Source organism: Oryza glaberrima, chromosome 4 (assembly GCF_000147395.1).
Source record: "Oryza glaberrima chromosome 4, OglaRS2, whole genome shotgun sequence".
NCBI lineage: Eukaryota > Viridiplantae > Streptophyta > Magnoliopsida > Poales > Poaceae > Oryza > Oryza glaberrima.
This window is the reverse complement of record NC_068329.1, coordinates 10,053,905-10,125,993: the sequence shown is the minus strand read 5'-3', so window position 1 is coordinate 10,125,993 and position 72,089 is coordinate 10,053,905. Positions and strand designations below refer to the sequence as shown.

The following is a 72,089-nucleotide window of genomic DNA, read 5'->3' as shown; positions in this document are numbered from 1 at the left end:
CCTCTGGACGAGCAGGGTTACGAACATACTTCTTCAGAACGCCCATGTACCTTTCGAAAGGAAACATGTTATGTAGGTACACAGGCCCGAGAATACGGATCTCTTTGACAAGGTGACAAAGCAGATGCGACATTATATTGAAAAATGAAGGTGGAAATATCAACTCAAAGCTGACAAGACATTGCACCACATCATTCTGAAGGGCTTCTAATCTATCCGGATCGATGACCTTCTGCGAAATTGTGTTCATGAAAGCACATAGCTTTGTTATTGTTGCCCGGACATGTATGGAAGGATACCCCTTATTATAACTGGTAGCAGTTATGTCATCAACACGTGACAGTCATGAGACTTTAGGTTTGTGAACTTCTCCTTCGTGCTTATTATTCGCTTTATATTCGTGGAGTATCCAGACGGTACCTTGATGCTCTCCAAGCATTCAAACATACTTTCCTTCTCTGCCTTGCTAAGAGTGTAGCTGGCTGGACTCAAGTAATGGCTTCCTTTCTCTTTTGGTTCCGGGTGAAGGTCGCCGCGTTGTTCCATATTCTTCAGATCATTACGTGCTTCCAGTGTATCTTTCGACTTTCCATATACACCTAGGAAGCCAAGAAGGTTTACGCAAAGGTTCTTAGTGAGGTGCATCACGTCGATTATGTGGCAGACGTCCAAGAATTCCCAATAGGGTAACTCCCAAAATATAGAGTTTTTTTTCCACATCGCCGCGTGACCATCTTCGCTCTCTATAGGCTGGGTGCCAGGCCCCTTTCCAAACACTACTTTAAGATCTTTAACCATAGCAAACACTGTTTTCCCGCTGCAAAGTTTAGGCTTCGTACGGTGGTCCGCCTTATGTTCAAAGTGCTTGCCTTTCTTCCGTACTGGGTGGTTTGCAGCAAGGAATCGACAATAACCCATGTACACAACCTTCCTACAGTGCTTAAGATACGTACTTTCTGTTTCATCCATACAGTGAGTGCAAGCCTTGTACCCCTTGTTGGACTACCCGGATATGTTGCTAAGTGCATGCCAATTGTTGATGGTTACGAACAGCAGCGCTTGTAGGTTAAACTTCTCCTGTTTATCCTCGTCCCACAACAGTTTAAGATCTTCGACTAGTGGTCTTAGGTACACATCGATGTCGTTACCAGGTTGCTTGGGGCCTTGAATAATAATCGGCATCATTATGTACTTTCTCTTCATGCATAGCCAAGGGGGGAGGTTGTAGATACACATCGTAACGGGCCAAGTGCTATGGCCGCTGCTCATCTCTCCAAAAGGATTCATGCCATCCGTACTTAAACCAAACCGTATGTTTCGTGCGTCCTTTCCAAAGTCTTTAAATTGGCTTAATCTACCCAATTGGAAATCTCTTGCAGTAGCTTTTACTAGAAATCCATTTCTTCCACAAAGCTCCTGTGACCTAACCATCTAGATAGAAGCCTCGCAGTTTGCAAAGAAATCAAGCTTTCTGTCGATGTTTCGCCACTGCGAACCATCGGCGGGGTGTCTCAGCATCCCGTCCTGTTGACGTTCTTCATCGTGCCAACACATTATTCTAGCATTCTCCTTGTTCCTGAATAAACGCCTTAGCCGTGGTATTATTGGGAAATACCACATCACCTTAGCAGGAATTCTCTTCTTTGTTGGCTGCCCGTCAACTTCACCTGGATCCTCTCGTCTAATCTTGTATCGTAGTGCTTTACAAACAGGGCATGCTTCTAGGTTCTCGTACTCCTCACCACGATATAGGATACAATCATTCAGACATGCGTGAATCTTCTGAACTTCTAGTCCTAGAGGGCAGACTATCCTCTTATCCTCGTACGTTGTCTCGGGCAATTTGTTTCCCCCCGGAAGAATGTTCTTGACGAGTTTCAATAAATCGCCAAATGCCTTGTCACTAACACCATTTTTTGCCTTCCATTGCAAGAACTCCAGAGTAGTATCCAACTTTTTGTGCCCCTGCTCGCAACCTGGGTACAACGACGTTCTGTGGTCCTCTAACATCCGCTCCAATTTATGGGCCTCCTTTTCACTTTCACAGTCCTCCTTTGTATCCTGCAACATCTAACCAAGATCATCCGTAGCGTCGTTATCGCCAGCATCCCTATCCACCTCGCCCATTTGATTTCCTTCAAATCCAGTGTACTGAGCCCAGTCGGGAATGTTCTCGTCCTCCGCTTCATCTTCTTCCATTTTAACCCCTTGCTCACCGTGGGATGTCCAACAATTATAGCTTCGCATGAACCCCGACTCAAACAAGTGGAAATGAATAGTCTTGGATGCAGAATACTCCTTCTGGTTCTTACACTTATTGCATGGACAACAAATAAAACCGTTACGCTTGTTAGCTTCGGCCACTCTCAAAAAATATTAATAATGCACGCCCTCGATAAACTCTTTGGACCGCCGTCAGCGTACATCCATTGCCGATCCATCTACATGAAATGAAAAAAAAATGTACATAAATAAATTTTTGTACAATAATGACAGTCACACAATAATGATAAAATAATTAAAAACTCTTTCGACAAGCATACAACAATGACATATCATTACTCATACAATTAATAATTATAAAATAATCCAACAAACAATTCTTATTAACAATTTTTGAAGTTCTAAACTAATATTAATGTTGTATTTCTCTTAATTTTCAATTTAGTTTGTTTTTTATTTTTTAAAGATTAATTTTCATCATATTTTAAACTATGAGAATAAAATTCGTTTAAGTAAACAAACAAAATTTCTATCTATTCTTCTTCCCCATACAAATTTTCTCTCTCATCAACTTACAACAAAGTTTTGTAGACAAAAACAAATGTGTGAAACATAGCTCCAAAAGCAATATAACAACAAAAAACATTGGAGGATGAAGTTACTAACCTTTTAGACACCTCCGATTTGTATATAATCACTAAAAAAAATTCACAAGAAATTTTGGCATGACCTCCCCTCTTTCTTTGAGAAATTTTGAAGCTTGCTCGAGCTGGAGGAGGAAGAAGACATATATAAAGGGGTGGATCTTTAGTCCCGGTTGGTAACACCAACCGGGACTAAAGATCCCGGGGGGCATGACTGATGTGACCATGGCTACCACGGATGCAACCATTGCTCACATCATGGATGAAAAAGAAGATATCGAGATCATGTCCTCCAAGTGCTGGAATCCGATTCGGTCACCTGCTACACTGCTAACTTCAAACGGCCGCCGAATCTGCATACGACCTCCATTTTTGGCTCATGAGTACTTGATGGAAAGCTCTCGGAGGCCTCGTTCCAAGGATCTGGCCCCATCACCAAATTCCATCCAAGTCATCCGCAGATGAAGAAACAAGGTGCTGCGTCACCTGTCATGGGCCTTTGGGCTTGTAACTTCGTTTGGGATCGCGGCCCAAGTGGGGCCCATGTGGGGTGTGCCCCAATCTGGTGGAGCACGACCCTAGGACTCTCTTGGTCGTTGTCCCACTCCTATAAGTAGCTAGATACCCTTCAGGGTTTCTTGGGTTTTGTTAGATTAAAGTTTAGCCATTGCTACTTGCTTGCAGCGCGCGTGTCGGCTAGACTGTCCGTCTGCTTGTTCTTCGGAACCCCAACTTATCATTTGTATTCAATTCCTATTTGCAATATCAGATTGCTTTTATCTTGTTCTTGCTTGTTTCTTCGATTTGCTTGCAGGAATAGGGTTGATCTGCACCGGTAAGATCAACAACCCATGGAGAGGTGGAATGAGAAGATGCGCATGAGGAAGATGGAAGGAGAAGATTAGACTAGATTAGATTGCTTTCGTTTCTATTTAGTGGCCACGCAGAAAAGAAATCAGTTTCCTTCTTTCAGAAATTCTCACCGAGTCCCACCACCTTCCATGCGGCATTCCCCCCTTGAGTCCGACTCCCTCTCCTTTCAGCTCAATCTACACCGTGCCATCCCATACACCTTGGTGAATTTTTGTTTGGTGTCCGTTTTGTGATCCGTTCAGAAAAATGAAACAAGCATAAATTCAGCATTCTATTTTTGTATAATTTTCAATTTTGGTTTGGACTTTTACAGTTGAGTCCCTGTAATTTTCATATTTACATTTGAATCCCTTTGACCTTACATTGAGTCCTTGAGTTGGTTTTTAGTAAAAAAAAATCACAAAAAGAGAAAAAAAAAGGCAAAAAGGTGCATAAAAAAGTGAAAAAAAAGCCACACCGAAAAAAAAGAGAAAAAAAGAAAAGAAAGAAAGAAAAGAGAAAATATTGTTATGTTTGAGCTAAACTTCATATATCGGAGTTTCATATATCAGAGTTGTGCATGAGTTGTTCCTAGTGCTATCTTGTGGTATCGTTTGTGTCTAGGCTCGCGTCTCTAGTACGTTCTAGCCTAGGACCAGCACGGTACTTGACTTTGAACAATTATTCAACTTTGCACTATCTGATTTGAGCATTTGCTATTCCTTTGCTACATATTTAAGCCTACCTAGAGCTCCACAAATTTGATTGCAGCCGTACAGCAAGTGTTTGCCAAGGCATCGATACATCCAACCTCCATTAGGGTGCTTGGTTGAGTCGGTGTATGTCACCATTCCGCTTGCATTGGTAAGATCTTGTAAGAGCTTGGTTAAAAGCTTGAGTGTGTGTGATTTTTGAGCTGCCACTACCTAGTAGTTAATAGGAACGCACATATTTTTGTGTATGTTTCTTCTTTTCTACTAATAATGGCAGGGATACGCAAGATAATTGGGGATAGCTGTGCTCAACATCGACATCTCCGTCGAGACATGAGGAGTGATCAACATGACGATTACGAGGTAAGTGACGATGTTCTAGGTAAGATCAAATCTGCACTGCCTTATTTCGAGGGAAACTATAATCCTCATGCTTACATTAATTGGGAGCTAGCGGTTGATAGTGAATTTCAAAAGCATGTCTTGTCTGAGAAACAAAAGGTTATGTGTGCCTCTAGTGTTTTAATTAAACATGCTTCTAATGATTGGAAATATCTTTGTAGGCATAACAAAATACAACAATCTTGGAAAGACCTGAAACGATATTTCAGAGATGTTTATGTTCCCATGTATTATGCTGACATTTTGTTCAACAAACTGCAATGTTTAAAACAAGATACCAGAACTGTTACTTCATACTATCATGCTATGCATGCTTGTTTATTACGTTGTAGTTTAGATGAGTGCGAAGAAGCTATAGAATTGAGGTTTTTACGTGGGCTTAATAAAGAAATTCAGGACATGCATGCTTGTGAAAAATATAGATCTCTTTCTCATTTGTAACAGCTTGCTTGCAATGCTGAAAGTAAAATAGAGGAGGACATAAAAAGAAACACGCTATGTCTTTGCCTCCTATTACTAACCATTTGCAGGAAGTGCATAATCATGAAAATGAGGAGAAAGACATGAAAGAGCCACCAATTCCATTGTTCACACTCGAATTCGATGCACCTTCATCATCTAAAGAGATCATCGAAGATAAACTAAATGGTGCTGAAATTAATCATGGTGAGTGTGTTGTTAATGAACTAAATTTGTCCACTTTTCATGCTATTGTAGAGCAACCATTAGTGGAACAAACTGCTGAGATTCCTTTGTCACAAGTAAGGGTGAAAACGGTACGGAAACGGACAGAAACAACTTTTATCGTTTTCGTTTCCATATTTTTTTCGGAATCGGAATCGGAATCGGAAAACCCGGAAACGAAAACGGAAACGAATATTGTCGAAACCGAAAACGGAGCGAAAACGAACCGGCGCGGATACGGTAACGAAAATTTATCGGAATACAAAAACCCCTCAAATTGAGCTTCAAACTTTTGTGAAGTTCAATTCTCAAGTTTTAACAGTCAACAATTCATCATAAAACACAATTATATGAAGTCTAATTGGTAAGTCTCAACAGCAAAATATATTCTTCTATAACTTCATATAATTTGCATAACAAATATTCTAAAAAAATTACAGCAAAATACCATGGTATAAGGTATAAAGTATACACTATTAGGTCGCAGCCTGCAGCCTTTCTCTCCCCCCACGGGCCAGCTTCCCCTTCCCCTCCTCCCTCTTCGGGCCGCCGGCCCAACCCTTTTGCTCCTCCCTTGCCGAGAAGTCTATAATGCCTCCTTCCTCTCAATTCAAATATATTTTAGGGTAGTAAATGATTTCAAATGAAAAAATTGTCGATAACAAAGTTGTATAACTTATCAAGATCAACAACTTTTGTTTTGGTCATTTTGCTATATGACTTTGTTTCAATAATTTGAATTTGAATTTCAAATTATGACAACTTCAAACAACATTTTCAAATAATAAATGATTTCAAATGAAAAAGTCATCAACAAAAAAGTTGTATAACTCATCAATATCTACAACTTTTGTTTTGATCATTTTACTATATGACTTTGTTTCTATAATTTGAATTTGAATTTCAAATTATGACAACTTCAAACAATATTTTCAAGTACTAAATGATTTCAACTGAAAAAGTCATCAACAATAAAGTTGTATAACTCATCAATATCTATAACTTTTATTTTGGTCATTTCTTCATCCGATAAAGTGATAGTAACATTGTTCACAAAATTTACATATATCTCCTATAGTTTATAAACTATATAAGAGATATGTACATTTTGTGAACGATCTTATAAATCACTTTATCGGATGAAGAAATGACCCAAATAAAAGTTATAGATCTTGATGAGTTATACCACTTTGTTATTGATGACTTTTTCAGTTGAAATCATTTAGTACTTGAAAATGTTGTTTGAAGTTATCATAATTTGAAATTCAAATTCAAACTGTTCAAACAAAGTCATATAGAAAAATGACCAATACTAAAGTTGTAGATCTTGATGAGATATACAACTTTGTTGTTGACAACTTTCCCATTTGAAATCATTTACTACCCGAAAAATTATTTGAATTTCTTATATTTTAAAATTCAAACTTTATATAGTCCAATCAAACTCGGATGGAGAAATGACCAAAAGAAAATTGGTAGATCTTAACGAGTTCTACAACTTTATTTTTGACAACTTTTTCACACGAGTTCATTTAATATCATAAAATTCGATTCAAAGTTTTAATATTTTGAAATTAATTGTTTTTCCCTCCTCCTCCCTTCAAATTTTTTCATCTCATCTTCTCTCTCCCTATCCTGATATTTTTACCTCCACTCACTCTCTCTCTCTTTCTATCCTCTCCCCTCACTCTCTTTCTTTCCTTAACTCTCTTTCTCTCCTCTCCACTCCTCCTAGGGTGGCGGTGGTGGGAGCTGGCGGCGGCGGCGGCACGGCTCGGCCGCCTTGGGCTCCGGCCTGGAGCTGGTGGTGGCGGGGGTGGCTCGGCCTGGAACTAGCGGCGGCGGGGGCGGCGACCTCGGTTGAAGAGTGGGCGGCAACCTCGGGCGGCGGCACCACCGCCATTTCCTCCTCACCGCCGCCGCCGACGACGACGAGGAGGCGACGGGCCAGATCCGGCGGCGACGGTTCTCATCCCGCTCGGATCCGGCAGCGGCGGGCCTCGTCCCGCCCGAATCCGACGGCGGCCTCGGGCGAAGAGTAGGGGCGACCTCGGCGACCTCGGGCGGCGGCACCACCGCCATCTCCTCCTCACCTCCGCCGCTGCCGATGACGAGGAGGCGGGGGCAGGTGGCGGCGAGCTTGGGCGACGGCTAGGGTTTCCTTTTTTGAATTCTTTTTGGAATTTTATTTTTTTCGCGATTTAGTGGGTGGCCGGCATCGACGGTGTGGCTAGTGGCCGGCGTTGTCCGCGTCGGCGGCGTCGTCTGTGGTTGTGGCGGCGGCGAAAATGGTGGGGGCGAGGACGGAGCGAGATAGGAAGGGCGGCGAGATGGCGGGGACGAGGTCACGAGGAGCCGACTAGCCGAGGACGGTGGCCAGGCGGCCAGCGGTGGCGCGCTCGACCCCTGGATGTGCCGCTCCGCCGCCGCCTCTCTCGATCTCTGATGCGCCACCTCTCTTGATCTCTCTCTCTCTCTCCTCTCTAGGGTTAGCCAGTTAGGGACTTGGGTTGGGCTGGGAACTTGGGGAGGAATTATGGACTATTTGGATGGGCCTTTTTAACTTCGGAAATTCCGACAAACTTTCCGGAATTTTTCCGACCGATTCCGAGTTCCGACGGAAACTGTTATTATCATATTCGATTCCGTTTCCGAAAAAATATTTCCGTTTTCGATTCCGTTTCCGAGAAATTCCGAAAAAATTCCGACCGGCTGATTCTGTTTCCGAAAACAGGTCCGGAATCCAGAAAAATTCTGAACCGTTTTCACCCCTAGTCACAAGTTGATTTGTTTGTTGTTCCTTGTGATAAAGAAGAGTTGTGTGATAATGCTTCACTTATATCAACGCCACAACTAGTGAATGAACATGCTATTTCTTGTCACACCCTAAAAATCTTAAATATATAAATTATTGTTTAATTGGAATTATCAGAAATAATTGTAAAAGCCTAGAAGAGAAGATCTCATTTTAAATAATAACTTCCAATATAAAAGTGGGCCAGATAAAATTTCATTAAATACTTTGCTTGATTCTATAGTTCCTAGATTTTTCTGGGATTTATTTGAGCCAAGGAAGTATTTTTAATAAATGGAATTGCATTTCATGAATAATTTAAATTGAAAGTCGGCCCAAAACCCTCTCTCTCTCCTCCCCTGCCCAAGTCGGCCTGCAGCCGAGCCACCACTCGCGCGCACGCGCGTCCGCCCGCTGACAGGTGGGTCCCACCTATCGGATTCGTCGTCCTCCTCGCGCCCAAACCTTAGCCGCGCCGCGCCGCCGCCGCCCTTCCAATTTGGCCGCACCTTTCCTTCTCCGGTGAAATCCATAGAGGGGAAATGATCCCCGAGATCTCCTCTACCTTTTCCCTTTTGGAATCTATCGCTAATTCGCTTTGGAAATCGCCGGATTCGAGCTCGAATCAGATTTGTTTCTTTCCCTCTAACCCTAATGTTTCCATCTCGCCGCCGGCCGCCGTGGGCCTTCGTCACCGCCCCCTAGCCGCTATAAAAGGACCCCCGAGCTCTCCTCTACCCGCCGCCACTTTCGCCTTCGCTCGCCGCCGTCTGTAGCGCCCTAGCCCCGTGTAGCCTAGCGCCGCCGTCGCCGCAGTTCGTCCAGCCGTGCGCCGCCGCCGCTCCGGTCGTCGTCATCGCTCGGGAAGGCCATCGCCGGGTTCGCCAAGCCGTCGCCGACCTCGTCCACCCCTCCCTTTCCGCTGAGGACCGCCGGAACATCGCCAACGTCATCGTTGCCATTCGCCGTAGACCCGCGGTAGACCGAATAGATCTCGGCCGTTCGTTGTGGATAGGTTAGATCTCGGATGCCCGATCCGTAGACCGCCGCCGTACACCCGGTCCACCGTGAACCCGAGCCCGCTAATGCAATAATCCTTTTTTTTTCTTTTCAAAAATAATTCATTATTACGTCATAATTCAATTAAAATCTATATAAATGATTTAATCCGATTTAATCTTTGAAAATTCATAACTAATTCATCTTAGCTCGGATTTAGTTGGTTCTAGTCTCTAAATTTTTCTAAAATTGAGATCTACATGTTAAAAATATCCACATGTACTGTTCATGTTTGTTTATGTGCTGTTTTGGTGATTTTGCTCTTTTCTCTTTAGATTCCGACGTTCCCGGAGAGTCCGAATTTGCAGGAGAAGAATTTGAAGAGTTCCTAAGCCAGCAAGGCAAGTCACACAGATCCCAAACAACCCTTTGAACATGTTGATCCCGTTTTAAGCTATTGTTTCTGTTCAACTATTGTATTTTATTTTCGAATGTCATTGGGTGGAAATAACCTATTACCTTGTTATAGCCCTTTTGTTCTTGATTACTCTATTCCTTGATACCTTGGGTTATTATAACTTGACTAGTTGAGCTTTATATATTGGTTCAGCTAGATATTAGACATAATGGCTTAGCCATGCTTAGAAACATTAGCACACTATTGGGATAACTTATGATTCACTATTATTTAATGATGGCTTAATGATAGCTCACGATGGTTAATCGTGATTGGTTAATTAATTAATTTGCCAACTAAAACCTGATAATGGTGGGTTGTGAGCATATGGTTTTGATGGTCGTGCTCATGACAATTAAGGACCGGTTCACGATTTTCGGTTGTGAAACATTTACCGTGCCAACCACAAGTCAGCGTGGGCAACGGCTTTACTTTCTGTATAGTATGGTTCATTGTAGAGCACCAGACTGTGAATTGGCGGAGATAAGCCCACGGGGGTCGCTGGGGAGTCCATGCCTTGTTTATAAGGGGGTGATTATGATCCGGGAACGGTGCACTACTTTGAATTGTATTATATAGAGGGTATTGTCACAATCTCTATTCGGGTACTTGTTAAGTATCATGACGCATGGTTGACATGATGTTGAGGTTGTGTCTTGTGGGTATAGTGGTACACCTCTGGTCAGAGTTTAAACTATTTGAATAGCCGTGCCCGCGGTTATGGGCGGGTCTAACAATGTCTTTCGTGATTAGTTTCACACTTCTCACCATATTAATTGATGCTGTTAATAACTTGTTTAGCTCCTGGTTTGGAATGGTATATTCCTGGTTTGGAGATAGAACTGTGCAACCGGGATTGGTTGTTCAGAATGGTTGGGCCTATGCAACAGGGTATGTTGTATATAGAGATGGCAATGGGGACCCGATCATTGGTTCCCCGCGGTGAATTCACATATTAGGGAATGGGGATGGTTGATATTTATCCTCCATGGGGAATCATATGGTCTCAAACTTATCACCGTCGGGGATGACGGGGCCGGGGACGGTGCTCCATTCACCGTCCCCACCCCCCACGGTGACCCGCATATACTATATCCAGGACCAAATCTAGACTTTCTCAGATGTTTTGGCCCATAATATTCAAGCCCAAGTAACGGGTACGAGTATATAACTCCTAACCCTACCAGTCAAACTCCACACATTCAGAGTTCAGATTCAGATCGAGACATATCGAGACATGCCATTGCTCCTCCTCCCCTTCAGAGTTCAGATCCAAATCGAGACATGCTGTTGTTCCTCCTCTCGCGCGCCGCTGCTCCTCCTCTCGCGCCGCCGCCTGCCGCGCACCAGCCACCAGGCGCGCCGCCGCTGTCCAGACGCGCGCGCAGCCGCCATCTTGCCGTCCGTCCGACGCTGCCTCCTTTTTATTTATTTCCCTTTTCTCCTCGCCTCGCCTCTCCTTTTTTTCTTGTGTGGTGGTGTCGACACGTCGCCGGGAGCCACCGTCGTCACGCCGCCTGGCGCCTGCAGCCGTCGTCGCGCTGCCGGAAGCTACCATCGCCGCACCGCCCGACACCTGCAGCCGTCGTCCTGCCGTCCGTCCGCCATACGCCGCCAGCGCCCTTCGTCATCATCGCCATTCGTCAGCACGCCGTCCGCCGCCAGCACGCCATCCGCCGACCATGAATATGTTGTTTAACCGGGGACGGGGTAACCACGGGGATAAATTCACCGCGTGGTGAACGGTGCTGGAGAAAATATACCCCCGTCGTGGTTGACGGGGGCGGGGACAGTGAAATTTTATCACCGCGGGGACGGGGACGCGGAGATGACCCCCGACGGTGAATTCCCCGTTGCCATCTCTAGTTGTATAGTGTTGGATTAATACTGTTTAATTAATACTCTACTGTTTTATTAAATTCTGAAATATTTATTAAATGCTATTTATGCAAATGAGACTATACTATGCCATCCTTTGTTATCCTGTGCACTTGCATATTTGCTGCGTGGCTTGCTGAGTATGTCATATACTCACCTTGCAATCATTCATCAGAGGAGGAGTTCTACAGTGATGTTGATGGTGTGGAGGATTAGGCGTAGCCCTGGTCAAGTTGCCTGTGGAGTGGAGTCATCTGCGCTGTTTATCTTTATTTTCCGCTGCTTAGAACTTTATTGATTGAGAGGAACTATCTACCTCTGTAATGACATTTTATTCGCTTATTATTTAGAGTAATAATTGTACTCTATTATCAATTTGTTATTGTGTGCCTCGGCTGATTCCTGGACAAGGGTTTACACACATGTAAGCGTTTGGAATTTTGGATAGAAATTCCGGGCATGACATTTCTAATGTCGGTTCTTTATGTGATGATTTTAAGCATATTATTCACATTGCTAATGAAGTAGAGGAACATGAATTGACATCTTCTTTAAATACTTTGGGCTATGTTCACTTTGATGATTTTTATGAGCTTGATAATTTGAAGGAGAAATTATTTGCTATGTCTGATTTGCCATGTCCAACCAATGTTATATTTCATATCTTTGGCAAATATAATGATCTTGGAATATAATTTTGCATAGGGTTTACATCTGCTCGGATTTAGAACTTCCTGTACATGTGGATGAAACATTCAAACTAGAGAGAAATGTTATTTCTAACCAAATTGTCTCGAGTTTGTCTTATTTTGATTGGAAGAAATAGGTTGTTGTAAATGGACTATGCAAAGAGCACCATATGGAGAAACCGAGGACAGTTTTCCGTGAAGAAGGGGAGGATGATGTGACCATGGCTACCACGGATGCAACCATTGCTCACATCATGGATGAATAAGAAGATATCGAGATCATGTCCTCCAAGTGCTGGAATCCGATTCGGTCACCTGCTACACTGCTAACTTCAAACGGCCGCCGAATCTGCATACGACCTCCGTTTTTGGCCCGTGAGTACTTGATGGAAAGCTCTCGGAGTACTCTTTCCAACAGATCTGGCCTCATCACCAAACTCCATCCAAGTCATCCGCAGATGAAGAAACAAGGTGCTGCGTCACCTGTCATGGGCCTTTGAGCTTGTAACTTCGTTTGGGATCCCGGCCCAAGTGGGGCCCATGTGGGGTGCGCCCCAATCTGGTGGAGCACGACCTAGGACCCTCTTGGTCGTTGTCCCACTCCTATAAGTAGCTAGATACCCTTCAGGGTTTCTTGGGTTTTATTAGATTAAAGTTTAGCCATTGCTACTTGCTTGCAGCGCGCGTGTCGGCTAGACCATCCATCTGTTTGTTCTTCGGAACCCCAACTTATCATTTGTATTCAATTCCTATTTGCAATATCAAATTGCTTTTATCTTGTTCTTGCTTGTTTCTTCGATTTGCTTGTAGGAATAGGGTTGATCTGCACAGGCAAGATCAACAACCCACGGAGAGGTGTATCGATCGCTAAGGCGCAATGCAACGTCTTGTACGGTTGTAGTCGGATCGTCAACGTTTCTCCCAAATTGTAGTTATCTGAACTCACCGAAAGATCGGGCCAAACAACAGCCTTGAGTGCTGAGTGGAACTTAGGGTTCATCACTGACAACGTCTGACATCTTTAGGACCGGGACTAATCTTTAGTCCCGGTTACCAACCGGGACTAAAGATCAAATATGCCCGTTGTAGCCATCAACCGGGACTAAAGATCATCTTTAGTCCCGGTTTTAAATGGATCCGGGACTATTGTGGATTTCGGCCGACCGACCAAAGATGGTTTCTCCACCAGTGGAAATTCAAATATCGTGTGATCACATTTGTAATTAAAATGTTGCATGTGCTTATATACCAAAAAATCGGAGCTACCACTCATTATTTGAAAAAAAAACACATCCACATTTGTGAAGTTTCATTCAACAACTACAGAGAGAAATAAAAAATGCTATTGATCTAGCAGCACCTATGAGGTTAAAAAGATGCTAAAGCGCTCACAAAATTTCCGGATACCAATTCAAAAGACTGATCAAAGTTACACTTACCTGATTATATAGCATCATTGATCCATGCATAGAGTTGTTCCAGTTTTGGATATGGTCCTATTTGCTGTAAACAAACAAAATAGCTGAACAATATGGAATCTAAAATAAGCTTGGATACATAAATAGACAACCACTACATCGTCTAGAGCATGAACCATGCGACTGCAATTTGCACGATTTAGAAATATGCCACTACAATTCATGTATTTGGAACCATGCCACTGTAATGGTACCGCGGTACGCTTGAGATAGGAATTCGTGGTGGCATATTTCCAATCCCAAGCAATTTGTGGTGGCATATTTCCAACCCCAAGCAATTTACTGTGACATGTTCCAAATACATGAATTGCAGTGGCATATTTCCAAATCGTGCAAATTGCAGTGGCATGGTTCCAATTAATTCTTATTTTAAAGAACACCTGCACGAAATTGGTGACCATAGTTACAGTTTAAATAGACGCACTACTAGGTGATGCACGGCTAACTATCATGACTCTCAGCTTGCTGATTGCACTTGTCACCATCAGACATGCATTTTGGTCGATGTCCCTGTGGTAGTTGGTAATTTTGCTTTTTTTTTCCAGTTGATTTTGTTGTCTTGGAAACGGAGGGTAAGAGCGAGCCTATAATTGTTTTTTAGAACTCATGCACTTTATTAAAAGAAAACATTTTAGAAACACAAAGCATGAGTTACATTAACTGCTCCATTAGGAGTGAAGGAAAGAGCTCTTTTAATAGGACAGACATCTCTAGAACAAATATGAGAAATATTAGAGCAATCAAAAGCTAAGCAGCTGTTAGCCTGAGCTTGTCTTGCTGACTTTGCAAGGCCATCTGCAACTTTGTTGAGCTCGAACTTGTTGATCCTGCAGAAAATTTTTGATTCTTGAAAGAATTGGTCTCAGAGACCAATGTCCAGGGTTTTGTATGTAGTCCTCGTTCTGCACAGCGTTCACTGTCTCACTGTTACTGAGAGAAAAATGGGGTCTTGCAGCTGAAGATGACGAGCAATTTGCATAGCTAAGAAGAATCCTTCAGCTTCTGCCAGCAAAGGAGTTCCTGCAATGAGACTTTGAGCTTTAATGACAATTGCATTGTGATTGCCAGGGTTGTGGATGAAGATCCCTACTCCTGTTTTCTCTTCCTTCCAAGAGGCATCCACATAAACTCTTGTTCCTGCAGGAATTTTAACAACAGAATTTCTTATATTATTCTACTCTTCTACCTGATTGAAGTCTTGGCAACTGTCTTCTTCCATTTAATGAACACTTTCATATGTCATTGCCATTGCCTGCGCAGCATTGCACACCTGTTGCGGCTCCCAATTCTTTGTTTTGAAGTTGTCATCATTCCTTGCTTTCCGATTCTGCCAAAGCATAATTAAAAGATTGTATATATTGATACCATTAGCTAAAAGATAGGCAATAATATCTTGAACAGAGCCTAGAGAAGAAAGATTATCAGCTTTGAGATTAAAGTCAGAGAAGAACCAACATAAGCGACTGAAATTACAGAGAAAGAAGAGATGCAAGTCATCCTCCCTTTGACCACAGGTCTGACAATTGGGACTAATGGTTTTGATCCTGTGGTGCATTCTTTGAGCAGTTGGGAGAGCATTTCTCAGCAGCCTCCATCCAAAAGTTTTGACTCTGGGAGGCATGTACCTGTATTTCCAGATTAATTTCAAAAGATTTTTTGTTAAATTATTGACCTGATTTTGATTGGGGTACATTTCATTGTAAATTGTCTTGGTTGAACAAACTCTTGAGGGTGTGTACTTCCAGCAAAGCCAATCTTCCTCCTCTCCCTGCATAATCTGAACCTGCATAATTGAATGTTGAGCTGCACTATAAAAAAATTGAGTTATTTTCTGAGCATCCCAATTCTTATTCTCATCCCAAAGATCAGAAACCTTGTCAGGCATGTGAAAAGGAAGATTATCAAGATTAAGATGATCATGAATGTTTTTCCAAATAGAGCACCAAGGTTGGCTCCAAATAGAAATATCACCTTTAGAAAGTTGCCACACTGAAGCTTCTTCCAAAACATCCCTTACCTGAAGAATAGATGACCAGAAAGCAGATTTTGGCATATCTCTTCTAGCCTTCCAAAAGAAAGTGTTTGGAAAATATTTTGATTTCAGGACAGAAGATAGAAGATCATTTGTATTAGTAAGAATTCTCCAGGCAGATTGGACAAGGATACTTTTATTTACAGCCATCAAATCTCTTATGCCCAAGCCTCCCTCAGAAACAGGTTTGCAAATGTCTTTCCAAGACCTAAGAGCTAGCCATTCCTTTTTTGCCACCATGGGAAGACCCTTTCTAGCTACTGCAAGGGCTGTCATAGATGTGATAGATGAAGCCATAGTATAAAAAAAATGTAAAAAAAAAACTTATCAATTGTGATTTGCCGTACTTTCATAATTAACTCAGTACAGGAAAGAGACTCAAATAGAATCGACAGCAATGCCATAATTCAAACGTTTCAGATATAGTTTGCCGTACTTTCAGAATTAACTCAGTACAGGAAAGAGACTCAAATAGAATCGACAGCAGTGACATCATTCAAACGTTTCAGATATGGTTTAAACAGAAAATCTGCAACAAAATATTCCTGCAGCAAATTCCTCTTCATGACACGACGATACAAGGCATGTGCACGCAGGCACCCTCAAATCCACTCATCGCCAGCCAGACGAACGTTGCGCTTAACCAGCCCGACGCCCATGGGTCACATCACTTGGAATAGTCGTAGCAGCAGAGGTGCCGCGGCCAGCCTGTGCAGTCGGCGGCGCCGATGGCTGCGGCGCTTGGAATCTGGAGTCGAGGGATGCTTTGCGGTCAGCATCCGACAGGACGGCCCACGCATCGGCTACGAGGCGGGCGGCATGGGAGAAGGCGGGATAGCAGGGGTCAAGGGGGTGAGAGCAGAGCGAGCGGTTGAGCAGGTCGGAGGCTTGGCGATAGTAAGATTCGATGACGGCGGGGTCACGGGCGGTTGGGACGGCGGGGTTGAGGCCGAAGACGAGGTAGGGGTCGGGGGCCCCAGACGGGAGGCGGTACCGGTGGTGATGGGTGGCGCGGAGGGCGATGGCGGCGACCAAGAGGGCCTGCACGCTCGGGGCGCATGGGGGCCAAGGGCCTTGATGAGTAAGTGCCAGCAGCGCTCGATTTTGCCCTCTGTGATTTGGCCCGACAGGAGATCCTTAGCGGTGCTCACATACCGCTCCGCCTCTCGCCGGAGGGCGGCGTCCTTGGCTCGACGCCGGGGGATGGAAGGATACATCGGGGGAATAGGCGAGACGCCAGTACCAATCTGTTCATGATAAGAATTAAAATTTCAGTATAGATATACGTGAAACTAGCCACGTATGCGCGACCACGATAACATGTATAATTAGTATGTGACCGTCTATTAAAGAGATATGTATAAATTGGTGCGAAGTATATATAATATCGTAAAGGTTAAATAGGGTACGGATATCTAGAATCGTAAAGTAAGAAGAAATATGCTGTTGAGGGTAGGAATATCTAGAATCTTAAAGATTAAGAAGATATAACTTCTATCAAAGAAGCTCTATCAGAAAGAGTGAAGAAAGTCATCATAAATTTCAGGCTTGACAACCATTTGTGGTCAGCATATTGCAAACCAAAAATGCAGAAGTACCCAGTAATTACAGGTACAGTCATTTACATTTTGGTTGTCAAATTCACGCTAAAATCCTATATTGACATTAAAAGTTTTGGCGTGCTACATCGGATATATGGACACACATTTGAAGTATTAAACGTAGACTAATAACAAAATAAATTACAGATTCCGCTTGTAAACTGCGAGACGAATTTATTAAGCCTAATTAATCCACCATTAATAAATGTTTACTGTAGCACCACATAGTCAAATCATGGAGCAATTATGCTTAAAAGATCTGTCTTGCAATTTGCACACATGTCTGTCTAATTATTTTTTTTGTCAGTATTTAATACTCAATGCATGTGTCCAAACATTCGATGTGACATGGTGAAAAGTTTTTGCATGGAAACTAAGGCCAGTTTAGTTTCCAAAAAGTTTTTCCCAAAAACATCACATCGAATCTTTGGATACATGTACTAAGCATTAAATAAAAACAAAAACTAATTGCACAGTTAGGGGGAAATCGCGGGACGAATCTTTTTAGCCTAATTAGTCCATGATTAACCATAAGTGCTACAATAACCCACGTGTGCTAATGACAGATTAATTAAGCTCAAAAGATTCGTCTAACGGTTTCCAGGCAAGTTATGAAATTAGTTTTTTCATTCGTGTTCAAAAACCCCTTTCGACATCTGGTCAAATGTCCGATGTGACACTAAAAATTTTCTTTTCGCGAACTAAACAGGCTCTAAACAGGCGCAAAAAATAAAAATAAAAAGACCTTACTGTCCAAGAAAAACAAAATCATTTGAGTTGGCTATCAGCCTATCACATTAATATTCCCTTGCTAAACAAAACACACAGGAACAATCTTTTTTTTTTCACGAAACATAGTTGTACATGTGCTTTCTAGCATATTATTATAACATTGCTCTTCATCAATCCATCCCATCACTGTTCTTTATTGACCCCAGATATAGTTCCCGGCTACTGGGAAGGCAAAGATAGGAGGCGATGGGATTTACTGAAGTTTGTGACTTACCAAATACCGAGCGTTATTGACGCGTTGATCCCGTTGACAAGGGATGACTGAAAGCAGTGATCCGATCTATCGTCGCCCGCCTTGTTCTACTGTTGTGAACCTCGATATTGTCTCGCTTTTCTGGAGCTGTGATTGGGACGGGGATGGGGATGAGGATGGGGATGAGAAAGCGCGTAGATCAAAGGCTTTGGCGGCAATGGGGGAGCAGGCGGTGGGCTGTGCGAGGAAGAGATGCCGGGTGCAGCGAGGAGGGGAAAAGATGCCGGGGGCGGAGAGGAGAAGGCGACGGCATGGGACTGGGGGACTAGGAGGCAGAAGTGGAGCCTGTCGCGGCGGCAACGGCCATGGGGAAGAGGTGAGGAGGCCGCGGTGGAGGCGAAGAGGAGGGCAGGCGGCGTGGATGCGTTTTGGGAGGTGATTGGGTTTTGCGTTATTTTTTTTCTTTTCGTACCCTTTTCACCTTATATCTCTATTCTCATTAAAGCATTTTCTAGAAGTCTTCAAGTTACTAAATATTGGATAAACTTTTGATACTCGTGGCCCGTTCTTTTCTCTAACACAAATGGGAGAAACTTTTAGATACTCGTGGCACGTTTTTAAAACTGGTAAACGGTGTATTTCGTGCGAAAATTTTCTATATGAAAGTTGTTCTAAAATATAAGATTAATATATTTTTCAAGTTTGTAATAATTAAAACTTAATTAGTCACACGTTATTATTATATCATTTTGTGTGAAACACTTAATCATTATCTGCATCCTTATTTTCAGGAGATTCAAACACCACCTGACTCTAGAGTATTCTACCATTCACCAGGATTTTTCACTCATCTTCGATTCAGATCTGATGGCAGCAGTTGAATCCGTGGCTGCATCCGACGGTCCTAAATATCCGATGACGTGGTGCTTGGTGGTGGTGAAGAACTTTAGTATTTTCACTACTTTAGATACCAGCGGGGGATAACCATGATTATTTAACTGAACAGTAACAGGTAAGCACAGGTGAACTAAACAAAGGTGCACTTTATTAAATAGTAACAGTTTCAGTATAGGAAAAAGCACGAATTACCCCCCGAACTATCGCGGTCATCTGAATTACCCCCTGAACCATAAAATCGGATATTCTTCACCTCCAGCTATGCAAATCGGACGAATTACCCCCTCGACCCAATCCAGAGCGGTTTTGTCCCACTTGGCGTACATGTGGCAATCCAGCAGCATTTTCTTTCTTAAAAAAATTATTGGACCCACCTGTCATACTTCTCCTTCCTCTCTTCCTCTCTCTTTATCTTCACTCTCTCTCTCTCTCACGGGCACGGGCAGCGCAAGAGGAGCAGCGCGAGCAGCTGGCAGCGAGCGATGGCAGTGGGTGCGAGCGGCTGGCGGCAAGGGGCGGCGGACGGCGGCGGGCTAGCGGCGAGCGGCGTGCTGGGGTGGACGAGCGGTGGGCGGCGCCCCGCGGGAGGAAGTGCGCGTCCTTGCCTGTCTCATTGAGGTCGAGGGAGTGGTGGTAGGAGATCTTGTGGAGGAGGTGGAGGAGGGAGACCTCGTGGGGGCGGAGCCCCGAGGCGGCGCCGCCGGAGCGGATATTGTCGATGGTGATGGCGGTGGACGTCAGCTTCGCCAACACCATCTTCTGCGAAAGTGGCGGCTGCCGGCGGTGGGGGAGGAGTCGAGGCCGGCGGCGAGCGGGCGGCGACTGCGGACGCCGCGGGGAGGGCGGGCGAGCTTCGCCTCTGCTGCCGGCCGTCAAGCGCATGTACCTCCTCCTCGGTAGTCGACCGTCCGAGCGCGTGCACGTGAGAGAGAGCACCTGTTGCCGCCGCCGCTCCTACTTTCGTCGCCAACTCAGTTGGGAGAGGAAGAGAGAGAGGAATAGTGGAATAGGAGTATGATAGGTGGGTCCCACATTTTTTTTTATAAATAGAATGCTAACTGGATTGCCACGCGTACGTCAAGTAGACTAAAACCACCGTGGATTGGGTCGAGGGGGGTAATTCGTCCAGTTTGCATAGTTGGGGGTGAAGAATGTCCGGTTTTATGGTTCAGGGGGTAATTCGAACGACCGCGATAGTTCGGGGGGTAATTCATACTTTTTCCTTCAGTATATATAAACACTAGTAATATGCCCATGCTAAACGCTACGCTACAATCTTATTTGTCTTAAATAATTTACAAAACTTCATGTTAGCAAAAAAAATATTATTATATGATCTGTGTATCTGAACTTTTATTGAATTCATGTAGCACATCAAATATATTTAACGTAAAGTATAACACTATGATATTGCGTAGACACAGTAAAACTTTACGAGACTATGATGTTGCATAGGCACAATAAAACTTCATGAGTGGCGTGCGTATGTGTATACATATCATCCTTATATTCCTGCACGTGGTTGGTATTTTATACGGTCTATATGCCCTATATTTCTATTATACAATGAATGAATTAAATATATATTTATTTAAGTTGTATGGACCAACCATCTTAAAAAATAGAAAGGAAAAAATTTTATAAGCGTATGTATGCATTAATGTAATATAGACCGTAGTTACAATCTCAAATCTGTACTCCTTAAAAAAAATGTTGTACTTCTCTACTTACTTTAAAAAAAATAACAGAGGTGCTTCCATCGTCCGTAAAAAAAGCGGACCAAAAAAGAAAAAACCAAACATATCCGATTAAAAAAACCGGCGAAAAAAACCAGAAAAAGAAAAAAAATCAAACGTAAAAAAGGGGCAATAAAAAGAAAAAAAAACAGATCGGTCCGATCAAAAAACCGGAAAAAGAAAAAGAAAAACCAAACGTAAAAAAAAAGGCGATAAAAAGAAAAAAACCAGATCGGTCCGATCAAAAAACCGGAAAAAGAAAAAAGAGGAATAGTGGAATAGGAGTATGATAGGTGGGTCCCACTTTTTTTATAAATAGAATGCTGACTGTATTGTCACGCGTACGCCACGTAGACTAAAACCACCGCGGATTGGGTCGAGGGGGGTAATTCGTCCCGTTTGCATAGTTGGGGGTGAAGAATGTCCGGTTTTATGGTTTAGGGGGTAATTCGGACGACCACGATAGTTCGGGGGGTAACTCATACTTTTTCCTTCCGTATATATAAACACTAGTAATATGCCTATGCTAAACGCTACACTGCAATCTTATTTGTCTTAAATAATTTACAAAACTTCATGTTAGCAAAAAAATATTATTATATGATCTGTGTGTATTTGAACTTTTATTGAATTCATGTCGCACGTCAAATATATTTAACGTAAAGTACAACACTATGATATTGCGTAGACACAGGACTATGATGTTGCATAGTCACAATAAAACTTCATGAGTGGCGTGCGTATGTGTATACATATGATCCTTATATTCCTACACGTGGTTGGTATTTTATACGGTCTATATGCCCTATATTTCTATTATACAATGAATGAATTAAATATATATTTATTTAAGTTGTATGGACCAACCATCTAAAAAATAAAAAGGAAAAAATTTTATAGGCATATGTATGCATTAATGTAATATAGACCATAGTTACAATGTCAAATCTGTACTCCTTAAAAAAAAATTTTGTACTTCTCTACTTACTTATAATAAAAAATAAAAATAAAAGGTGCTTCCATTGTCCGTAAAAAAACCGGACGAAAAAAAAGAAAAATACCAAACATATCTGATTAAAAAAACCGGCGAAAAAACCGGAAAAAGAAAAAGAAAAACCAAACATAAAAAACAGGCGATAAAAAGAAAAAAACCAGATCGGTCCGATAAAAAATACCGGAAAAAGAAAAAGAAAACCCAAACGTAAGAAAAAAACGCGCGATAAAAAGAAAAAAAACAGATCGGTCCGATAAAAAAATCCGGACGAAAAAACCGGAAAAAGGAAAGAAAAAACAAATATGTCCAATCCAGAAGAAGGGCGAAAATAAGGGAAAAGAAAAACGAATCCGACTCCGTCTACGAGGTAAAAAAAAGGGCGACAAAAAATAAAAAAAATATGTCCGATTTCAAAGAAAAAGGAATTATATGTGACACGGTTAAAAAATTTCTATCTCTATCTCTACTACTTAACAAAATAAAAATAAAAGGTGCTTCCGTCGTCAAAAAAACAAGCGAAAAAATGGGCGAGCGAAAAAAAAACCGGGAGGAAAAAAGGGCGAAAAAAATAATCCAATTCCGTGAAAAAAAGGGCAAAAAAAAATAAAAAAAGAATCGGTCCGATTCTAAAAAAACGAAATCGGGCGAAAAAACACAGGAAAAAACAGGCGAAAAAACGGAATCCGATTTTGTGTAAAAAAGGGCGAAAAAATAAAAAAAGAAATCGGGCGAAAAAAATCAGGTGAAAAAACCAGGCAAAAAAACAAATCCGATTATGTGGACGTGGTAAATAAAAGGGCGAAAAAAATAAAAATGAATCTGTCTAATTTGATCAAACAATGTGACTTTGATTTTTTAAATTAAAATCCGTTGGATAAACTCCTAAGTAGACTCGAAAAATAAATTCTAAATCATATGCTAATTCATCAAATTAGTTTCGGTTCTATCTATTTGTTAATATATCAAATTAAACTTGATTTTTACCGATTTGAGATTTTCAAGGTGTCACATTATCGAACGGTGTTTTTCCCGTTGCAACGCACAGGCACTATTGCTAGTACTTAAAAAAATTGAGAAATTTCCGTCATCCGTGCACGAAAAAAAGTGCGAAAAAAGTTTCTGCCCGATTTTAAAAAAGTACGAAAAAGGATTTCCGTCTTCCGTGAATAAACGAAAGAAAATTTCTGTACAAAAAAGGATTTCCGTCTTCCCTAAAAAAAAAAGGGAAAGAATGATTTCTGTACGGGAAAAACAAACGCGGAAAAAAAGTGCGAAATTTTTTCCCGATCCAGAAAAGAACGAAAAAAAGGTTTCCGTCTTCCGTAAAAAAAAAGGAAAAAATAGTGCGAAAAAAATATTTATGTCCGATTTAAAAGCAAAATCCTGTCGTCCGTGCGGTAAAAAACAAGAGCGAAAATTTTGTTCTGTCCGATTCAAAAAAATAAGCGTGAAAAAGGGTTTCCGTTTTACGTTAAAAAAGGGAAAAAATAGTGCCAAAAAAATATTTTTGTTCGATTCTAAAAAAATAGTAGGCATAAACCGGTCCTCCCAAAAAAGGTTAGTGGGAAAAAAAAGTTCCTGTGCAACGTTAAAAAAAAAGAATATCCGATTCCATAAAAACAGATTGCTTTTTCAAAAATTCCTAAAAAAAGAGGTTGGTGGAAAAAAAACCAGTTAAAGAAACCGGTTCAAAGTAGATTTGGAAACTTAAAAGAAGATTCAATTTTCTCCTTTCGAATTACTTTTTTTATTCATTCAAATTATCATATATCAAAATCAATCTAAAGAGGTCAAAGTTTATATAAACTGCGCGAGAAAAAAAATAGCTCCGAAGAAATTGTTAGAGTAAAAACTTTATAAAAAAATAACATCCGACTCAATGCGTGGAAAAAAAACCATTATTTCTTCGAGGAAACCGTATGATTACGCGAGAAAAATATCGCCATTTATAAAAGAGCAGATTTGAAAAAACCGTGTGACTCAACGCGAGAAAAACACCACCGTTTATTAAAAAAATTGGTTCGGCACTTGTGCAATGTAAAAAAAAAAGTCCGAATTTAGAAGAAAAAAAAATCATCCGTTTCCATGAAAAAGGTTCGTAACGTTTGTACCATCCATCGTCTACCACGTCGATTTGGTTTTTTTGAAAGCGTTGGTCGAATATTCTCACAACATCTGGAACTAAAGTCAAGTCTTGCTTGGGCCTTTTTTTTGTCTGAGCATGAGATCAGATTGGTTCCATCGATTTTTTTCATCTTCTACACGGCGGCTTTTGTTTACTCATATATTCTCCTGTATTCGTGGCCCTGCTGTCTCTATAGGCAATTATTATACTACTATAGCTACTATTCTTTATAACATATTGTATAGAAATAATATTAAAATTTTAGCAAATACTCCCTCCGTCCCAAAAAAATCCATTTCTAGCATCCCGAGGTGGAATTAGTAGATAGTGAGAATGACTAAAATGCCCTTAATCATTGAAAAAAAGTAGTAAGAGTGATAGGTACGTAAAGGGTATTGAAGATATAAAACTTCTTATTTCATGTGTTGATGGTAGGTAGAATAGTAGAAGTTGGTTTTTTGTGGGATAAAATTCAAACCTTAGAAGTTGAGTTTTTTTTAGGACGGAGAGTATGTTTTTAACTGATATTTAGAGAAGAGTGTACGGTGGCTCTATTTTGTATAGAATTGACCATGTGAGGCAGTGTAGGATCTTGATTGATCCTATTTTTAATTGCAAGAATGTATTGAAAGAGTATTTTAAATTATATGCATGCTGTCACATGAATAATCTAATTCTTTTGGGTAAAGCAAAGATCGCCATCATCAAGGTTAGGACATTAATTGAAATGTTCCAATATTCCTTATAATGTCTTAGCTACAACAATCAATACAAACATTAACATTATCATTGATATGGTTATTTATGAAAAACATATATTATCATTGAAAATTTTCACCCGTTGCAATGCATGAGCAGTTTTGCTAGTGACAATAAAAAATTGAAAACATTTTCATCGTTCATGATAACGAAAAAAGGGCAAAAAAAAAACATGAAAACAAGAAAAAAAAAGTCTGATTCAATTTGTAAAAAAAAATAAAGAAGGGCGAAAAAAAAGTCCGATTCAATGCGACCTAATCTATAGCTCGACATTGAGCCCAGTTCTCTTCATTGAGTCTTTTAGTGCCCCCAAATCCCTCAAAACAATGCCCCAGATCCCCAAATTGAAGATGAACATATTCCTAGATCATTATTTCAGCATATGAACACATTCAGATCCTCGAGCTAAGAAAAATAAAAAGCATGAATCATTACTCCTGCTTTTGTGTGGGAGGGAGAACGAGAGGGAGCAGCATCGCCATCGTACCTTCCAGATCCACCCATCCCCGACCTCCACACTGATAGATCCATGTAACATCCTGAAAATTAACTATTTTCTAATCCTGCATCATGCCGCTTCTTATGTTCTTAATAACTTTTTAAACCTAGGAAAATATAATTAGCGAGACTTCCTAAATCTAACTTGTATAAAATCCCTCTTTGATATTCAAAAGCTTCTGTGATTTTCATTTAAAATTTATCTAGAGTATTTCTTGATTTGGTTTTAATCTAAAACCTTCTTTTGTCTAAAACTTCTTTTATTTAAATTTATTATGAATTATGGTCCAAGAAACCTTCCCATTCCATTAGAATTAATTGTTAACCCATCCTTTAATCTTAAACCTATCCCTAGTTTTTGATCTAGCCGCCAATTCAATTCCTGTGGCTTAATTTTCTTCTCGGCACAAGAATAATATTATTGCAAATAATTACTCTTGTTCTAAGAAAATAGATTTTATCCTTCTCATCCAAATCTCTTATTAGCCACAAAATATTTCTCTAAACCTGTTAGAATGCGCAGCCCGGCCCACCAACCGCGGGCCACGAAGGTCACATTGGGCCTGCTCCACCATAGGCCCAACCGAAGCCACAACTTTAGGTCCTAGGCCTACACAATCCAAAAGATTAGTCTGATGGGTGAGGACCGCTCTCACCTTTTAAGTCCTGCTCCCCCACCATCAATTACCGATGTGGGACTAAACCCAACAATCTCCCCCGTCACACATTGGGCCCAACAATCTCCCCCGTCACATCAACCCATGTGACCCCGAAGACTTGTTACCTGGCCTCAGGCCCAACAATTTTCCCCGTCACATTAACCCATGTGATCCCGAAGACTTGTTATCTGGCATCTCCACCATGTGACCATGTGACCCATGGAAATTGTTCTGGGTTCCAAACCTTGGGCTCTGAAACCACTTGTTAGAGTGTGCAGCCCGGCCCACCAACCGTGGGCCATCCAGGTCACATTGGGCCTGCTCCACCACAGGCCCAACCGGAGCCACAACTTTAGGTCCTGGGCCTACACAACCCAAAAGACTAGTCTGATAGGTGAGGACCGCCCCCACCTTCTAAGTCGTGCTCCCCCATCATCAATTACCGATGTGGGACTAAGGCCCGGTTTGTTTCAGCTTATGATTATTATAATCTAGATTATTAAGCCAGATTACTATAAGCTGGATTATAATAAGCTGGCATAGAATAAGCTGTGAGTTGTTTGTTTGTCTGAATTATTGAAGACATGGATTATTGGGTTTGAAAGGCTAAAGTCTATAATGCACTCAGCTATCTGTTCGATTGATGGTATAGGTGGGTAATTTTTCTCAAGTATGTGGGGTAGTGGGTCTTTAGCCACTCAATAATCTGAAAAAAGCTCCTCTAGAGCAGCTTATCATATTATAATAATCTGCTATAATAATCTACTTGTTTGTTTCAGCTTACTCCTAATAAGCTAGATTATAATAATTCTAAGCTGAATCAAACAGTGCCTAAACCCAACAAAACCCATACCACCTATTTGTGGGGGTAAAATCCTATTTATTCTCTCTTTGTTTTCCTACCACCTTCCCGGAAATATATCTAAATTAGGAGCTCTATTATTCATAGTATCATTTCTATTTGAGTGCTTCCCAGATAATTTTCCTCAATCTCCATTCTACCTATTGCACTCAAATAATTTAGAAGACCCTTATCTTCAAGTTCTTCTCCCCATATAAACTCCTTTCAAACATAGCCACCCAAATCCCATCTAAAATTTAGAAAACCAATTCTATTCAAACTGGGCCGAAACCCTTTCCCTCCTCCAGCCCAAGCCGGCCCAGCCACCACAGCCGGAGCCGCTCCTTCCTCCTCCCTGTGGGCGCCGCCACTGTGCACGCCATGGGTGCGCCGCCGCCGTGGTTCTCGTCCTGCTGCCGCCGTCAACTTGCCGACCACGCCAAGTCGTCGCCGTGCCGTGCCCTTCTCCTCCTCCACCCAACTCCGCTGCAGCCGACGCGTATGCGCGCCGCCCTAGCCGGCCAATGGAGGCACGAGGCCGGCGCCGTGCTCCTGTTTGTGCCGCCGCCGCCGTGATTTGCTCGCCCTCCTCCTCTGCGAACCGCCATCGGAAACCGACCTTCGCACCCTATAAAAGGATGACGAGGCCGCTCTTTTCCTCCACACCCTTCCGAGCTCTCTCTTTCCTCTCCATGTCCGGCCATTGCCGCCACCGGTCGATCTCCCTCACCGGTGCATTACCGGCCAAACCCTTGCGCCACCAGCTTCGCCTCGACGAGGCAAATCCATTCCCCAACATTCCCTTTCCTTTCCCCATTTGAACCAAGCCACCCTGGCCACCTCTTCTAACCGGCCGAAGCAAGCTTTTACGCTCGCCGTTCCGGCCTCCTCCCCCATCTCCTTCGCTGGCCGACCACTTCCTCGGATGCGCGTCGACCGGGAACACATTCCGCTGCCTACGTTGCCGCCTTCCGGCCACCGGAGAGCCGACACCCCGTTTGCCCTCTCCTCTCTCTTCTCTCGGCTCACTGTGAGGCAGAGAAAGAAGAGAACGAAGGAAGAAGAAAGAGAAAAAGAAAAAGGAAAGGAAAGGCTGACAGGTGGGCCCCTGCACAGTAACTCTTCCTATTTTTCCTATTTAATTCAAATACAATACTTTAGAAGCCTATATCTCTTAAACCATAGATCCGATTCCGTTGAAACTTGGACCTAAATTCATATAAATTCAAACCCTATATTTTGATACCTAATTTGCTATTTTATAATTTTATTTGAATTTATTCAAATACCATTTGAATTTATATTTGCCTTTTCAAATATTTTCTTTCGTCCCAAATTACCCTTTCGCCGCTAAAAAGCCGCCGGTTAGAACTTTACGCCTTCCATGGGGACGTTCGCGGTCTACTAGTCCCGACGTCGAACCGTTGGTTGTAAAGCCCGGCAAAATCAAACCTAAAGTCGAAGTGCTGCTCCTGGCACCTCACGCCTCGATGCGTACGATGGTCGGAGCTTCACTATTCCCTCGACTTCCACAGCACGCCGCACAGTTAGCTCTCGGGCTCTGTGTGATCCTAGCCGCTCCGCCGCTACTCACTGTTGTCGGAGTAACACTTCCTACACAAACTTCCTATTCCTCTAGCATAACGCTGTCTGTTGACATCGGCTAGAGAAGATACCAAATCTAGTCGTTATGCTGTTCAACACTAGCATCGACTAGCACACAAGCAAACCCTAGCCGATACCTTTTTAGTTAAATTCCAGTTGTCATCCAAATTCCATACCCTCTACAATATCACCTATCCACCATACTCTTCACCCACCAGAACATATACATAAAATATAAAGCCTAGTCGATATGCTATCTTACTTCATAATCAACTCCCATATAACCAAACCCTAGGTATTATACTACCTAAACCTACGACTAACCAATACTAGCCATATATCAGCTGAACCAATTCAATTATCCAATATACGTCCTATCCTTTCAGCAACCAAGCCTTTACATAAAATATAAGCAACCTTAGTTGCTTGATCCCCTCTCCACCTTAGCCTCTAACACTTTAGAATCCTATATCCTTTAAAGGAGATATTTATACCCCCAAATCTAGCCCTTCTCGCTCTTCATTGCTTTCTTGCTATTTCATGATTTTTATTGAATTTGGTTCTTCCTCTTCTCCAGTAGAGTCTATTATATTTGGATGACAACTTGTGATATTTCAAGGATCGGATAATCAGGTTGCCTATCTCGGATTTATTTGCATTAGAGCAAGGCAAGTTAGTATTCCTCTCCTTTGAGCATAAATGACCTATATTCTATATTTCTGTTCTATTCATTAGCCACTCATGATTTTGAATGCATATCCTGAACATATAGCAAACCAGATATATGCTAGCTTTGCTTAGTCATGCCTAGTTAGACTGCATAAAAATATAATAAACTTATATTGGAACGGTACGGTAGAAATGGTTGATTTTCCGGGTGGCTAGTACTGTTCCAACCAACATAAGACTGCCCAAGTACTTATGAAGAACAAACGAGTACGACCACAGTTCTAGGATAGGGACAGACCTAGTTATTATGTTATTTAACAAGGTGGTACCTCTGTATAGTGGTTCTTGTTTAAGTCCTCGCGTAGGAGGAAAACTTATGCCGAGCAGGGCAATATTGTGATATTTACCGAGGCATGGGTAAATATTTGAGATAAATCGTGATATCACGAATTGTTTGTAAACCCTAATTGTGATGACATGGTGTCATACAATCAGTACTCTCTAAATACCCCGGGAACGCCAGAACTCCTCACGCTGCTGATAATGTACGTTTAGAGCGCATGTGGACTAGAGTTCATGAAACAGGTGTCACTATTGTTAGTAACCTAATGCTGGGCCATTACTAAAGCTGATGATTATCGGCACGTCGTGGGCTGTGGGTAAAGCATACATTTACTGCAGTAAAGTGAACACGAATCTATTCGAATAGCCGTACTCACGGATTTGAGCATTGGGACTCATATGGTATTTGGTTAGAAACTTAATTCCAAACTGTATTAAATATTGTTGCATTAAAATCATTACTGGCTCACTTCTTCTACATTCACTGCTTTCTGCAAGTAAATCTAGCCCTACTCAAATGCTACTATTTCATACATTCAAATTGAATATAATAGCTTGCTGAGTACGTTGTACTCACCCTTGCTTCAACCCCACCTTTTTCAGAGTCATTTCGGAGTTTTTGCCGAAGCTGGGAGTTCAATCATATAAGTTAGTCTCATTCTAATTTAGTTTTCAAGTATAGATTAGATTGATGGTTTAACTCTTTGCAAAACATTAGAGTTGGTTCATTCTATAGCTTCTGTTGTATTAGTTGGCTACAAGTTTGTAAATACCCATATATTTTGTAATAACATCTCCTTTGGAGCCTTATTAAAATGTATACAATAAAGATCCAGATTGTTGAACCTGTATCAATCTACTGATCCAGGGCTTGATACAGTCTAAACATGTCGGTTACCGAATCATTAGTTTTGGGACCCGATAATCCACTAGCCAAGCAACCGGGGGAAAGTGGAGGAGAGAGGAGAGGAAGGACGGTCATCGCACCTGCAACCCGCTGTCGTCGTAAACCCGTCACCATAGAGGTTGGAGGTGGCAAGATCTTGCGACCCCTGATCTCCACGCTGATGGATCCGCTGGTAAGGTCGCCGCGTCGCCTGTTGAGGCAGTAGCCGGCGGCGGGAGGAGTCCGGAAGATCGAGTCGCCGCCGCCGTCGCCTCAAGTAAAAGCCCAAGAGGCACGAACCTAGTGGTTGCACAGTCCAGTAGAAACATGCCTGTGTGCGTGCATTCCCCTAGGCTGGCAGGCACTCACGTGGTAGTAGGGTTTGGCTCTAGATCGAATCAACGAACCAGCGGCCGTTGGCGGCGTGGTCCGGCATTGCGGCCCTCGGCATCGGCGGCAGCGTACAAGTCACACAAATGCACATTCAATTTTGAGTAGATCGAACTCTCATTGGTATCACTCATCCCAGTTTACAATTTTGCAATTGTGACAAGAGAAAAACCAGAGAGACAAGGAGGCAACAAATGGTAAAAGAGTGTACTTGAATACGGCTGGAGCTGGTCCCTGGTGGCCTGGTCAGAGGTCGTCGCCTTCCTCAGGCACTTGCCGACGATGCTGCCGCTGCCGCTGCTAGTGGAGGCGCTAGTGCCAAGATGGTGGCCGGCAACCTCTGCCACCGACGCTTGCTGTCCCGTCGCAGCACCGTGACGCCTAAACCCACCGTGCTTTGTGCTCGCCGCGAGGCACCGAAGCCGCTGATCTGTGGTGAACCAGGATCAAAATGAGAACAGCAGCTAGCTCAGCTGGCAGGGAGCTAACAGGAGCAGCGTGTTGGCCTGAGTTCGAATCCATCCTCCTTAGTATTCTAAACTGTTCTTCTTTTTAAAAAATAAAATACCGGATATAATACTTATCGGATATATTAATTAATATAGTATAAATTAAGATATTAATTAACATAGTATAAATTAAGTCAGGATTGAATCATCTGACATCTTCAGTTCGGTCAAATATATTCCCAAAAATTTTCAGAAAAAAAAAACCAAAATTCCGGATCTAATACTTATCTAACTATTAAGTGACTAGTAACATGCCCGTGCTACGCAACGGTGGCATAATATTTGGTTAATAAATCATTAAATTTCATGAAAGTAAAATTAAATTTCTTAGAATCAGTCCAATTGAGCGGAAATTCAGTGCAAGTCATATAAAAATAGATTTAAGACAATGCAAAATTATCATATTGTCTGGAAAAATAATAATTAAGAACATCCGCAATTATTTATAATCACTTTAATACATATTTGAAGATAACATATGCCCACATAAAAAATTGATAAAGGGCTATTCCATTAACATGTGGGCATAAACAAGTAACCAGGTGGAGCAGGGCTGCTACAGCAAGTGATTGGAGCTTATCTTTCCCTGGGCGTTCGGTGTGACCAAGCAGATAGAAAGAGAACTTCAGAAAAGAATATCAACACAGATAGAATGAAATTTTTCTCTAGAAGAACAATACAGCTCGACCACAATGAGTAAATTTGAGGGAAAAAAAAAAATCAAATCTGCTCATAGATGGGGGCAGTAGGACGCGTGGAAGGGCTTCAATGTAACGGCAAAGATGTGAGGCGGCTATAGGTAGGACGGTGATAGTCAATACAGCAGGGATGCCAACCTACTTCTCATAGGGGAGGCTGTGCTCTCCATCAGTCTTCAGGGACGACGCAAGTCATCACTGTCGCTGCTGTTGATCTGCTGGATTGTACATTGAACAGCAACAAGATGAATTTCATGAGCATAAACGGTAAAATAATGTAGCTACATTCTCTTTCTGAATCTACCCAATTTAACTCTCTTGCAAAGTTGTATAGCCAATATTTTAAGCCATACTTTCCGTCTAAATAAAAAGATAAAAAGATAAAGTGTTGATCTCTCTGAATCCTAAACTTGAAAACAATATCGTGAGCCATAATTTCTTCCAAAAAAAAGTTACAACCAGTAGTATTTGGATTCTTTTTACTGTATATTGACCTAGCTACTATTCTCTGCAAGTTTAAGATTCAGCCCTCCGTCTTTAGTCCATAAATGTTCCTCTTACTATTTTATTCTCTGATAACATCAAGGATGTTGGTGTGGAACCTCAACATCCATCATACAGGTAGTGAAACAGAACTATCTTAATTAGATAAATAACTATATGCTTCTTATACCTACTATCTTAACAAGAAGGATAACTACATGCTTTCTATACCTCAATTTGTCACCAGAAAGCTCAATTTCTATTGGGTCCTGTATGAACTGTAGGGGACGATCCTGGGTGACAACCAATTGCTAAACTGATTGGTGAATAATGTGAATGGACCTTTTTTTTCATTCAGTAGGCAAGCCTCAGTTTTCATAAATGTGTTTTTAGCTTCCTTCGTACACTTTAAATGAAGATGCAACAAAGAAAAGAAAGGTTCATCATTATCCCCTTGTCCAAAATGCCAACTTTTTCAAATATGTTTTCCTCGTATTAGTCCAAAATGTTCTAGCTAAGAGCATCAGACAAAAACTTAATCAACGGTTGTTACCAATTCATGACCATGAAAAGGTTCGAGACGCAATCCAAATGACAAACATGAGATTTTGAAAAAAAGGAAATGGCCATGGCACATTTCTACTGAAGTAAGTATGTCTGTGGAATGCATGTAGCTATAAAAACCATTTGTTGTGATATAATATTTGATAGTGTACAGCTAACATGCAGTTAAATTCAGTAGTACTTTAGTGACAAGAAGAAATTTTTTACCATATCAAAAACCAAGTCCTAACAGCCAGTGTCGAGCATAATTACAGAACATCTGTCGGCAGCAAGGCAGAAACATTTTCTCCTTGCAGCAGGTATGGACTGATAGTTTCAGCAAGGTCTGCAAATACACTGATGAAGGGCCTAAATACTTTCTGAGAAAAAGTAGTTAACAAGGTTATTATTCTAATTTCTCTGCCACTAAATTCAATTACTAAAAGTCAAACATGATTTCTTCAAATCGGAACTAATTTCAACAAAAAGAAAAGCAGAGCATTTCTGAATCTAACACCTAACAGTCGAGTATTTTCTGAAGATCAGTTCAGGAGCAATCAATTAATTAGTCCCAATTCTTGCATGGATTAGGATCACATAGATGGTCCATAGAGCAAATCTTAGGAGCTGACCAATGTTCATCTAAGTTGACCACTAAATGCTAATGAACTTAAAAATCCTAGAGTGTTTTAGACTTTCAGTTGCCATGGAGTAAGTTAGTATCTGATAGAACTGAACTTGTGGCCACATATTTTGTGAATTTGATGGTAGTTCGCATACCATCGATGGTAAACAACCCATATGAGCACCAAAAGGATTCATCGCTGTGAGGATCACCACCACTGGGATTTGGGTCACCGCCAACTGGGCTGCTAAGAATTTGACAGTCAGGATCCAGTTGCTAAGAATTTGCAATAGCTCATAAAAGAACATGACAGCAAAATTTCCATTAGAGTAAGTTGCGTACACAAAGTACATGGGCACAGTGCACCTCCAGGTCGCCATGCCCTTAACATAAGCAATCTAGTGGCTGATGACAAAATTCCTCCTTGTTGTGCTTCTGCAAAGGATGAAGGAGAAGTAACATTTGCAGGAAAAGGTAGGCGTCCATAGATCCTATACAGCATATACATAAGACAAATGTTGAAAAAAATTCACTCAAAGATTGTACCATGCGACCGCCCGACACCGACCCCGCCACTACACCCGCTCCCAGGCGGCACGAGCACGACGCCGAAGCGGCGGCAGTGGAGGGAGGCACCGCTGGCGATGGTAGAGGGGGAGATGATTGAAGACGTCGACCCGATGATCTGACGAATACAACACTCGCTCCAATGATGTCCGCCACGGGATGGGGTGATTGGAAGCCGGGATTTGGGGGTGGATTGAGACGGGATTTTGAGTTGGGGAGGCGGCTGAGGATGTTGGGAAGAGCCGCGGCGCCGACATGGATGGAGGAGGTGCGGGCGGCTAGGGCAGGAGGAGATGGGCAGCAGATGCGGCCGGGCGCGATTGCAACAGGCAGATGCGGCAGGGAATCGGTGGTAGGTGGCGCGATGGAGAGGGAGGGGGCAACTCGAAGATGAGCGAGGGGGGCACGATGTGGAGGGAGGACGACCGGAGAAGGAGGCGCGAGTTGGGCGGGATCGGGATGGGGATGGGGATGCGGCGCAGCGAGGAGGAGGGGATGGGGGGCCGGGGAGGGCAATGCGGATCGGGGAGAGGAGAAGGGGTGGATCGTGGAAGATATCTCATCCGTTGATGTCCGTGAGAGCATCCTTCTTCGAACGTTAACCCTTTGATCTTCCATGACTTACCACCACCACTACGAATTTTTTAAGTAGTAAAGATATATTAATTAACATAGTATAAATTAAGTTAGGAATAATGAATCATCTGACATCTTCAGTTCGATCAAATATATTCCGAAAATATACTGAATATGTTGTACCAAGTACGTATAGATAGAATATAAGGAAGAATTGAGAACCAGAAATTCACATATATACGATGCATGATGCATCTCATACTTGGACATGGACCATGTGGATAAACATATTATTACCTTGGAGGTCCATCGGTTCCAATCCAGACAGTCGTCTTCTCCATAGAGATGTCACATATTAATTGCTGAAGCAATTAAACACATTTTATATAGGAAATCTCATCCATGAGAAGTTGAGTATTCATGTCTATTCCACCGGAATAAGTTTATAAAATTATATAACTCTTTACACAATATTTTGCCTTATTACAAGTGCACTTCAAATTAAAACGTGCAGTATTTTGAAGGTACATTATTTCACATCGTCAAGAGAAACAACAGGCATCATGGCGTAGCACAGAACTGGAAACTGAATAAATCTAGCGTGGTATAGTGGCAGATGACATAAACTCGTGCTCCAAGCCAGACTGATAGGACGATATAGTTGCTTTATTGCTCAGAAATTCAACATTTGAATTCTCAGTACTATGTTGGACTTTTGTCATAATAAAGGGATCCATCTCTTCCTTGTTTGCTTGAACAGTACGGTATGAATTCAACCTTTTGTTTAGCAAAAACTGTAGTGCCAACTCAACTTGCTTCATAGTAGGTCTTTCATCCCGGCGTAGACTCAAGCAATCTTCCGCAAGAGAGGCAACAGTGTTAATCTCTTCCTCAGTTGCTTCCTCAAGAACTTGATCAGCCACTATGTCCCTAATCAGCTTCACCTTTTTTTCCCAAAGAAAATAGTTTGACAAGTTTTGCTTCAAACCTGTTTCACTTGTAAAAATAGGTTCCTTCCTAAGTAGTAGCTCAATAAGTACAACTCCAAAGCTGTAGACATCGCTCTTCTCGTTCAATTGCCCAGTGTGGTAGTATTCTGGATCTAAGTAGCCAAAGGTGCCTTGTACATTTATAACAACATGGGTTTCATTAATGGGAACCAATCTCGAAGCACCAAAATCTGAAACTTTGGCTATGCAGTTTGCATCTAAAAGTATGTTAGCTGACTTCACATTACGATGAAAGACTGATACTGAAGCTGTTGAATGAAGATAACAGAGTGCTCCTGCTGCCTCAGTGGCAATTCTTAAGCAGTCATCCCAAGATAATTGAAAACTACTACTTGCATCAGCATGGAGAATTCCAAATAATGAACCATTTGGAATGAAGTCATAGACAAGTAGTGGGACCTCAGTTTCAAGACAACATCCAAAGAGCCTTACAATATTACAATGATTTATTTGAGAGAGGATGGCAACCTCGTTGATAAAATTATCAATTTCATCTTGCTTAATTATCTTTGACGTTTTTATGGCTACCACGCGTTGATCAGATAAGATTCCTTTGTATACCATGCCGTGCCCTCCACATCCGAGGATACGTGTGGGGTCAAAATTATTTGTCGCCTTTTCAAGCTCTTCCAAGGAGAAAATTTTTGTCTTGTCGCTCGCATTTTTGTCAGATGATATTAGTTGTTCTAATAGAAGACCTTGATTTTTTCGAAAGTAATTTCTTCGTAGTTGTATTTGAATGTCCCTTTTCCATCTACGAAGAAGAAGCATCCCACCCAATACAAAGAGTAGAACAGTGAATCCAACACTAAGTCCAATTACAATACCTAAAAGGATTTTATCACCGAATTAGTATTTTGTTTTCATGTAGTTTGAGAAGTGGAAAACAATTGAGAACATACCTATCAGAAGATTTTGTTTTTTTCTTGAGACACACTGCATAGTTATCACATCATACTCTGTTTTGTCTGGGCACTCCATGCAATGGTAACTCCCAATGTTATTGTGGCATATGCCTTTGCAGATGCCTGGTGTTTTCTTGCACTCGTCAACATCTGGAATAAGGAACTTCATCAAATTGAAATGCAATGTTTGAAACATGAATAAAATTACAAACATAGAGGTGATGGTCATAATAGTAAAATTCAAACGGTATTATCATTGGTAGTCTTGTTCCCAATAACAATTATGAGAAACTTTGCACCCATTAGATTGTCTACATTGCAAATTTTAGAGAAAAAAAGTTTGTTGCTTGTTGCAAAAAAAAAAAAGGGTAACCTTTGCCCACCACAACATAAATTCAACCGAGGTTTGAGGAGCCTCACTATTTTCTAGGATTATGCATCTCACTCCGCATTGTGCAACTCAATCCATTAATAAAAAATGCACTACTAGAATATGTAAAGAAACCTTAGACCAAATACTCTAGGGAGTGGTTGACAAACACTTGGGGATGACAAAAAACATGGCAAAGCAGAGTAGCATACCTTCACAACCATTAGCAACATAAGGATTTCCATGAAAACCATCCATGCATTTGCACCGATATCCAACATAACCATCAGTAGAGTCGACACCTAAACATGTGCTGTTTGCACTAACACATGCATATCGAGAGTGGTTCTTCTGGGCCTCTTGACATGTCAGATTGGCAGCAGCCCAATGCACAGAAACCACTGCTTCTCCAAAACTTGCATATAGGTAAGGCTCTCCTGATCTGTACATACTAAACCCCTGATCTTCGAAATATGAGGCAAGTTTGATGCCAACAAGCCCTTCTGCAAAATCTATGTCTGTCACAAGATGACCGCGGTCAAATTGGAGCGTAGAAGATGTCACATTTGTGCAATTGAGTTGAAATAGTTTTCTTGTAGCGCAGCCTTCCTCTAGCCCAAAAGGAAATGGAACGCTGATATTCCCACACCGTCGGGAGCAGTTTGCCTTTTGTTGAACTGGATGATAGCCTGCTTTCAGCGAACAAAGTTCATAACCACTAGCACTCACATTTAGTACTTTCCATAGTTAGCATAAACAATGATGCAACTAATCAATTATTACAGAAAGGTAGTGGACTTGAATGAAATGCCGAGCCTCACAAAATTTTGTTCGTTGAGATGAATTATCATACAATAATAATGTTTTGGAATTGAAATACATAAACGGTAAATAGGAGTGATACGTAGAAAATAGATCAGCATCAAATTTGCAACAAACATTGGAAGGCAAAACAGATTTATTGCAGACGTGTACTGGAGGAATATATATATATATATATATATATATATATATATATATATATATATATATATATATATATATCACCTTCGTCACGTGTGCAGCCATCAAGTACATAAGGATTGCCGACATAACCACTGTTGCATTCACAAAGGTAGCCAAGATCTATAGACATGTCCATGCATTCACTGTTGATGCTCACACATGCATAATCCGTTTGATTGTCCTTTGCGCTAGCGCACGTCGGTCGATTGTTTATCCCCCACAGGACGTTGGCAGAACTGCTAACTATGTTAATTCTGTTCCATAAGGAGCTTCGACTAGAGAGAAAACCTTCGCTGCTACTGCGGACGAAACGGAGCTGCAAGCTAGCAACACCTATTCCAACAGGAATTGTGCAGCATCCAGTACCGTTACAGCTTTGTTGAGCTACCGTTTCTGTGATCTCTTCGTTGGGGCAGCTATTTTTGCAGATTGCTGTAGTGGGACTATAGCTCTCGTTGTTGATTATATATGTGTCGAACTCGCAACCAGTAATGTTCAGAGAAGCATCAAAGATACTGAAAGAACTAAGGTTCCATGAATAATTGTACTCAGCAACGCCAGGTACCATAGGGATGGTGGCAGAAATGTTGACATCGATCCACTCCGATAATCCTACGTTCATGCTAATACTGGAATCTTCATCTCCGACGGCTTCAGTGGTGCCATCATGCAAGAAGAGCTTTGGAGGCTGAGTGGAGTTGTCACAGATGAGGTTGAAGTCAGGCTGCCGGAAGCAGCCTGCTCCGATTCCGAAGGGGTAGTGGATGCTCATCTGCCCACAACTCTTGGGGCAGCTCGCGAGCGTTGCCATGGATGGCTGGCTGTGATTCATCAGAGACGATGCACTTGCCAGCAGTATAGTAGTATCTAGTAAGGCCACAAGAATCACCGGGAGTATTGCTATTGCACTGAGGAGGTTCATGTTCTTTTTCTTTCTGGCGGTGGTCAGACTATCCTAGCTTTCAGAAATGTATGGATTATGAACACCACCTTTATACTGTTTACATTACAAATATACAGTATATATAAGGGTTTTTTTACTTCTAACACGTAGTAATAAAGAACGGCACACATCAAAATTGCCGAACTAAAAGGTAATATCTTTTTTTTAGGGGAAAAAGGTAATATCTTTCGTGAGAATATGACAGTTCAAGCCAAAATAATTAATCACGTACTTGTCAAAGTAGGAAGCTTGTATGCGCCAGCGTGTACGATTGGTTCCTCTATCATTGTCCCCACTCCCCAGTAGCACTTGTCTGTTAATTAAGTGTTGACCGTTACCAAGTAGACCATTGTGTGGACTGACTTAGCTTAATTAAGACCTGGCGTGTGGAGTTGTGGACTTTACTACCATGATCAGCCTGTAGTGATTTGCGCCCCTAAGGAAAAATCTGAAAGCTACTTCCTTTACAACGCTGTTGATTTTTCGTATAACATTTCACTATCTATCTTAATAAAAGAAATAAATATCATTTATTTCGTTGTGACTCATCTTACCATCAAAGAAATTAATGTATTAATTTTTACTATTTTCTTAATAAGATGATGTTAAATGTTATGCGAAAAATCATTGACGCTATAAATTTGAAATTGTAATACCCTGAAAATTCGACGACAAAAATCCAAACTCTAAGAATATGGATCTTCAAAAACTTTTTAAAATAAATTACATCATGCGGATTTTTGTTTGATTATTTTATTTGATTTCGACTTCGGGGTTTATAAAACGCGAAGAATGAATAATTAATTAGGAATGAACCAAGCAAATAATTGAAATTCAATTTAAATAAAGATTTGGTGAGGATAGAAATGAGTAAAATATTACCGCGACCATATTTATATCCCTCAGATTTAAAAGCGATGGAATAAGAAATAACTCTAGTTAAATTCAAGTAAATTACAATAATAATAATAAAAAAATATGGAATAAATTAATCTCAAATGGATCCATGGGTTGGAATGGCACAAATATTGAATATATTTTATTTATGCAAAAACTGGGAATTAAAGAATTAAATCTAAATAATAAATGGGCCAAAATCGGGTTAATAGAAAAGGGTCACTATTCATCGGCCGCCAGGTGTTCGACGAGGTTCCCTAGCCTAACCCTGCCTCGCTACCATGCCGACGCCGCCCCGAGCCCCGTGCCGCCGCTGCCGGCCGTCGCCATCACGCTGCCCCGCGCGCCTGCTGCTCGAGCTCCGTGCCGCGCCGCCTGTCGCCATCGCCGTCGCCGCGCCGCCGTCCCATCGCCATCGCCGCGCGGCCGTCGTGTCGCCGCGCCCGCGCCCCACGCCTCGCGCCGCGCACCGCCGCTACCGCTGTCGCCGTCGGCCGTCACCGTCGCCGCTCGCCCGTCACGTCGTCATCTCGTGCCCCGCGTCCCGCCGCGCCGTACGCCCATCGCGTCGCCGCCTCGCGCCCCGCGCCCTGCCGCGCCGCGTCGTCGTCACATTGCCGCGTCGAGCCCCGCGCCGCGCCACCCCGCCGACGCCCTGAGGCCGCCGCCCCTCTCCCCTCTCCCCCTTATCTCTTTTCCCCTCCTCCCCTATATAAGCCCTACTACTCCCACTCTTCCCCTTCATCCTCACCTCCTCTCCTCTACCCACTCCACCACGCCGCCGCCTCCACGCCGCTGCGCCGCCGCCTCCATGCCGCCGCGCCGTCGCATAGAGCCGCCGCGCCGCCGCCACGAAGCCGCCGCGCCGCACCGCACCTTGCGCCGACGTCGCCACCGTCACCGTCGCCGCCGTCGCCGCCACCGCCGTCGGTAAGCCGCCGCCTCCTCCCCTTGCTCGGCCGCCGTCGCCGCCCTGGGTAGCAGGGAGCCGAGAGAGGGAGAGAAAGGGAGAAGCCGAGGGAGAGAGAAAGAAGCCGGGAGGGAGGAGAGAAAGAAAAGAAAAGGAAAAGAGAGAAAAAGAGAAAAAAGAAGAGAAAAAGAAAGGAAGGAAAAAGAAAAAAGAAGGGGAGAAAAAGAAATGGGAAATAAATAGGAAATTAGAGGGAGATTAGGGAAGTTTAGAAAATTTAAAATAATTAGAATTTAATTACAGATTAATTATAGTCGTAGAATTGCAAAATTTAATATAAATTATGGATTATTCTTGGTAATTTCTATAAGAAATCAATACGCGGTAGTAATTTAGATGTAATTAATAACTAAACAAATAGATGAATTCTTATAGATTATTATAGACTATTTTTGGGTAATCCCTATAAGTAATCGATTCACGGTAGAAATTCGGATTTAATTACTAAGGATTTTACCCGTATATTATATTTAATCATTTAGTCATAGACTAAATTAATTCGTATAATATTTCTAGGATTTCGTCCGATATTTAGCTCGCGATTGAAATTTCTAACCTATTATATGGATATAGTGCTCGGGTAGATTAAATTAAAAACTTATGACAACAAAATATTTATAACCGCAAAATAGTTTGAATCGAAATTGGGTTTGCCTTAGTTCGCAAATAGTAAAGTTAATATAAATCGACTTTCGCATTCGACTTTCATTTGGATTTATTTGGGTTTTTACTTGAATTCTAACCGAATTCAAATCAATTTTCGCACATAACTATAGAGCCCGAGGGAGTTGCAGATACAAGTGAAGGCCAAGACCCGCAAGACTTTGAGCAAGACAAGTCATCACTATTCTTGAACATGTTGATCCCAATTGCGAAATTGTTTGTTTACAAATAAAATTGCATGCAATGATGAACATCCTACTTGTGATTATGCCATGCCTTGATTATTGTTTACCCTTAAATCCTTGTAACCATGATTTACGTATAAGTCCCTAGTCAACTATGACAAATGCTTAGAAATGCTACTCTAGATTTATGCATACTCATATTTATCAAATGCTATATGCTTGGGCAATTACCTTTGGGAAGGTAATTGAGATGCGGCATGTGGAGACATGAGCGCCACATTGCCATGATATTGATGACATGATTTGTGAAAGGAAAATGAAACTAAATAAATGTTTTCGATTGGGGCGGATGGAGGATTTGGGTGGTATCCGGAAAAAGGCTAGTGCCGTCCCTGGTCAATCAAGGACCGAGCCATGAAGTTAAGCATGAAACGACCCTCGTACAACCGCATTTCTTGTATGGGTATAGACCTAGCGGAATAGATAGCTGAGCGGAGGCAGTATCCATGCATAGTGGTTTCTTGATGTGTGAGGCAGGGGCTCTACGGTGGGGCAGCCATTGGTAGAACCGCGAGGCGGGTGTCTACAGTGGTGTCGCCATCGGTAGGACTGCCATGAGAGAATTTAAACATAATTATAACTTAATGTATGTGTGAGTCTTTCCTTCCCGGGTGCGCCAGAACTCCTCTCACTGCTAGAAACCGTGTACGCCTAGAGTGCAAGAGGATGTAAAGTTCATGGAGCGGGTACTGCCAATGCAAGGTTATCGAAAAGCTTTGCCGTGACGCGTCTCATGTGTTGGGACGAGGCTCATGTGTTGGGCAGTCGCGGAGTGCGGGTAAAGTGTACATCCACTGCAGTGTGAGTAAACCAAATCTATTCGAATAGCCGTGCTCACGGTTATTGAGCATCGGGACATGTATTACACTTGGCTAGTCTCTAAATTCTTAACCTGTGTGGGATGGGTTGTTGCATGACGAATTTTTTTTATGCTGTGGGAGTCACTTCCTGAGAAGGGGGAATGTGGACGTCCTCAGAAAACCATGACGACTCAATGGCAGGAAGCTATCCTTGGGAACACAATGGATGGTGGACAGAACCGTCGTTGTTTAAGTATGAACACTGGTACTAAAATTTGATCAGTGAATGCTAGGTCTTAGGCTTGTGAAAAGAATTACAAAACTGGCTTTACGCAAAAGAACCATAGCCATCCTTTGAATACCCCTATCATGTGCATTGTTGCTGTGATGGCTTGTTGAGTACGGTTGGTACTCACCCTTGCAAATATAAAATTAATCAGAAGCGGGAGATGAAGCTTCGGAGGATCCCTATGCCTACTACCAGGAGGGAGATGAAGACGATGGCGCCCAGTAGGTCTTAGTACGGTCATTGCCTGTGGCAATGGCATGCCGCTGCCTAAAATCCGCTGCCTTATCTAATTCTGCTTTTGGTTGTATTCCGGACCGCTCGGTCCGATGATTTAAGACAATGCCTGCAGGCTTATGATGTAATAATTAGCACTAGACTGTCGTGTATGTGCATTTGGTATTTCAGCTATGAACTCGTGTGTACCAGACTACTTGATCCAGGGAAATGGTACTGTTTACACGAATGATTCCTGTCATAAAAACGGGGGTCTACAGAAATGGAGGTAGTACGTCGTATCAAAACCTCAGAAATATATTTAAGAAGTTATAAAGTCCAATTAACTCATAACTAAAGTCTATTTATAACCTCAATTTTCGCGGGAGTAAAAAAAGCTCAAGATATTTTAAGGGTGGAGTCTCTTCAACCCTTAGCTATCAAAATCCAATAAACTTTTTTCTACATTGGAAAGGATTTGGATTAGTTTCGGTGATGTGGTGATGACATGTAAATATATATAGTCTTAGTCTGAAATGTTTTTCTAAAAAAATATTAAAATTAGCGGACAGCTTCAAACAATTAGAAACAAAATTTCGCTTTTATTAGGCAGTGTTTTAGTTATGACCTGTCGGTCCCATACACAAACAACCTAGGGAAAAATATATTCTTACGACAGGTTTGCAGTAACTCTTGTTCAACGTGTCTTCACTCATATATACAACCAGGTAATTCCCCACGCTTTGCTCCAGGAATTACTATATATGTATATACACACACATATATATATATATATACATATACATATATACATATATATATACATATATATATATATATATATACATATATATACACACACATATGAACCAAAGTGCACCTGCACCCAAAATCTACACCGTTGGTGCTTGTCACGTTTGGCACATGGTATATCTTCTAGCCCAAGATTTTTATCTCAATATGGCACTCAGCCAATAATGACAAAACGATGTCTATTATATATCCAGACACATCTTACGAAATGATATCTATAAATCCATTCAACATATGACGGCGCCTTGTATGACATCCCAAAATGATATATGACTCTGTTGATTTATTTCATCAAGTATATTAAGAAAATACTCCATTAGGCTAATCATAAATCTAGGCAAGCATATGAAATTAAAAGGGCCAAGCATAGAAAACACATGCCTTAAGAAAATGACAATCTCAGTTACAAGAAACACAAAAATCTTCGTGAACCGGGATTTTACACTTGAAAAAAAAGGGCATCAATACAGGACATTGGCATATGAAATTAAAAGGGCCAAGCATATAAAACACATGCCTTAAGAAAATGGCAATCTCAGTTACAAGAAACACAAAAATCTTCGTGAACCGGGATTTTACACTTGAAAAAAAAATAGGGCATCAATACAGGACATTGGAGTAGTGTCATTCACAAGATTTAAGAGTTCAACAATCGTTTGTACAGAAACAAGGCAATCATATGGTTGTCATCTCAGACCAAAATGAAAGGAGATCATATCTGTATAAAGATCATTCTGATCAAGCTTGATGTTCCAGCAAATAACATTTACAAATTAATATATATCTATACAATGAACCAAGCCACCCTCGCCACCTCTTCTAAAGGGCCGAAGCAAGCTTTTACGCTCGCCGTTCCGGCCTCCTCCCCCATCTGCTTCGCTGGCCGACCACTTCCTCGGATGAGCGTCGACCGAGAACACGTTCCGCTGCCTACGCTGCCGCCTTCCGGCCACCGGAGAGCCGACACCCCGCTTGCCCTCTCCTCTCTCTTCTCTCGGCTCACTGTGAGGCAGAGAGAGAAGAGAACGAAGGAAGAAGAAAGAGAAAAAGAAAAAGGAAAGGAAAGGCTGACAGGTGGGCCCCTGCACAGTAACTCTTTCTATTTTTCCTATTTAATTCAAATACAATATTTTAGAAGCCTATATCTCTTAAACCATAGTTCCGATTCCGTTGAAACTTGGACCTAAATTCATATAAATTCAAACCCTATATTTTGATACCTAATTTGCTATTTTATAATTTTATTTGAATTTATTCAAATACCATTTGAATTTATATTTGCCTTTTCAAATATTTTCTTTCGTCCCAAATTACCCTTTCGCCGCTAAAAAGCCGCCGGTTAGAACTTTACGCCTTCCATGGGGACGTTCGCGGTCTACTAGTCCCGACGTCGAACCGTTGGTTGTAAAGCCCGGCAAAATCAAACCTAAAGTCGAAGTGCTGCTCCTGGCACCTCACGCCTCGATGCGTACGATGGTCGGAGCTTCACTATTCCCTCGACTTCCACAGCACGCCGCACAGTTAGCTCTCGGGCTCTGTGTGATCCTAGCCGCTTCGCCGCTACTCACTGTTGTCGGAGTAACACTTCCTACACAAACTTCCTATTCCTCTAGCCGTTATGCTGTCTGTTGACATCGGCTAGAGAAGATACCAAATCTAGTCGTTATGCTGTTCAACACTAGCATCGACTAGCACACAAGCAAACCCTAGCCGATACCTTTTTAGTTAAATTCCAGTTGTCATCCAAATTCCATACCCTCTACAATATCACCTATCCACCATACTCTTCACCCACCAGAACATATACATAAAATATAAAGCCTAGTCGATATGCTATCTTACTTCATAATCAACTCCCATATAACCAAACCCTAGGTATTATACTACCTAAACCTACGACTAACCAATACTAGCCATATATCAGCTGAACCAGTTCAATTATCCAATATACATCCTATCCTTTCAGCAACCAAGCCTTCTCATAAAATATAAGTAACCTTAGTTGCTTGATCCCCTCTCCACCTTAGCCTCTAACACTTTAGAATCCTATACCCTTTAAAGGAGATATTTATACCCCAAACCTAGCCCTTCTCGCCCTTCATCGCTTTCTTGCTATTTCATGATTTTTATTGAATTTGGTTCTTCCTGTTCTCCAGTAGAGTCTATTATATTTGGATGACAACTTGTGATATTTCAAGGATCAGATAATCCGGTTGCCTATCTCGGATTTATTTACATTGGAGCAAGGCAAGTTATTATTCCTCTCCTTTGAGCATAAATGCCCTATATTCTATATTTCTGTTCTATGCATTAGCCATTCATGATTTTGAATGCATATCCTGAACATATAGCAAACCAGATATATGCTAGCTTTGCTTAGTCATGCCTAGGTAGACTGCATAAAAATATAATAAACTTAGATTTGAACAGTACGGTAGAAATGGTTGATTTTCCGGGTGGCTAGTATTGTTCCAACCGACATAAGACTGCCCAAGTACTTATGAAGAACAAACGAGTACGACCACAGTTCTAGGATGGGGACAGACCTAGTTATTATGTTATTTAACAAGGTAGTACCTCTGTATAGTGGTTCTTGTTTAAGTCCTCGCGCAGGAGGAGAACCTATGCCGAGCAGGGCAATATTGTGATATTTACCGAGGCATAGGTAAATATTTGAGATAAATTGTGATATCACGAACTGTTTGTAAACCCTGATTGCAATGATATGGTGTCATACAATCAGTCCTCTCTAAATACCCCAGGAACGCCAGAACTCCTCATGCTGCTGATAACGTACGTTCAGAGCGCATGGGGACTAGAGTTCATGAAACAGGTGCCAATTGTTAGTAACCTAATGCTGGGCCATGACTAAAGCTGATGATTATCGGCACGTCGTGGGCTGTGGGTAAAGCATACATTTACTGCAGTAAAGTGAAAACGAATCTATTCGAATAGCCATGCTCACGGATTTGAGCATTGGGACTCATATGGTATTTGGTTAGAAACTTAATTCCAAACTGTATTAAATATTGTTGCATTAAAATCATTACTGGCTCACTTCTTCTACATTCTCTGCTTTCTGCAAGTAAATCTAGCCCTACTCAAATGCTACTATTTCATACATTCAAATTGAATATAATAGCTTGCTGAGTACGTTGTACTCACCCTTGCTTCAACCCCACCTTTTTCAGAGTCATTTCAGAGTTTTTGCCGAAGCTGGGAGTTCAATCATATAAGTTAGTCATATTCTAATTTAGTTTTCAAGTATAGATTAGATTGATGGTTTAACTCTATGCAAAACATTAGAGTTGGTTCATTCTATAGCTTCTGTTGTATTAGTTGGCCACAAGTTTGTAAATACCCATATATTTTGTAATAGGCAAAATTTGCTACAGGGCATCGAAAAAACATGTAATTAGCTCGTGGACACCGTAAGAACGATAATTTGCTATCGGGCACCACAAAATACGTGTAATTTGCTCCTGGACACTCAGGGCCTTATTTTAATATTTCCTGTGAATTTGGAGAGAGAAACATTGGTGAGAGTACGATTTTGCCCCTGCCCTCACAAGTCACACCGGCCAGAGCACGGCGCCACCACCACCTCCGCCCACGGTCGCGCGCCCACGCAGGCCGCCATCGCACGTGCATCTGCGCTGCCGCCGCTGCCAGCCAACGCACACGCACGATGCTGCCACCGCTGGCAGCCGACGCACGCGCGCACCACTGCCTCGGTGTTAACGACCAAATTTGAACACTCCGCCGTCGACCCCGCCGGCGAGACGCGCGTGTGCGCGTACAGCCTCGCCGCGGTGGGTAGCTCCGGCGACCGTTGCAGGCTGATGCAGGTGGAGCTGCTCTGGCCCGTGGCCGCGGCTGAGGAGGAGGGGTTCATGGTGCGCGTGCTAGACGAGTAAGGCGAGACGTGGGAGGAGGCGGACGACATCGGCGACGTGGCGGTGCTCGTGGACGCGTCCGGCGCGGGGTCGGCATTCACGCGGGAGTGCCCCGGGCTGAGGCTGAGCACCATGTACTTTGCCATCGACCCCACCGGCAAGACGCGCATGTGCGCGTACAGCCTCGCTGCGGTTGGTAGCTCCATGCCGCCCGCCTCTCCCGCCATTGCGAGCGGTTGAGCCAGCCCTCTGTTCCCCTCTCCCGCCAGCGCCGTCGGGCCTGGTCCGTGCCACCCGCCTCTCCCACCGTCGCGAGCGGTCACGCTCGCCGCCTCTCACCCCATTTCCCGCCGACGTCGTCGCGCCTGCTCCGCGACGCTCGCTGCCATGCCTGCGTCGCCCCGCCTCTCCCGTCGTCGTGACCTAGCGCCAGCCCGCTGCTGCGCCGCCGGCGCACGCAAGCCAAGCCACCCCTACGGTCCCCAAATCCATGGGCAAACTTGTCTTTATTTAGTGTTTCTCTCTCCAAATCCATAGGAAATAATAAAATAACACCCCGAGTGTCCAGGAGCTAATTACATGTTTTTTTTGATGCCCGACAACAAATTCTCGTTTTTGCGGTGTCCACGAGCTAATTACACGTTTTTTCGATGCCCTGTAGCAAATTTTGCCTTTGTAATAGCATCTCCTTGGAGCCTTATTAAAATGTATAAAATAAAGATCCAGATTGTTGAACCTGTATCAATCTACTGATCTAGGGCTTGATACAGTCTAAACATGTCGGTTACCGAATCATTAGTTTTGGGACCTAACAATCCACTAGCCAAGCAACCGGGGGAAAGTGGAGGAGAGAGGAGAGGAAGGACGGTCATCGCACCTGCAACCCACTGTCGTCGTAAACCCGTCACCATAGAGGTTGGAGGTGGCAAGATCTTGCGGCCCCTGATCTCCACGCTGATGGATCCGCTGGTAAGGTCGCTACGTCGCCTGTTGAGGTTGTAGCCGGCGGCGGGAGGAGTCCGAAAGACCGAGTCGCCGCCGCCGTCGCCTCAAGTAAAAGCCCAAGAGGCACGAACCTAGTGGTTGCACAGTCCAGTAGAAACATGCCTGTGTGCGTGCATTCCCCTAGGCTGGCAGGCACTCACGTGGTAGTAGGGTTTGGCTCTAGATCGAATCAACGAACCAGCGGCCGTTGGCGGCGTGGTCCGGCATTGCGGCCCTCGGCATCGGCGGCAGCGTACAAGTCACACAAATGCACATTCAATTTTGAGTAGATCGAACTCTCATTGGTATCACTCATCCCAGTTTACAATTTTGCAATTGTGACAAGAGAAAAACCAGAGAGACAAGGAGGCAACAAATGGTAAAACAGTGTACTTGAATACGGCTGGAGCTGGTCCCTGGTGGCCTGGTCAGAGGTCGTCGCCTTCCTCAGGCACTTGCCGACGATGCTGCCGCTGCCGCTGCCGCTGCTAGTGGAGGCGCTAGTGCCAAGATGGTGGCCGGCAACCTCTGCCACCGACGCTTGCTGTCCCGTCGCAGCACCGTGACGCCTAAACCCACCGTGCTTTGTGCTCGCCACGAGGCACCGAAGCCGCTGATCTGTGGTGAACCAGGATCAAAATGAGAACAACAGCTAGCTCAGCTGGCAGGGAGCTGACAGGAGCAGCTTACTGGCCTGAGTTCGAATCCGTCCTCCTTAGTATTCTAAACTGTTCTTCTTTTCAAAAAAATAAAATACCGGATATAATACTTATCGGATATATTAATTAACATAGTATAAATTAAGATATTAATTAACATAGTATAAATTAAGTTAGGATTGAATCATCTGACATCTTCAGTTCGATCAAATATATTCCGAAAATATACTAAATATGTTGTACCAAGTACGTATAGATAGAATATAAGGAAGAATTGAGAACCAGAAATTCACAGATATACGATGCATGATGCATCTCATACTTGGACATGGACCATGTGGATAAACATATTATTACCTTGGAGGTCCATCGGTTCCAGTCCAGACAGTCGTCTTCTCCATAGAGATGTCACATATTAATTGCTGAAGCAATTAAACACATTTTATATAGGAAATCTCATCCATGAGAAGTTGAGTATTCATGTCTATTCCACCGGAATAAGTTTATAAAATTATATAACACTTTACACAATATTTTGCCTTATTACAAGTGCACTTCAAATTAAAACGTGCAGTATTTTGAAGGTACATTATTTCACATTGTCAAGAGAAACAACAGGCATCATGGCGTAGCACAGAACTGGAAACTGAATAAATCTAGCGTGGTATAGTGGCAGATGACATAAACTCGTGCTCCAAGCCAGGTTGATAGGACGATATAATTGCTTTATTGCTCAGAAATTCAACATTTGAATTCTCAGTAATATGTTGGACTTTTGTCATAATAAAGGGTTCCATCTTTTTCTTGTTTGCTTGAACAGTACGGCATGAATTCAACCTTTTGTTTAGCAGAAACTGTAGTGCCAACTCAACTTGCTTCATAGTAGGTCTTTCATCCCGTCGTAGACTCAAGCAATCTTCCGCAAGAGAGGCAACATTGTTAATCTCTTCTTCGGTTGTTTCCTCAAGAATTTGACCAGCCACTATGTCCCTAATCGGCCTCACTTTTCTTTCCCAAAGAAAGTAGTTGGACAAGTTTTGCTTCAAGCAAGTCTCACTTGTTAAAATAGGTTCCTTCCTAAGGAGTAGCTCAACAAGTACGACTCCAAAGCTGTATACGTCGCTCTTCTCGTTCAATTACCCGGTGTGGTAGTATTCTGGATCTAAGTAGCCAAAGGTGCCTTGTACATTTGTAACAACATGGGTTTCATTAATGGGAACCAATCTCGAAGCACCAAAATCTGAAACTTTAGCTGTGTAGTTTGCATCTAAAAGTATGTTAGCTGACTTCACATCACGATGAAAGACTGATATTGAAGCTGCTGAATGAAGATAACAGAGTGCTCCTGCTACCTCAGTGGCAATTCTTAAACAGTCATCCCAAGATAACCGAAAACTACTACTTGCATGAGCATGGAGAAGTCCAAATAATGAACCATTTGGAATAAAGTCATAGACAAGTAGTGGGACCTCAGTTTCAAGACAACATCCAAAAAGTCTTACAATATTAGGATGATTTATTTGAGAGAGGATAGCAACCTCATTGATAAAATTATCAATTTCATCTTGCTAATTATCTTTGACTTTTTTATGGCTACCACACGTTGATCACATAAGATTCCTTTGTATACCATGCCATGCCCTCCATGTCCGAGGATACGTGTGGGGTCGAAATTATTTGTCGCCTTTTCAAGCTCTTCTAAGGAGAAAATTTTTGTCTTATCGCTCACATTTTCATCAGATGATATTAGTTGTTCTAATAGAAGACCTTGATTTTTTCGAAAGTAATTTCTTCGTAATTGTCTTTGAATGTCCCTTTTCCATCTCCGAAGAAGAAGCATTCCACTCATTACAAAGAGTAGAATGGTGAATCCAACACTAAGTCCAATTACAATACCTAAAGGGATTTTATCGCCGAATTAGTGTTTTGTTTTCATGTAGTTTGAGAAGTGGAAAACAATTGAGAACATACCTATCAGAAGATTTTGTTTTCTTCTTGAAACACACTGCATAGCTGTCACATCATACTCTGTTTTGTCTGGGCACTCCATGCATTGGTAACTCCCAATGTAATTGTGGCATATGCCTTTGCAAATGCCTGGTGTTTTCTTGCACTCGTCAAAATCTGGAATAAGGAACTTCATCAAATTGAAATGCAATGTTTGAAACGTGAATAAAATTACAAACATAGAGGTGATGGTCATAATAGTAAAATTCAAACGGTATCATCGTTGGCAGTCTTGCTCCCAATAACAATTAATTATGAGAAACTTTGCACCCATTAGATCGTCTACTTTGCAAATTTTAGAGAAAAAAGTTTGTTGCTTGTTGCAAAAAAAAAAGTAACATTGTATCTCACTCCGCATTGTGCAACTCAATCCATTAATAAAAATATGCATTACTAGAATATGTAAAGATACCTTACAAGTTACACCAAATACCCTAGGGAGTGGATGAAAAACACTTGGGGATGACGAAAAACAAGGCAATGCAGAGTAGCATACCTTCACAACCATTAACGACATATGGATTTCCATGAAAACCATCCATGCATTTGCACCTATATCCAATATATCCATCAGTAGAATCAACACCTAAACATGTGCTGTTTGCACTGACACATGCATATCGAGAGTGGTTCTTCTGGGCCTCTTGACATGTTAGATTAGCAGCAGCCCAATGCACAGAGATCACTGCTTCTCCAAAACTTTCATATAGGTAGGTTCTCCTAATCTGTACATCCCAAACACCTGCTCTTCTAAATCTGAGGTAATAAGCAGTTTGATGCGAACAACCCCTTCTGCGAGATCTATGTCTGTCACAACATGACCGCGGTTAAATTGGAGCGTACAAGATGTCACATTTGTGCAATTGAGTTGAAATAGTTTTCTTGCAGCGCAGCCTTCCTCTAGCCCAAAAGGAAATGGAACGCTGATATTCCCACACCGTCGGGAGCAGTTTGCCTTTTGTTGAACTGGATGATATCCTGATTTCAGTGAACAAAGTTTATGAACTTCATCACTAGTAATTTTTAGTAGTTAGTATTGTAAACCATGACTGAACTATTGGAGTGCCAGGATAAGTTAGTAGACTACAACGAAAACTTGAGCTCCAAATGGCTTCAGGAGTAAAATATCCATGTCAAAATTAATGATAGTTGATGTAATGCTATTGACTTTTAGCTACAACGATTAATAAACTTCCATGCTTGCTCAAATTATTTTTTAGAAAAAAGAACCTAGCAATTCTTCATAGTTACTAAAAACAAGCATCTTTTATACCATAAATGATAACTTAAAAAGTTATTATATATGAAAGTTACCTATTAGCTGAAGACACCTATTCGTTCTCTAGATGGAAACGTAAACAATTTTGTCTAAAAATATCTTATTCATTTTGTAAAATTGATGCGAGTTAATTTCCTGCACAATCTTTTAATGATGCTACACTGTTGAAATTAATTTTAAAACAACTAACACATGTCGTCTAATACTAGAAGATTTAGTATGTGTAATAGTATCCAAGTAAAATAATCTATGTGCACGTGCAATATTATGAAACATCGTGTATTTTTCATTACAAGATTTTCGATATGATAAAAAAATATGGAAAATAAAACCATCACTCTTATGCATCAAAAGGGAAAATAGTTTAGTATTTCCTCTTAAAGAGGACCCTCTACACATCATACTCCAAATTATGTTATCAAAATACATGATTGATTTGGTAGCTACTAAAATTAAGGCTACACTACTCTGTTTTGTCCGTTGAGAATCGAGATAAGTTATCACAAAATATAGTACTTTGGAGTTAATAGACAGAAAAAATAAGTAGTGGGATACATAGAAAATAAACCAGAAATCGAATTTGCAAGCTTTGCAAACCAAACAGATTAACTGCAAGTTGTCATGTGTATGTAAAAAAGCACCTTCGTCACGTGTGCATCCATGAAGTACGTAAGGATTGCCTATGTAGCCACTGCTGCATCCACAATGGTAGCCAAGATATTCCATAGAATTGAAGCTGTCTATGCATGTACTGTTGGCGCTCACACATGCGTAATCCGTTCGGTTATCCTTTGCACTAGCACATGTCGGTTGATCGATTATGCTCCACAGGACAGCGGCTGATCCTTCGCAAGCTATGTTGATTCTGTTCCATAAGGAGTTCCGAGTAGAGTTCCCTCCAAGTATTCCTTCACCTTGGCGGACGAAACGGAGCTGCAAGTTAGCAACTTTGTTGATATAAAATGTGCAGCATCCAGTACCATTACAGCTTCGTCGAGCCACTGCTTCTGTGATTTCTTCCTTGGGGCAACTGTTCCTGCAGATCCTTTTGGAAGTATCGGTGTCGGGGTTAATGATATGTGTGTCGAAGTTACACCCAGTAATGTTCAGATAAGCATATCCGATAGAAAACGAACCGAGATTCCAAGAATAGTTGTAATGAACGATGCCAGGTAGCATAGGGATGGTGGCAGAAATGTTGACATCGAGCCAATCCGATAATCCTACTTCCATGCCAATAATGGAATCTACATCTCCGACGACTTGGGTGGTGCCATCATGCAAGAAGAGCTTTGGAGGCTGAGTGGAGTTGTCGCAGATGAGGTTGAAGTCAGGCTGCCGGAAGCAGCCTGCTCCGATTCCGAGGGGGTAGTGGATGCTCAGATGCCCACAACTCTTGGGGCAGCTCGCGAGCGTTGCCATGGATGGCTGGCTGTGATTCATCAGAGACGATGCACTTGCCAGCGGTATAGTATCTAGTAAGGCCACAAGAATCACCGGGAGTATTGCTATTGCACAGAGGAGGTTCATGTTCTTTTCCTTTCTGGCGGTGGTCAGACTATCCTAGCTTTCAGAAATGTATGGATTATGAACACCACCTTTATACTGTTTACATTACAAATATACAGTATATATAAGGGTTTTTTACTTCTAACACGTAGTAATAAAGAACGTCACACATCAAAATTGCCGAACTAAAAGGTAATATCTTTTTTTTAGGGGAAAAAGGTAATATCTTTGGTGAGAATATGACAGTTCAAGCCAAAATAATTAATCACGTACTTGTCAAAGTATGAAGCTTGTATGCGCCAGCGTGTACGATTGGTTCCTCTATCATTGTACCCAGTAGCACTTGTCTGTTAATTAAGTGTTGACCGTTACGAAGTAGACCATTGTGTGGACTGACTTAGCTTAATTAAGACCTGGGATGTGGAGTTGTGGATTTTACTACCATGATCAGCCTGTAGTGATTTGCACACCTAAGGAAATATCTGAAAGCTACTTCCTTTACGATGCTGTTGATTTTTCGTATAACATTTCACCATCTATCTTAATAAAAGAAATAAATATCATTTATTTCGTTGTGACTCATCTTACCATCAAAGAAATTAACGTATTAATTTTTACTATTTTCTTAATAAGATGATGTTAAATGTTATGCGAAAAATCATTGACGCTATAAATTTGAAATGGAGATAGTATGCCGTATCAAAACCTCAGAAATATATTTAAGAAGTTATAAAGTCCAATTAACTCATAACTAAAGTCTATTTATAACCTCGATTTTCACGGGAGTAAAAAAAAACTCAAGATATTTTAAGGGTGGAGTCTCTTCAACCCTAAGCTATCAAAATCCAATAACTTTTTTTCTACATTGGAAAGGATTTGGATTAGTTTCGGTGATGTGGTGATGACATGTAAATATAGTCTTAGTCTGAAATGTTTTTCTAAAGATATATTAAAATTAGTGGACAGCTTCAAACTGTTAGAAACAAAATTTCGCTTATATTAGGCAGTATTTTAGTTATGACCTGTCGGTCCCATACACAAACAACCTAGGGAAAAATATATTCTTACGACAGGTTTGCAGTAACTCTTGTTCAACGTGTCTTCACTCATATATACAACCAGGTAATTCCCCACGCTTTGCTGCGGGAATTACTAATTAATTTCTCATATATATATATATATATATATATATATATATATATATATATATATATATATATATATATATATACAATCGAGCAAGTAGTAAATATGATGTTAATTATTAACAACAACAAAAAAAACTTATTTGTCAAGCCATATTTGAAGAGAAATAAATTTAATAGATTTTATAGAGAATTATAGATGAAATTTATGTTGTTGGCCAATATTTATATCGCAAGAAGCGGAAGATATGAAAAAAAAGAAATGAACAGCTAGGATTTATTAGTAGTAAACATGAAACATACTATATAATATCTTCGCTTTGATACGGAATATGTGATGAATGTATGTTAAGTATTGTAAAAATGATGTATATATTTGTTGAAATATTATGGAAATGATGAGAGAGGTGATGATTGGATCTATTTGCATTTTGATTCGTAGAAATAAATAAAATATAGATGGTATTGCATGTTTGCATGAGCTATTTGATAAGTAGTTATTGCTAGTGGATTATGAGGTGACATATTTGCATGTTGAGCTTAGTGGATGATGAGGTGGCATGTTTGTATGTCTCGCTTATGTTAGGCAGTATATCTAGTATGACCTGTCGGTCCCATGCTCAAACAACCAAGGAAAAAATATATTCTTATGACAGGTTTACTTTGCAGTAACTCTTGTTCAACGTGCCTTCACTCACATATATACAAATAGGTAATTCTCCGCGCTTTGCTGCGGGAATTACTAATTAATTTCTAATATATATATATATATATATACATATATATATATATATATAAAAGAAGAGTTGCTGCCCATCTGCATGTTCCATTACTTTTTTCAAGAGCTAAGTCTAATGGAAAAATTCATTAATAATGGTCAAAAGGGCTCCCTCACACTCATCTCCCTTTCCCTTCTTCTACCCGCAATTGATGTTTACGAATTTTCCCGGAAGCACCTCCCACTTTTCCACTTCTTCAGTCGGCTCACTCATTTTCTTTTCCTTCTGCTTGGCTTCGGGGGTCTAACGGTTTACCTTTTCGCCTTCTCTCGGTTCGTCCCATGGATCCTCTTATATCACCTCTTCCTTCTCAATTGCTGCCACAAGCCCCTTCTTCCCCTTCAGAGACATCAAATAACATAACCTCGCCATTTTATGGTGACTGGACTCTACTCCCACTCTTGCTTCCGTTGGGATAAATTTCATCATCAGATGGGATGTAGATACTACCGCCCCTATAGCATTCAACGTTCCTTCGATGGCATACATATATACTACCACTCCCGCAGCCTTGCCGTGCCGGATCCACCAACATCGTGCCCGCCGCCAATCAGCGATGGAGGTGGAGCCGCCGCGCCTCCAGCTCGCATTCGCCAGGTGTTGCCGCGCCCACAACCGTGCCGAGCTGGATTCGCTGGCGTCGCGCCCGCTGCCGCACGGCGATAGAGGTGGAGCCGTCGCGCCTCCCGCCCGCCAACGCCGCGCCCGCAGTCGCCCATCGCCACCGTGCCCGCAGCCGATGCCGTGTCGGATCCGCCTCGTCACTCATCATCCCTGAACCACCACCGCAGCTCCTCCTCGACGCCAGTTCTTCTCGTCCCTAAACCGCCGCCGCCACCGCCGCCGCTCGTCCTCGACGCCAAGACGTCACCGGAACTGCCTCGCCGCCACTCCTCATCCCCTAATTGTCGTCGCCGTTCCTCTTCTCTCACGGAGGAACCACAAGCCGTCGCTGATCCGTAAAATGTGGAGAGGGAGAGGAAAGAGTGGGTGGACGGTTTCTACGATGGGAATCCGTAATATATATACCAGATAAAGTTAGTACGTCGAGTTAAAAAATAACTCAATGTTCAAACACTGTTGGATCACAGGACACACATTGGCTATCTCGCTAACAGTTAAAAAATAACTGGCTTCGTATTTAACAATTCATTGTATAGTTGAGTTAAAAAATGTTCAATGTGCAACCACCGTTGAATCACAACACACACATTGAATAACATCAAGTAAAAATTTTACTCGGATTATGGGAGTGGGGGGAGGGGGCGCAGGGGTGGGATTGAGATTGGTCGTCGGTGAGTTAAATATTAACTGCATACTATGGACCTGGTGGGGGCATGGTGGGGATCGTGTGTGGGTGGGGTTGGGGGCTGTATCAGGTGTTGTTTAATACGTAGCACCAATAGCGCCATATATAGTGTGTGTGTATATATATCGACAATCAAGCAAGGAGTAAGTATGATGTTAATTATTAACAACAAATAAAACTGATTTGTTAAGCCATATTTGAAGAGAAATAAATTTAATAGACTTTGTAAAGAATTATAGATGAAATTTATATTGTTAGCCAAGATTTATATCGCAAGAAGCGGAAGAAAGGAAAAAAAATGAAAAGCTAGGATTTATTAGTAGTAAACATGGAACAAACTAAATAATATCTTCGCTTTGATACGGAATATATGATGAATGTATGTTAAGTATTATAAAAAAGGATGTATATATTTGTTGAAATATTATGGAAATGATGAGAGAGGTGATGATTGGATCTATTTGCATTTTGATTTGTAGAATTAAATAAATTATAGATGATATTGCATGTTTGCACGAGCTATTTGATAAGTAGTTATTACTAGTGGATGATGAAGTGACATGTTTGCATGTTGAGATTAGTGGATGATGAGGCGGTATGGTTACATGTTGAGCTTTATGCTTAGTGGGTTTTAACTTTATAAAAAGTATAGATTTAGAACCCCTTAACACGGCACAAGCTATGAACACACAGAAGCGACACTGAATGAGCTTTACTGTCTCAAGTGGAAATGTTAACCGAAATCGACATATCACAACATTGTTAACATTAGCCATCAGGATTAATTGGTAGCAAAACAGTCAAGTTAATCAAGAATTTCTGACGATAAGTGTAATTTTAAATTTTAAAATAAAAGTCCAAAATTGGTAGCGTACCTTTGGCTTCGATCGAAATCGAAAGTCGATAAAACAACCTAGCTCGTGAGTTGCTCTAATCTTCTTTGCCTTTTGTATCGTTGTCGCCGGTGCCGGCCGCGGCTAGCCCGGAGCTCATCATCTGCCGGTAGGTGCTCGCGTGCTGCCACACTACTACGGAAACGGTTTTTCCATATATATATATAGCTGAAAAAGATTTTCGCGTGTGGACGAAACACAACATATGCCCTAAAGCGTCGGCAAAAGTCGTGATTTTTATGGGCGGGTGATGCACCCACATGAGAAAATCCAATTTTCGTGTACGGGTGCTTACGTCGTCTGCACGTAAAAATAAAAAACAAAATAAATAAAAAACTCAAAAAAAAGAAACCCTAGTATCCCAGTGGCGCTGTTGGCACAGATCTGGCCCTCACGGCGGCAACAGCGTTGGCGGTGGCGGATCGAGCCGCCTCCTCCTTCAAGCCGCTTCCTCCTCCTCATCATCGTCCGCGGCGCAAGGTGGGGGATGTGGATGGTGCCACTCCCGGTTGTCGCCTTGGTGGTAGCTGTGGCACCGCCTGAGGTCACACCGAGCCGCCGCCACCACCCTCTCCTGGCTGTCACTCAAAGTCGCGCCGAGCTACCTCTGCCTATTCCCGGCCATCGCCTAGGTCAACTCTCGGTCGTTGCCCGCCCCCTCCCGGCCGCGCGCCTCCCTGTCGGCGACGGTGCAAGCTGGCCGCTGTCGCCGTTGTCGCCCGCCACCCCCATTGTCGCCGTCGTCATCGCCGCGGGATATGTCGCTGGCCACTCCTGTTGCCGCGAGGGAGAGAGAGAGAGGAGGTGAGAATCTAAGGAGGGGAGGAAGTGAGAAGAAGATGAGGGAAAGAGAAACTCAGAGATAAGGTTTCAATTTTTTTTTTTTGAATACGTTGAGAGGGAAGAGGATGCTACTTGGACTTCTAAGCGGACCTTGAGAGGCCCGTCTGAAAAAAATAGCCATATTTTCCCATGTGGCTGCTTAAGAGTGTCGTGTAAAAAAATAGATTTTTGTGTACGAGGAGGCATATGCGAAAATGGGGACTCGATTTTTTGCAGACGCAGACACTTATAGTCTGTCTGCAACCAGCCGCAGTTGGGTCCCAAGCTCCTTTGTTTCGGCTGTTCTTCAATTTCGCAGGGGCCAAGCATAGATTTTGCTAAGTTTAATTTTTTATTTCAACTAGAAAACATGGCCATGTGTTGCAATGGGTGAAGGCTATTTTAATCGTATTATTGTTAGATTTTTTTATCTAAAAAGTATATGAGAATTTTATTTTGAGATATTATTGATATCCTTCGGATCCTTGTGGGAATGATGCTCATATCCTATTTTTTTTTCCTATGTCTTGGCAAATTTTTTTTGAAACAATTAGGAATCTGACTCTAATCTAAGTGAGCATGCAGTTTTTTTTTAAAATGATTTCTTATATGACTTCTTATGTATTTTCAAAAGCGAACAAACTTAAAAACCGACTCATACATGGATGATATACGAAAATCAGTAGAAACATCTTTAATTTTTATAATAGTAGAGATTCTTCAACGGTTAGAAGGCACTGAAGTAGCTATGGAGATTGTATTCCAGGGTGTTGCTTTTGTTCTTGTCAACTCTGTTCACAATCTCATTTGATTTGCGATGTGGCTTGACAGTCCATCGTACTTAGGCCCTATTTCTTTCAGCTTGGGATTATTATAATCTAGATTATTGAGTCAGATTACTATAAACTAGATTGTTATAATCTGTAGTAGAATAAGCGGTTAGTTGTTTTTTTCTAGATTATTAGAGCCTAGATTATTGGGTTTGCAAGTCTAAAGAGGGAGTGGGGTGGCATGGTGGGTGATTTTTCACCCAATAATCTAGAAAAAGCTCACCTAAATGTGCTTATCAGATTATAATAAGCTAGGCTCCAGATTATAATAAGCTATTTCAATAAGTTGTCTGTTTCTTTCAGCTTACTCCTATTAATCTGGATTATAATAATCTCAAGCTGAAAAAAATAGGGCCTTAGTAATGGTAAACTTTTGAATTGCCTGATAGAATTAATGCATGCTTTGCTTGCTGAATGGTCGAATCAAATGCATGATTTGCTCTGCTCATCGTAATCGTGTTACAAATTCGAGGCAGCAAGCATTACTGCCGATTGATACATCTTGTTTCTAGCAAGGAAGATGGAATTCCAAAGCTTCAAGACGAGGCCCAAGGCGGTGGCAGCGTTGCCGGGGAAGCCATGGCGGCTGGTGGTGGCAGACGAGCTTCGGATAGTCACCGCCACCGTCGGCGGCGAGGACCATCATTGTATCGTACCATCACGGGACGAAGCTAGGCAGACGATCCAAAACCGGTTTCGACACGGCGATGCAATTATTAATGCCTCCATTCCTCTTCGTGCCGTACGTTAGTACTAGTATTCTACAAAACTGATATTAATGTATCACGTCATTCACAGCCTTATCATTAACAAAATACACCATCATCAACCTGTGCTTCGCCAAGTCTCCTTCAGTCACCTGTACCTCGTTGCCCAAGTCTCCTTCATCAGTCTGAAGGAGACTTGGGCAACGATTAGAATAAAGGGTCAGGGAAACAAGTTGAGATGGCGAAGCATAAGTTGGCTTGGGCCGATTTCGCAACGATTGGCTAAAAGTCTGCGGCACTAACTCATTTTTTTTCTAAACACAGTGCAAACACATACGCTTATAAAACACGCACACTTATCGCTATGCACACACACCTCTACCCCTATTAGCATTTTCGAAAGACTATGTCGACATATCAGATTGACGAAGTCATCGCGGGCGTCTTGCTGTTGACGGGTACATCGTCTATCACTGAAAGAAAAATTCATTCGTACAACTAGATGAAAGACCATATCCCACCACCACATTGCTACGGAAATTTAAGTTGCATAGTATGTACAAATATGATGCAATATGCTTGTTAAAACTAAAACAAATTGATACTTATGAATCTTGAGCCTAAAATTAATTGAGATTGTATGGTTTTATAAGAGAATAAATAAGAGATAATTTGAACCATATATCTATCATTCAGAGGCTAGAAATAATTAGGTTGATAAAGCTTAATGAGAGAAGAGAGATACACATAGTGGAGATGAACTATATAAATTATATAGGATTGTTTATTGGATTGTTTAAACGGATTATTTATTTTATGATTTAGGGAATACATTCTTTTAAATACTATATTATGCTCCATTTGTTTCATTTTATATTTAAGTCATTTTGGTTTTTTTTCTAATAATTTTTCAAATTTATATAAAAGTTTAGTAACATTTACACCGCCAGACTAGTTTCATTAAATATATTATTAAAAATATTTTGATAGTATATTTGTTATGTGTTGAAATGAAAATCTCGTTATGTTTTTAAGCGTTGTATAACATGAAACATAGAGGTAGTATTACTTAGATTACTTGTTTAAAGTTTAATTTTTAAAATATTTAATTAATACCTATAATAAAATAATCTGTTTAAACCGGTTGATTTAGATTTTTGAGCTACCTATCAATTTAATTATATGAATAAATTCAATATTTTAAAAATAAACTTAACAATTAGGTCTAATCAATATAGTAGAAGATTTTTTTTATAAAAAGGAAATGTATTTGTCGAAGCATAGAGAATAATCCGTTTGGGCACAAAGTGTGCATATTACGATCATTCAATTTTCCACTTGGACACTACTTAATCAAGGTAGCTTGGCGGAGGACTGATGTAAATAGAGAGAATCTATTATGTACCATTGAGTTGTCATAGTTCAACAATTATCTCTAACTTTTTCTCTTTCTATAATATACCAGCGACTTTATCAATTGTTCTACGATACACCACTGGGTTGGGCTTATTTTTCAATAATAACTAAAATACCCTTATGGACATATAAGGTTATCAGTTGATTTATATTGTTAGAAACTTCAAAAAAAATGAAAACTTTTATGTGGCCTCCTTACACAGTATAAAAGTTTGTATATAAGTTTCATTTTTTTCATTTCTATTTTTTAAAAAACTTATTTGTTATATGCTATATAAAATATTTAATGTAAATTATCTTTCATATGCAACATAAGATATTTTTTGCTATTGTCTTTTGTGTAAGCTATTTCTCTATGATATATCACACAATTTGTTTTCTAAAAAACAAAAATACCAAAAACAAATTGAAACTTATGTACATACTTCTCAGTTGTGTAAGGAGGCCATATAAAAAATTTCATTTTTTTAAACTTTCTAATGAGATAAATTAATTGTTAACCATGTATGTCTCTAAGGTATTTTGGGTATTTTAAAAAGAAGCACATCCCAATGGTATATTGTAGAACAATTGATAAAGTCATCGGTATACTGTAGAAAAAGATAATGTCAGTGGCAAATCGTTGAACGGTGATAAACTAAGTGGCATAGAATAGATTCTCTGATGTAAATATTATTTCCTTTTCCTCATTTATTATATACTAAAAGTCTATCAAAATCCTTAAAGAAACTCTCAACCTACCATGTGTCATTCTAATAAATTAGAAAAGATCCGATAATTCTTTATGAAAACAGAAAACATATAATTCTTAATTTTCACTTAAATCAGTGGATCCAATATCATAAACCACTAGATTGATCTTAAACCAAACTAAATACTATGGTCCCACCTCTCTCACCTCACCTGCCACGGCATGAGTAGGTATACAGTACGCTTCCCTCACCGTCCTCTTTTGTTGCCTTTCTCTTTTTCCATGTATACAATTGATATTAAAATTTTAAATAATTATAATTTTACAAATAAAAATATACACCATTATACTTTTAAACAAAGGTAACTAAATTAGCTCTACAATGTTTTAAAATAAAATTTACACCATTATACTTTTACCCTTTAACTTAATAACCTAAGATAATTTCCACTTAAACCGATGTACTACTTTGTACTATTATTTTCAAATAATGCACTATTTTTCAATAAAGTTTACACCATTATATTGTGTACCTATTAAATTAACAATTAACATCTATATTAACTAATTTACACTTCCTAAATCGGTGGACCCATTATTTAAATCATTGGATCTATCTTTTATTACTTTGGAATATTACTTTCAAATAATGCATTGTTTCAAAATAAAGTTTACACCATTATATCCATTATATTGTGTACCCATTAAATTAGCAGTTTAAAATCTGTATTAACTAATTTACGCTTACACATGAATCGGTGGACCCATTATTCATATCATCAAATCTATCTTTTGTTAATAACTAAAGCATTTGAAATTCTCGTTTTGGCACACTAAACAATGCATGTCTAAACCATTGCCTTCCACACGCATGACGAAGCATCATATTTGAGGTAGCTAAGGTGATCATGATCGTTGTAGCGCTACTGCTTTGCCACATAGCAAATCATATATGGATAATGATTAATTTTGTTAATAACATGAAAACAAATTAAAGGTGTGATGTAGGGAGAGAAAATTTAGGCACCGTGGGTTGAGTTTTTCCATCACTTAGCTCTGTTTAAGCTAAACCAAAGAATTTGATTATATAATAATTATGATGTATTGTGTTATGTCGTATTTAGAATTTGTACTATTTGTTCACGTAGCTAGGTGAAAGAAATCATTATGTTAAAAATGTGACCATAATATTAACTAATATAAGTAGAACTCTTACTCGGACAAAGGTGTTATAAGGGCACGTTTAAGGCTATGTTTTTCTTTCCCAATTTCATATTTTGGATTTTCATTTGCATGCTTTCCAAGTTCTTAAATAGTGATTTAAAAGAATCTTGGAATACTTTTCTAAAAAAAACGTTTATCTTTTTAGAAGTTAATTCATTCATTTATACCCTCATCGCTACCGGTTGTGCCGTCGCCCTAACCCTAGCCGCGTGCTGCTGCTTGCCGCTTAGACGCCTCGCCGCTGCACCATAGCCGCTGCTCCCGCCGTCGCTGTTGCGCTACTGCTGCCGCAGCCGCCGCGCCGCTGCCGTGCGTCGCATCGCCGCCGCCTTGCCGTCACGTTGTCGCCGCTCTGCCGCTGCTGTGCCTCGCTGCAGCTGCGCCTGCCGCTGCCGCTTCCGCAGCTGCTGAACCGCTTGCTGCCATGCCGTGCCATGCCGTGCCATCGCTGCTGTGCCGTGTCACTTTGCCGCCGCTGCTGCTGCATTGCCGTCGCTGCCACGTTGTTGGCTCAGCCGTGCCATTGCTACCACTCGGTAGCCGTCTTGCTAAGTCGTTGTTGAGCCCCTGCCGCTGCCGCGTCTTGCCGAGTCATTGCCACAGCCATGCCGCTGCTAATCCGTGCCGTGCCGTCGCTGCCTAGCCACAGCCCCAGACCGTGCAATGTTGCCGCTATCCCGCATCATCGTCGTCGTGGTTTGTTTGCTCTCCGTAGCTCGGTAGCCGAGTCGCAAAACCGTAGGTGCATCCCTAAATACCTACCGGCCTATTGTTTGCTGTACCCGGGCTTTGCCGTGAATCGTGTCTAGCCCACCAGTTTAGCCACAGCCGTTGTTGAGTCGTTCGCTTGTTCGTTCGAACGAGGTGTCCCCCGTGCTTCGTTCGTTCGTCCGAGTTGAGTTGTCCTTTAGTTTGGAGCCGTTTAGTGCTGCCGGTTCCGTTCGCCGGTTTCGGCTAATCATTTGGGTGATCCCGTGTAACGTAGAATTGACTCGTTGAGTCGGTATCTTGTGAGGCTCGCTTGCATGTCAATCTATCCTTTGACCTTATTTTCCTTTTGTGCATTAGTCCTTGTCAAATGATTAAGGTTTTTCTGTTAATAGTAATAACACAGAGCATCTTCTAAAATTTATATCTAAATAATCCAAGCTCCATTTTAACCCATTCAAATTGCAGTGAATCCTTAAAATGTATAGAACCCATTAAAATTGGTTTCTTTTACTGTTTCAGTAGCCTTATTGCTTGTATTTCTTGTGTGCTTTATTTGTCGTTTAGATTCTGTCAGTTCCGGTGATCCAGTTTATTTTGAAGTGGTTGCCGAGGTTCAGTCAACTCAAGAGCAAGGCAAGTCATACATACATCATTGATCATATTGAGCCTATTTTACAAAATCCCCTGCTTTACTCTCAAAATTGCATTGTTCTAGAATGTCATGTGGGATGGAATTTACCCGTAGTCAGCCTTTTGAATACCTTGATTCATTTATAGCCTGGAATATTAATTTGACTAGATGATTGGTTTAGGAATGCTTAGCCATGCTTAGATCAATTAGCTCACAATGGGGATTCACTATAATTTAGTCCTTAATTATCATGATAATGTTATACCACCTTGGTATATAATTAATTAATTAAAATATGTTTTATTGAAGGGTCATGGGTACATGCATGATTGTTTGGAAGTGGTGCCCATAACAATTAAGGACCAGTTCTCGGGAGTCCCTAGAAGATATACACGTACTTACCACAAGCAAGAATGGGCAACCACTGGACTTGTAGTATAACTTTTCCCTTTCTGACGTACCAATGCAACGGTAGGCGTGATGGAGTATGGATGGACCTGGATTTTGGTCTATGCTGCTTTCGGATTAATCAAGGTGCAAGACGGGGCTGCCCAACTTGGATATAAAGGAGGGGGCGAAACCTGAAGTGGGTGTGGGTGGTTAGGGGGAGTTATGCGAAGGGTCTTGTCACAATCACTCGACATGGTGACGTGTCTGCCTAGGCACAGTCACATGCCGGTGAATTGTGTCTTGTGGGTAAAGTTGTACACCTCTGATCAAAGTAAAACTATTCGGATAGCCATGCACGCGGTGATTGGGCAGTCAACCAGCTCACCGTGACTAGTCTCACCTTATTAATTTGACTTATAGAACTGGTGTAGTTCAGATGGTTTTGGTTGGGCCTGTTGCAACATGGATTTAGCGTTGGATAGTGATGAGTTTAATACTACTTAATTACATATTTTGTTTTTACTTCTTTCAAATTATGATTTATAAATGCTGCTTTTACTACAAATATCCTATGAACCATTCCTTTGAATACCCTTGCATCATACCTCCCCCTTGGTATAACTTGCTAAGTACGATGGTTGATACTTAGTCTTGCTTTATTTTTCCCCAACCCCAGAAGCAGAGATTGGTTCAGTTGGCGAGCTCTTTGAGGATTAGGCCTGTTCCGGACGTTGAGGATGCCTGTGGATTATGGAAGATGCTACACTTTGGATCGTGAAGATTAAGTTTAGCTTATTTGTTTCCACTGCGTTTGTAAGTCTTATTTTATTAGTTTTGTAAGACGTGGATCTGTGTATCAATTTGTCTTTGTGTACTCTGGCTGGTCCTGGACAGAGATTTCCATACACATTCAACTTGAAACCTAGATAGAGATTTTAATACACATTCAACTTGAAATTCGGGTTGCCGAATTTCTGGGCGTGACACCGGACTACTTGAAACGTTTAGCCTAACCAGGTGGCGCGGGGCATGTATGACACGCGTCCAAAGCGCTAGCAGTGCTAATGATTCAGCGCTAGTGTCTTGTCCACGTCCTTTCGGCTCCATACTAGCCGCGGCTCCCCATAAACCTGTTTCATTTATGGCGGAGGGGACTGCTTCACAATAGCCCGTGGAGCACACCCAACTCCCCAACCGGTCTAAAGGTTGCGCCTTTGCACGTTCATATATATATATATATATATATATATATATATATATATATATATATATATATATGAAAATGCCCGTGCGTTGCACCGGGGTAATAATATGGTGACTAAAATTTGATTTGAACTATTTATATGAAGAAAATGAACTGTAATTTAATTTAATGAAATATAAAATTTTATGCAATATTAATTACACTCTTTTAAATTATAGCAAAAGTAGTATTGCGTTGCAAAAAAAGAAAAAACAGATAAAATCGAATTAAAACATATTAAATTCTAATTAAATTCTAATATTTAGGTATTTTTTAAGTAGGTGGGTATATAATTAAATTAATTTATAGTAAAGTAAGTGTAAGAAATAAAATGTTATGGTTGGATTTAACTTTTATTAAATTTTCTATATCAATTACACTGTCGCGTCCCAAATCGACCCTAAAATACATCCTCTAAATTATGCCTAGAATAATTAAAATGCTTGTGAAAGCCTTCAAAAATTAAAATGTGCAAAGTTAAAAGTCAAATAGGGCTTGGAGGATTTTTGTATATTTCCTAAAAGCCTAAAATGTGTAAATAAATTTTAGTGGAATTTTCAGAGCACAAATAATAATTATTAAGAAATAAACAAAGTTAAAAGGTTTTATAAAAAGAAAAACCCTAAAAATCATCCTCTCCCCACTAATGGGCCGGCTCGGCCCAGCTCCCTCCCTCTCCCTCCTCCTCCCCGCGGCCCACTCGGCCCTCCCAGCGCGCGCGCCGCTGACAGGCGGGCCTGCCCGCCACCCTCGCTGACGGGTGGGGCCCACCCGTCATCCCCTTCCTCCCGCCGCTCCCGCCGCCCCGCCCGCGCCAAGCGCCGCCGCCGCCGCCGATTCCGCCGTATCCCGCCGTCCCCGCGTGCATTAAAGTGGGGGGGGATTATTCCCCGGGATCCCCTCCCCCTTGTCCCCCATTTTTCCCTCCCTCTCTCCCTCGGATTCGTTTGGAAACCTCTCCCCTAACCTCGCCGGCGCCATTAAAGGCGGCCAGGTCTCCCGCGCCCATTTCCCCCTCCTCCGGCCGCCCTCTCTCACTCCCAACCCTATATAAACCCTCCCCGAGCTCCCCATTACCGTTTCCGCCACTCACCGCCCTCTCTCCTCGCCGGAATCGAGCTCGCGCCGTCGCTCTCTCTCTCCGCCGTCGCCGCCGAGCTCCGGTCCGCCGCCGTCGTTGCCCCGGACCACCTCCCACCTCGGCGCCGCCTCCTTCGGCTTCGCCGCATCCTCGCCGACCTCGTCCACCCCTCCGTTTCGCTCGCCGACCGCCGGAGCGCCGTCGACCCCGTCCACCCGAGCCGCGCCGCCGCCTTCCTCCGCTCCGGTCGCCGTTTCCGTCGTCGCCATCGACCCGGGGTGAGCCATGGACCGCCGCTTCGTTTCCCCCTTTCCCTCCCCTCTCCCGGCCGCCGCTCCGCCGTGCCTATGGCCGCCGCCGGCGACCATAGGGGCGCGGGCGCGCCGCCTCCCGCCGGCCGCGCCGACGTGGCCGCCTCCGGGCGCGCCTAGCGGCTGACGCGTGGGGCTCACGGCGCCGGCCGGTGTGAGCCGGGTGCACCCGGTCCACCGTGGACCGTGAGGCTGCCGCGTGGGTCCCACTCCCGTGGACCCGGTCCGCGCGCCCTCTCTCCCGGCTGACGCAATAAATATATTTTTAAATTAAAATTTAAATGAAGAAATTCGTAAATATTCATTTAAAGAGCATATAAACTTCAAATGGCCATAACTTGGCCATTTGAACTCGGAATTGGACCGTTCAAGTCTCTAATTTTTCCTTAAGAAGTCAAGAACCCATTTTTGTGCTTTGTTTCTGCTTGTTATATGGAGTTTATTAGAGTAAAAGCCCTTTTCTTTTCCGTTGGTCGTGTAGACGCTGCAGCTTCGGAAGATCCGCTCTTCGTGGAGGTTGAAGCCGACGTTTGGGAAAGCGAGCAAGGCAAGTCACATCATTCTTTGAACATATTGGATCCCACTTTGTGAAATTACTTTGATTTAAATTATTGCATTATCGCTTTATTTAAATTCCCGCGTTATCACTGTTTTATTTAGCCATGCCTATTTACCTTTGTTATGACCTTATTATTGTTGTTATTGTTATTATTACCTTGTTCACCCTAGAATAAACAAAACCCCAACTAGTGGGCACTCTATTCATGGTTCCACTAGTAAGAATTTAGGTAGATGCTTCGCTGATTAATTAGGCAACATTAGGTGGTTTTATAACTCTAGACTTTGGGAATATTCATATCACCTGGACATAATGGAATGGTTGGATTATTGTGGAATTGGATGCACACCTCCCCCTCTATTCAAAACCCCCAAAATGGTTTTAGGCTGGGCTCGGGGTGCATGGTTTTGATAGTAGCACCTCGGCCACATAAGGACCGGTCTTCGGGCCTCTGTTGCAAAGCACTACCGTACTTCCACATGTCTAGTGGGTAAGGCTTAGTTTGTGGCTCAGTCTGGTTATAAACAAAAGTACACGGATGGAGATGGACGAAGCCGGGGGTCGATGGACATCTCTAGGACAAATGAAGGCTACACAGGCTGTGGCCCGGTAGTCGAGATGTCATAGCACAGGGTGGGTGTCCTGCTGCTAGGGGCTCAATTCTGCCTGCCTGTCCAGGGGTTCCGGCCGTAGGTGGGTTGGGTCGGTACTCTTGTCTATGTCTAGGATGGGTTGGAAACTATGTCATGTCTTCCGTCCATATGCCGTGGTGGTATGTGGCACGTGGTTGCACGTGAGGAAGACGTGTCTTGTGGGTAAAGATGTACACCTCTGATCAGAGTAAAACCTATTCGAATAGCCGCGCTCTCGGTTATGGGCAAGCCTAGCAATGTACCCAAGTTAGTGTTTTTAATTCTTAAAACCTGCTTAATAACTAAAATGTGGAATGGTTGGTCTGGGTTGGCTTGGGACGAGCTGGGACCCAAGGTCGGGTTGCCAGTTCGGTCTGAATCATCATAGGCCTTGGGTTAAAGCAGGTTCGTGTGGGTTCACGGCCTTGTTTAATAATATTAAATAGTTCTAGGATCGTGTTTTAAATTTAGCTTTGAGCAACTAAGGGTCTTTTAAATGCTGTTTATTGCAAAACCTAACCCCTATACTATAACTCCATTGTACTCCTTTGCATTTATGCTGCACTTGTGGGTGTGTCTTGTTGAGTACGGTGGTTGTACTCAGTCTTGCTCAATTTTTCCCAAACCCAGAAGAGGAGCCCCTGGATGATGAAGGCTTTGGTGTCTAGCTCGTGCCTGCCGTCAAGCGCCTGTGGTCGTCGCCTTAGTCTTCCGCTGTTTTTCGTTGTCTTTGAGTGTGCTGGGCCGTCGCTGCCCATGTAATAATTAACTATTTACGCTTCCGCTTATTAAACTCTGAATTGTATCAACTTCTGGTGTACTTTGCCTCCTGGGACAAGGAATAATACACGCACGTAAGGAACGCCCGTTGGGTTATTTCCGGTCGTGACATACACCCATTGAAATTTTCTTGGAATTTACATAACTTAATTGCTAATTTTGATAATACAAATATCATTTTAGTATTTATTGAAATCAAAAACTAAATAAAAATCATTTTTTCTCTATAGGCCTTTTTCAGCCCGCAAGAGAGCAAAGTCTACTTAATACTCCTCTCACTTACTGGACCGCCGGCCCACGTGCGGCCCAAGTGGTGCGGCCCAAACCCTCGATCAATCTCAACCGTTTGTTTTGATGGACGGCTCTGATCAGTTTAAAATTGATGAAAACCTAACCTAACCCTAACCCTAACCCTCCCCGTCACCCTTCCCCCAGCCGAGCCGAGCCGGCCGCCTCCTCCTCCCCCTCTCCCTCTCCCCACCGACGCCTCTCCCCCTCCCCCCAGCTGGCCGACTCCCCCGCCACCGGCGCCGTCTCTCCCACCACCGACGTTGTCCCTCCCTTCTCGCCGGCACGGGGCGGCGACGGCAGGGTGTGGCGATGGCGCCGCCTTCCCCACACCGAGCGGCGGCGCCCTCCTCTCCACCAGCGGCGGCGGCGGCGCCTCCCCCGCACCGAGCAGCAGCAGTGGTGCACCCTCCCCACAGCGCGACGTCCCCTCCCCACTCTCTCCACTTCTTCCCCTTTCTCTCTGTGTGGCGGCGGCGGGAGGGCTGGAGACGCCCTCCCCTCCGCTAGATCAGGGGAGGGGAGGTGTGGCGGCGGTGGTCCCGGCAGAGCGGGAGGGGCGGCGGCCCGGACGGCGTGGAGGCAGGAGTCGGCGGCCGCCCTTTTTTTTTTATTTTTTTGCAATTTTTTTCCATGGCTATTGCTAACCGAATCGGATTGTGTATGGACAAAAAACGGACGAAAATTAGATGTGACGACCGAAAAAATACGAATATTTATATTAGTTATATATATATATATATATATATATATATATAGTGAATCTATTCTACACCCCCCCTCTCCCATAGGTCAAACCCACCTTCCCTACCCTCCCTAGGGCCCAAAACCCCTCTCCCACCTCGGTCAAAGCGTCCTCCCGCTGGTCAAACCCGCCCACCACTCCCTCCCCTGCCCACCACTTTGCTGATCTCGTCTTGCAGGAATCGTGCAGTAACAGGACGGTCATTGTGCAGTAACAACACAACATTATTGTAGTAACAACGTCAAAAAGTAGCCATGATGGATCTTGTTTCGTTAAGCGTTTTTTTATGAACTTCATGGTGCAAACGGATTGGAAATACAAGATATGATGTGAGAGATATTGCTCTCTAAAGATTGAGATTTACCTCTTTTTTAGTCCTTGTTTCACTGGAACAGCGTAGTAACACGATGGCCAATATGCAGTAACACCTTTGCTTTTCACAGTAACAACGTTAAAAAATAGTTATGATGGTTCTAGTTTCGTTAATCTCTTTTTTTTACGAACGCCATGATGCAAATGGGTTAGAAAAATAAGACATGACGTGTACGTTAGTACTCTAAAGATTGAGATTTAAAATACTCTAGATCTAAAAAAAACATTACTACTATAGAG

At 42.0% G+C, this 72,089-nt stretch overlaps 1 protein-coding gene, 1 long non-coding RNA gene and 3 pseudogenes across 2 annotated transcripts; all 5 read right to left on the bottom strand.

Moving 5' to 3' along the window:
- Positions 1–14,444: 14,444 nt before the first annotated feature.
- LOC127769306 (uncharacterized) lies at positions 14,445–15,725 on the bottom strand (annotated as a pseudogene).
- Positions 15,726–15,975: 250 nt separating this feature from the next.
- LOC127771370 (uncharacterized) lies at positions 15,976–18,876 on the bottom strand (annotated as a pseudogene).
- A 13,184-nt stretch (positions 18,877–32,060) lies between these two features.
- LOC127772020 (uncharacterized) lies at positions 32,061–34,247 on the bottom strand. The gene is made up of 3 exons (XR_008017260.1): positions 34,033–34,247; positions 33,846–33,934; positions 32,061–32,254 (listed from the first exon to the last, which is right to left on the bottom strand). It is a non-coding gene; the product is annotated as an uncharacterized LOC127772020 (long non-coding RNA).
- A 1,182-nt stretch (positions 34,248–35,429) lies between these two features.
- LOC127770753 (wall-associated receptor kinase-like 6) lies at positions 35,430–39,100 on the bottom strand. Its single transcript, XM_052296561.1, has 4 exons — positions 38,166–39,100; positions 37,331–37,807; positions 36,746–36,898; positions 35,430–36,670 (listed from the first exon to the last, which is right to left on the bottom strand). The coding sequence occupies exons 1-4, from the start codon at positions 39,043–39,045 to the stop codon at positions 35,430–35,432; spliced, it is 2,751 nt and encodes a 916-aa protein (XP_052152521.1). The 5' UTR covers positions 39,046–39,100.
- An 11,480-nt stretch (positions 39,101–50,580) lies between these two features.
- Positions 50,581–54,368, bottom strand: LOC127770024 (uncharacterized; annotated as a pseudogene).
- Positions 54,369–72,089: the final 17,721 nt, after the last annotated feature.

Bases quoted from the DNA above. Each gene is read 5' to 3' on its own strand.
- LOC127770753 (XM_052296561.1), bottom strand. From the start codon at position 39,045: ATGAACCTCCTCAGTGCAATAGCAATACTCCCGGTGATTCTTGTGGCC. The intron at 37,808-38,165 runs GTGATATATATA...CGCTGAAAGCAG, and splicing joins TGGCTGCACACGTGACGAAG to GCTATCATCCAGTTCAACAA. The intron at 36,671-36,745 runs GTATGTTCTCAA...AAATCCTTTTAG, and splicing joins AAAACAAAATCTTCTGATAG to GTATTGTAATTGGACTTAGT.